At 35.1% G+C, this 69,848-nt stretch overlaps 1 protein-coding gene, 2 long non-coding RNA genes and 1 pseudogene across 3 annotated transcripts; 1 reads left to right on the top strand and 3 right to left on the bottom strand.

Annotated features, from left to right (window-relative positions):
* Positions 20,852-22,748, bottom strand: LOC107609546 (annotated as a pseudogene).
* LOC110264219 lies at positions 22,674-45,948 on the top strand. The gene is made up of 3 exons (XR_002349949.1): positions 22,674-22,798; positions 44,467-44,480; positions 45,939-45,948. It is a non-coding gene; the product is annotated as an uncharacterized LOC110264219 (long non-coding RNA).
* Positions 30,558-40,243, bottom strand: LOC110264220. The gene is made up of 3 exons (XR_002349950.1): positions 40,231-40,243; positions 33,515-33,520; positions 30,558-30,669 (listed from the first exon to the last, which is right to left on the bottom strand). It is a non-coding gene; the product is annotated as an uncharacterized LOC110264220 (long non-coding RNA).
* Positions 68,428-69,690, bottom strand: LOC107607332 (NDR1/HIN1-like protein 13). The gene has a single exon (XM_016309300.2). It carries the CDS (start codon positions 69,367-69,369, stop codon positions 68,611-68,613), a length of 759 nt encoding a protein of 252 aa, XP_016164786.1. The 5' UTR covers positions 69,370-69,690; the 3' UTR covers positions 68,428-68,610.

Here is a 69,848-nt window from a genome sequence, read left to right on the forward strand (position 1 = left end):
GCATAGCATTCTTGTTTGTGAGTACTTTCGGGATAATTGAAGCACTGAGCTTGAGATATTGAGACTGATCACCTTAATATCGATTGTTTGGTGTGGAAAGAAAATCTGAATGGCAACTCACGGACGATGTCGATCACGTTAATGGAGAGGTAGTAAAGATTACTAACCTAGCCGATACGTTACGAGCTCAACATGTTCCAGAAAACTAGTTCGTGAAGTTTGCGGCATACCAATTGATAAGTATGGCACAGCACTGGTGGCAGAGGAAGTGCCGACTGATGCTTATGTGGTTTTTCAATTAGGATTTCCAATTTCTAAACGGTATGGCCTTGAATCTTGTTGAAAAATTTTTGAAGCTTAGAATAATTTTGAGAATTGGTTTGGAACTTTTGGTTTAAATTATTTGGATTTGAAACTAGGTCGAAACTCTTGGTTTGAATGATATGTTTAAAAAGAAAAGTGAGTTCTATGATTTTGTTGAGTTGTGAAATTGGTTTATAATTTAACTTATCGAAAATGATTTTGATTAATTTAAGAATAAATAATTTTTGAGTCTTTTGAAAAAGCTTTGATATTGAAAAGCTTTAGATCGAACTTGTTTTGAAGGTTTTGAAAAATGTTACAAAAGCAGTATTTGGTTTAAAGGAAAATTTTCTATTCGAGGTAGTGGAGTAAGTCGGACTCTTAGTGACAAATAATCAGAGTGATGCAGTGGAAGACAAGAGGAAACATCGACACTGTAGAACACTTCGAGGAGGATATAGCGTGATTCGAATTTTCGAGGGCGAAAATTTTATTAGGAGGGGAGAATGTAAGAATTAGAATAAACGCTTTAATAAAATAATAATTCAATTACTCGAAATAGGTTCAAAAATATAGAAGTGTTTTCTTTAAAATATAAAGGTGAAATTCGAATTCAATAAATTTTTCTGAGTGGGAAAATGTATCTTTTATGAAAAGTTTTTGTAAAATCGCGTACTGGCACTTAAGCCGGCAGTATTGGCTCTAGTATGTCCGGTACCGCGTATTTTGGAAAATAAGATTTTAAAAATTGAATTTATTATTTTGAAAGGACAAAAATAATTTAGAATAAAAAATCGGGCACTAATTGTTGCAATTTTCTCATAATTCCTTAACCCAATGATCATCCATGTTAAATCATTAAGAAAGAAAATACTTGAATGTGGTAGCGTACTTGAATTCATAAACATGAATCATGATCGAAAGAGTTTGGATCTTGTGGTTATTTCGATCTTCCCGAAACCCTGTGTGTACGCTAGTAAAAATAATTTTCTCCTTTGATGGTACGAAGGCGCTATGCGTATCCACACTGAGACCAATCTTTGCTGTCAACTCCTTGACCAATGGACATCTGATCTAAATTGAAAAATCTCTTGCAACTCTTTGCACGCCATAAAAGTCTTCTCCAAGAATTAGACTCACATACGTTTATGTGTATAAAGATAAAAGAATAAAACTCTTGTGTTTTATTCTCATTTAATTCCAAATCAAAAGTAATTATGACATATTCATTTTAGCATTTATAACAATAAATGAGATCACCATTATATAAGTCATTTAATTTGAAATAGCATAAGTTGTGATTATAATTAATATATGTATTGCCCACAAACAAATTAGGAAATTAAAATAATTTGCTAACAATCTCGCACTTGGGCTATACATATATTCTTTCTTGACATAATCACATCTTATAAACTTTATGCGCGCATCTGAATGCTATTTCTCTTATTACTTTAACAATCTGGTCCGTCTCATATATTAGATATGGAATGACCGCAGCTTTTATCACATTAATGTGGTGACTAAACCACGACAATCACCATCCTAATATACTTAATGACATAGATCAAATTTAATTTGGATGAGTAATATGGAAATTACATGCCAAGTGATCTCATGCATGTCTATTTTCAGCTGGTCCAACTTTAGAACTTTATTGAGATCAAACACAAAATAAATATTGCAAAATGAACATTTCACATAACATGAAATAAACCATCAACTTAATTCTGTAGAAAAATAATTCAATATCTGTCATAGAACATATAGCATAAAATAAACTCCCACTAAACCAAAGAATCACAAATATTGACACTCATATGAGCAGTGTGCTCATGAAAGACTTTAGGGATCAATCCCTTGGTTAATGGGTCTGCTAGCATATACTGTATTCCGATATGTTCTATGAAAATTTGTTTTTCTTGAATTTTTTTCCTTGACAACTAAGAACTTAATGTCTATATGCTTCGATTTTGTCAAGCTCTTATTGTTGTTGTAGTATAGTACTGCTAACTTATTGTCACAAAATATCTTTAATGGCCTTTCAATGTTATTTACTATATGAAGCTCAGTGACAAAGTTTTGCAACCATATGCCATGAAATCAGAATTAGAGGACCCAATGATCTCCAAATTTTCTGATATCCGATAAGTAAGCATATAATCCTTTATTCTCTTTAGATAACTATTACACGTTTAACAACTATCCAATGATCCATGCTAGGATTGCTCAAGTATCTACCCAACACTCCCACTAAGAATGATATAACAGGGCGTGTGCAGACTTGAGCATACATTAAGCTCCCTAGTGCTGATTGATAAACCCATATTTTATGATATATTTTGTGCTTAGTTTGAGTGATTTATTCAATCCTTCACCCACTTATTCATATTAATTGCATGGTTTTACTTCTCCTTCCTTATTATGTGATGTATGTGAAAAGCAAGTTTTCTATGCTTTAAAATTAATTATTTTAATTACCTTTATTTCCATTCGATGCCGTGATTAGTGTGTTGAGTAGTTTTAGATCTTCTAAGGCAGGAATGACTTAAAGGATGGAAAGGAAACATACAAAAATGGAAGGAAAGTGCAAAACGGAGTTCTGAAGAAACTGGCATCCACGCGATCGCATGGACGACGCGATCGCGTGCCAAGCGCGAATCAACAGCGACGCGGCCGCATGACTAACGCGACCGCGCGCCTTAAGCAGAACGCATATGACGCGGTCGCATGACTGACGCGACCGCGTGGCAAGGAAAAGCTCCGAACGACGTGACCGAGTGACCCACGCGGACGCGTGACAGAGGCCACGCACCAGAAATTGCAGAAAACGCTCCCAGCAACTTCTGAAGCCCTTTTTGGCCCAAATCCAAGTCCAGAAGGCATAGACCAGAGGTTATGAAGTGAGGGAATGCATCCATTCAGGGAGTCTCCACTTTAGTTTAGTTTTCATGATTTAGATTTAGTTTTGAGAGAAGTTCTCTCCTCTCCCTCTTAGGATTTAGGACTTCTCTTAGTTTTAGGAGTGACTCTCAATCCCAGGTTCTTTATTTTTATTTATTTTTCCAATTTAGTTTATGAACTCTTCATGTTAGATTATAATTTCCCTTATTAATGTTATTTGAGGTATTTCAATTCATGATTTCTTTCTTTAATTTATGTTATTGTTGCTTTACATCTGAAGGCATTTTTATTCCAGCAAATTTACCAACTTTCATTGTTGTTGATAAGAATAACTAAGCCTGGACTTCCAATTTCTCATACCTTGCCAAAAGTTTGCTTTACAGTATTTATCTATTTTCAATTGCCATTAAATTACTCGTTTCTCATTCTTGAAACCCCAATTTTACAATCTCCATAACCAATAATAAGAACATACTTCCCTGCAGTTTCCTGAGAAGACGACCCGAGGTTTGAATACTCGGTTATCAATTTCAAAGGGGTTTGTTACTTGTGACAACCAAAACATTTGCACGAAAGGGATTTTTGTTGGTTTAGAAACTATATCTACAACGCGACTGTTTTTATGATATTCTTTACTAGCAAAAATCTTGTTCGTCACTGATGCATAAAGGTTATCATGCATTCCTGTCCTCTCAATATCATTTTTGGGGTATTGCTTGAGACTAAACTTGTCTCTTTTAGCTACGGGTGTGTCTATTGGTCTACAACTTTCTATGACATATCTACTTAAAATATTTTCGATATAGTTCTTTTGTGATAATCTAAGAATACCTTGAGAGAGATCTCTTAGTATCTCGATTCCTAATACAAAAGAGGCATCACCAAGATCTTTCATTTCAAATTTGTTCGATAGAAATTTCTTAGTTTTATGCAACAAACCTATATCGTTATTGGCAAGTAGAATGTCATCAATATATAAGACCAAAAAAATGTAGTTACTCCCACTAAATTTGTAGTATACACAGTCATCTATAATATTTACCTCAAAATCATATGAGGTAATGCCTTGATTAAACTTGTGAAACCATTGACGAAAAGCTTGTTTTAGATCATCGATAGATTTTCTCCCTTTTCTGTTGGATCTCCTTAATTGTACTTCTTGAGGTTGTTGAGATTGCTATATGGATTGGGGTTGAGGAGGATTCTCATTATTTTCCTGTGCTGTAGCAGTATCTTGAGCAATAATAATATTTTCATTGTTCTCTTGTTCTGTAACCAGATCTACAATAGGATTTTCATTGTGCTATTGTACTATAACTGTATCTTGAATAATAATAGGCACAAAGACCTGATCATTGTCAGTTATAGAATCTTCATCAAAAGCAACATTCCTAATATTTTCTTCCTCCCAAACTCAACATCCTCAAGAAATCTCGCATTTCCTGTTTCAAAAATAGACCTTGATGTAGGATTGTAAAACTTGTACCCCCGTGAACGCTCAGCATAACCAACAAAGTAGCAACTAATTGTCCTTGAGTCCAATTTTCTTTTATGCGGCCTATAAGGTCGCACCTCAGCTAGACATCCCCAAATATGCAAATGCTTTATACTGGGCTTTTTCCCATTCTAAATTTCATAAGGGGTTTTATTAACTGCTTTGCTTGGAAGTGGGTCAAACGGACCTAAAACACTAACGGATTGAACCGGACCCAAACTGAGCCCAAGGCTTAACATATATATGCTTATTAAATGAGATTTCAGCTCATTTTCACCACCAAGGAGAGAGAGAAATGCGGATTGAGAGAGAGGGGAGGGTGGTACTATTCATCACCATCTTCCCAGAGCCATAACTTGAGCTATGGAGCTTCGATTAACGAGCCGTTTGTGGCTACACGAAGCTCTCATCGAGCCCGTCATTTCTAAAAATGTTTTGTAGGTAAGAACTTGAAACTTGCGCTTCAGTTTCCTGCCCTAACTTGGATTTATGGTGGAAAGAGTTGGAAGAGAATGAATGGGATATGTATTGAAATTGATGGAGATGATATGAAATGGTAAGTTGTTCTGTGTGATGGTATTTTATGATGATTGAGTAGGCTTTGATTTGGTTTAGTTGTGAATTTTGGAAGTTTGAAAACCTAGTTAATTTTTTGGTAAAAACTAGTTTTTTGTGAACTTTGACGGATCGTAACTTGAACCTCAGACTTCGAAACTGGTTGAAATTTGTCTTAAATTAAAGTTAATTTAAGGATCTTTAAATTGATATAAAGTTTGATGAAAATGGATTTTTGTAGAGGAAGTTATGAATGTTTAAAGTTTGGTGTTAAAACCTGATTTCTGCAACTTTACAAACTTTTGCAATCCTGGAGGGGTATGCGTATGCAAACTCTTGTATGCGTATGCGAGATGGGCAAAATTTTAAATATGCGTACGCATACATTTGGCATGCGTACGCATATACCCTGTTTTGCTGAAAAATAATTTTTCTTCATTTTTAAGGGTTCTAACTTTTCAAACTTCCTCCAAATGTTCTTTAAGAGTACTATCGAGTAATTAGGTTCTAATATTATTAAAGATGAGCTAGAGACTTAAATAGATGAATTTCTATATGAGTTTAGAAGACGGAGACTTAGGTTTCTGAAGTTGTGGTTGAGCGGGCGGAGTATTATATTGGTGATGATTCAGAGAACTTAAGAGGAGATGATAGTTGATAATAATTTGAGAAATTGGAAACCGATGATGGTTATGATAAGTTAAGAACATGGAAAGGAATGATAAAATTATTGGATTATATGAGAGTGTGCAGGGCCTATATCCCTGGTGTGACAGTTTTTCTACTGCAAGAGTGTAACGGGTACTATATCTTTGGAATGATTTATGGTGACACAGTTGTTGTTTCCTTCCGTGCTGTATGAGTGCACATAGCCTATATCTCTGGCATAGCAGACTCCCTGTTGCATGAGTGTGCAGAGTCTATATCTCTGGCGTGGCAGATTTCTCTGCTGCATGAGTGTGCAGAGCCTATATCTCTGGTGTGGCAAGGAAGGCTACATCCAGAAGGATGTGACGGGTTGGCAGTTATAGACCGACAAGTGATATCACGAGCCAATAGGAAAGGCATTCATCTTATGCATCTTCTACCTATTTGTGTGCTTTACTTAATTTCTATTATGCCTAAATGAATCACATGCTTACTTGCTAATTGTTCTATTTGCTGTACATGTACTTTACTTGTGCTTTACTTGTCTGCATTACTTGTGTTTTCTATTGGGATTGAGGAGGTTCGGTAGGCGGTGGCAATGGGATCGCACGGAGGTTAGGTTGTTGAAAGCTATGGGATACGGTGGTGTGACTAGTTTTAGTTAGATATTCCCTAAGTTTAGATAATCCTATTTATGGTTTATGGTTTAATTTATTTATTTTCGTTAAGCTTGAATATCTGTTTGGTGTGAAGTTCTAGGATTGCCTTTGGCATCCCGGAACGTTACATCTTACATATTGGGCACTGTTACCATACTAAGAACCTCCGATTCTCATACCATATATTGTTGTTATTTTTCAGATGCAGGTCGTAACCCACCTCAGTGAGTTGCGAGATGGTGATAGAGCGGAGTATGGTTTCATCTTTATTTTATTCTACTTTATTTTGATATAGTCACTCTCTCATCCTTTGTATTTATATAACCTTGTTGCCTTAGAGGCTTTATTTCTGAAAACTTTGAGAGATACGTTGTTGCTATTTTAAAACTTCAAAACTCTGTTGTATTCAGTTTGACTAGCCGGCCTAAACTCTGCAGGCTGTCACTAGTCCTCTTTTGTACATCATACTTATATATATCTTGTTTACTTTAATTATTACCTTGTGTATTTTGGAGCTATCTGCAAGGTTTTATATATATTATGTCTTGTTCTGTCTGTGCCTATGCATTTAGTTATCGTGTGTGACCGCTTCATGTTTCGTAATTCCGCTTTATGCGACTTTGAGATTTATTCCTTCATTGGGCTTCTAGTTATATAAATTTTTGGTCATATATTATATATTATAAGTGATATTAAAGATTTATACCGGTTCAGAATTTAACCAAATAATTTTGTTGCGAGCATAGCCCAAACCAACATTCAATCCTCAAATCAAAGTTTAAATTTGGTTGTCACAAGTCCAACCCAATAAAAGTAACCGAGAGTATTAGTCCTGGGTCGTCTTCTCAAGGAATTGCAGTGAGGTATGCATATTATTGGTTATGGTATCCAAGGGGTTAGGTTGGTAAAAAAAGGGCAAGAAAATAAATGGTAAGAAAATAAAAAGAGGCATTCATGGCAAGGATTGAGAATCTAGGCTTTCTATCCTAGTTATTAATTATCATACAATAGTTAACAAGAGCTAATCCTATTTCGTCATCTCCAACATAGGAAGAAGGTATAATGTTATCTTCATATTGAGAGAAAGTCAAATAGGACTAGTTAATCTCAATCCATAAGCAATGTTAATGGATACAAGACTAACTAATCACTCTAGATCACCAATATAAATTGGGTATTAATGACTCAAGATTGCCCAATTTCTCTTTCCAAGACAAGAATGCTCAAAAAGCTACTCTAACATCCAACCAAGCATTTTGTCAAACACTTGGAAGGCATAAAAGGAAAGCATAATAAATTGCAAGGAAAGCATAATAAATTGCAAGGAAAGATAAATTCTACAACTACCAATTATAAGAAAATAACAATAACAACTCAAATCAACAATAAAAGAACATCAAACATCAAGTGCATTAAAGGAAATCCAAATCCAACAAAGAGTTCATAAATATAAAAGAGGCATAAAAGAGAAATTAACAAGAAGAAACTAGAGAATTGAACTACTAGAGCATGAAAATGTAAAAGAAACAAGATGAAAGCAAGAAATTAAACCTAGATCTAAGAGGAAAATAAACCTAAGAACCCTAATTCTAGAGAGAAGAGGGAGCTTCTCTCTCTAGAAAACTCACTAAAGCATCATCCTAGCTAATTTAATTGCTCCCCCCTTGACCCATCTTGAGTTCTGCATCAAATAGCATCAGAAATGAGTTGGATTTGGGCTTGGGCAGCTCAAAAATCGCCCCCAGTGAATTCACTTTAATGGGGTCACGTGCTGGCTATGACGCGTACGCGTGGATGACGCGTGCGCGTCACTAGCAAATTTTCTTCTCATGCATACGCCTGGGTGATGCGTGCATGTGGCCTTGTGAATGTCCTTCTCACGCGTACGCATGGGAGACGCGTGCGCGTGGCCATGAGTTCTCCAAATACTAATTTCTTCATGAATTCTCCACTTTGCATGCTTTTCTCTTCACTTCTTCCATCCAATACTTGCCTTATGAATCTGAAATCACTCAACAAACATGTCAAGGCATCGAATGGAATTAAGGTGAATTAAATTTAGCTATTTTAAGGCCTAAAAAGCATGTTTTCACACTTAAGCACAATTTAGGGAGAATTACAAAACCATGCTATTTCATTGAACAAATGTGAGATAAGTTGATAAAATTCCCTAAATTAAGCACAAGATAAACCACAAAATTGGGGTTTATCAATAAGCTTTAGAACTGTTGTGGCACTTTGTTATCCTTTACTTTACAACTAGAGATAAGGCTTAGGGTAACGGGGTGTTACATGACGTGGTGGCAGGGCACGGCTGGCCGGCGAGCTTGCGCGGTCTCCCTCTCTTTTCGTCTCATCCTCGGCATCAGCATTTCTCAGATCTCCTCTCTTCTCTGTCAGCAGCGGCAGTGATGCCCACCGCGTCGCCTTCCCTTCTCCCCCTCTCCTTCTCTTCCATGGTACCCCCTTCCCCGTTTCCCTTTCTTTCTTTCTTTCTTCTTTCTTTGTTTCTTCCTTCCGTAGGTGTGGTGTGAGTGTGGTGAAGGGAGAATGGGTGGTAACTAGGGTTAGATTGGGTTAGGTTAGGTTAGGACTAGTGGGTTAGTTTAGGTATTTTTTTATTAAAATAGGGGTAGTAATGTAATTTTTATAAAATAAAGAAAAAGTAAAATAAAAATTACTTCACCTAAATTATTTATAAAGTATCCATCTTTAAAAATATCTTTTAATTACCAATCTTTAAATTATTTTTCAGTTAAATACCAAATTGATAAAAATTAGGGATAAGTAAATTAATTCTCCTTTATTTATAAAATAAGGTTAAAAATATAAATATTTAAAATTAAAGTATATAAAATATTTACTATTTTTCAATTATAAGAACTCTAAATAATAAATAAGAATTTACTCAATTTATATATAAAAATCTCTAAAAATATAATCTTAAATAAATATAATAGATCATAAATAATTTATTAATAACTTTCAAATTTCGTGGTCTTACATAGGGAGGTGAGAACCTAACCCAAAGGCCCTTAGTAGAAAAAGGGAATGCCACAAATTTAATATAAATAAATGCACCAGGTCAACGTTCATCTCAAAAAAGTTTATCTTTATGAAAACTTGCGTTCTTTACTTATTTATTTTGAAGTCATTTTTACTTAACTATATAACATTTTATATCCAAAAGTCTTGTAGTCATATATGCTTTAGGAAAAATCAAAGTAAATTTATAGATATTTTCTTTAGGAATCAAAGTCATACCTAAGGTCTTTCTACCCAACAAACTTCCATCACTCATTCTTATCCATCCAACACATAAACCAAACTCTAAGGGCAATCTGAATTCAATCCACTTCAACCTCCATCACTTTCGTACACCTGCAAATACAATCAAATCAAATAATTCAAACACACAAAAGGAAAGACATATAAAGCACGTAACAAATAGCACATAGTCAGATAAATCACATAAACACAACACAACAATAAAATGCACACCCAAATAAATCAAACAAATGTATATGATGCATGCCTGTCCTACTGGCCATGAGTTCACATGTTGGTTAAACTGCCAGACTGATGAGCGGATAATTTATACACTTTTTAGCATTGTTTTTATATAGTTTTCAGTATGATTTAGTTAGTTTTTAGTATATTTTTATTAGTTTTTAATTAAAATTCACATTTCTGGACTTTACTATGAGTTTGTGTGTTTTCCTGTGATTTCAGGTATTTTCTGGCTGAAATTGAGGGACTTGAGCAAAAATCAGATTCAGAGGTTGAAGAAGTACTGCAGAAGCTGTTGGATCCTGACCTCCCTGCACTCAAAGTGGATTTTCTGGATTTATTTATTCATCCATTAACACTTCTATCCTCACCCCTGTGTTTGGATTCTCATCTTTTCCTTCTTCTATTCTTACTTTCTTCTACTCACGTAAAGGAATCTCTATACTGTGACATAGAGGATTCCATATTTTCCTTTCTGTTTTCTTCTTTTTCATATGAGCAGGAACAAGGATAAGAACATTCTTGTTGAAGCTAATCCTGAACCTGAAAGGACTCTGAAGAGGAAGCTAAGGGAAGCCAAAGCACAACTCTCGGGAGAAAATCTGACAGAAATTTTTGAAAAAGAAGACAACATGGCCGAAAATAATAATAATGAAAGGAAGATGCTTGGTGACTTTACTGCACCAAATTCCAATTTACATGGAAGAAGCATCTCAATCCCTGCCATTGGAGCAAACAACTTTGAGCTTAAACCTCAATTAGTTTCTCTGATGCAACAGAACTGCAAGTTTCATGGGCTTCCATCTGAAGATCCTTTTCAGTTCTTGACTAAATTCTTGCAGATCTGTGATATTGTTAAGACCAATGGGGTTGATCCCGAGGTCTACAGGCTTATGCTTTTCCCGTTTGCTGTAAGAGACAGAACTAGAGTGTGGTTAGACTCTCAACCTAAAGATAGCCTGAACTCTTGGGATAAGCTGGTCACGGCTTTCTTAGCCAAGTTCTTTCCTCCTCAAAAGCTTAGTAAGCTTAGAGTGGATGTTTAAACCTTCAGATAGAAAGAAGATGAATCCCTCTATGAAGCTTGGGAGAGATATAAGCAACTAACCAAAAAGTGTCCTTCTGACATGCTTTCAGAATGGACCATTCTGGATATATTCTATGATGATCTATCTGAACTATCAAAGATGTCATTGGACCATTCTGCAGGTGGATCCATTCACCTAAAGAAAACGCCTGTAAAAGCTCAAGAGCTCATTGACATGGTTGCTAATAACCAGTTCATGTACACTTCTGAGAGGAATCTTGTAAGTAATGGGACGCCTCAGAAGAAGGGAGTTCTTGAAATTGATACTCTGAATGTCATATTAGCTCAGAACAAAATATTGATTCAGCAAGTCAATATGATCTCTCAGAGTCTGAATGGATTGAAGGAATCATCCAACAGTACTCAAGAGGCATCTTCTGAGGAAGAAACTTATGATCCTGAGAACCCTGCAATAGCAGAGGTAAATTACATGGGTGAACCCTATGGAAACACCTATAATCCCTCATGGAAAAATCACCCAAATCTCTCATAGAAGGATCAATAAAAGCCTCAACAAGGCTTTAATAATGGTGGAAGAAACAGGTTTAGCAATAGCAAGCCTTTTCCATCATCCACTCAGCAACAGACAGAGAACTCTGAGCAAAATCCATCTAACTTAGCAAATATAGTCTCTGATCTATCTAAGGCCACTTTAAGTTTCATGAATGAAACAAGGTCCTCCATTAGAAATCTGGAGGCACAAGTGGGCCAGCTGAGTAAAAGGGTCACTGAAACTCCTCCTATAACTCTCCCAAGCAATACAGAAAAAAATCCAAAAGGAGAGTGCAAGGCCATTGAATTAATCATCATGGCCGAACCTGTAAGGGAGGGAGAGGACGTGAATCCCAGTGAGGAAGACCTCCTAGGACGTCCAGAGATCAATAAGGAATTTCCCTCTGAGGAACCAAAGGACTCTGAGGCTCATCTGGAGACCATAGATATTCCATTAAACCTCTTTATGCCATTCATGAGCTCTGATGAATATTCTTCTTCTGAAGAGAATGAAGATGTTACTGAAGAGCAAGTTGCCAAGTACCTTGGTGCAATCATGAAGCTGAATGCCAAATTATTTGGTAATGAGACTTGGAAAGATGAACCTCCCTTGCTCACCAATGAACTGAGTGATCTGGATCAACTGACATTGCCTCAAAAGAAACAGGATCCTGGAAAATTCTTAATACCTTGTACCATAGGCACCATGACCTTTGAGAAGGCTCTATGTGACCTTGGGTCAAGGATAAACCTCATGCCACTCTCTGTAATAGAGAAACAGGGAATCTTTGAGGTGCAAGCTGCCAGAATCTCATTAGAGATGGCAGACAACTCAAGAAAACAGACTTATGGACAAGTAGAGGACGTGTTAGTAAAGGTTGAAGGCCTTTATGTCCCTGCTGATTTCATAATCCTAGACACAGAGAAGGATGAGGATGAATCCATCATCCTTGGAAGACCCTTCCTAGCCACAGCAAGAGCTGTGATTGATATGGATAGAGGAGAGTTAGTCCTTCAACTGAATGAGGACAACCTTGTGTTGCAAACTCAAGGATCTCCTTCTGTAACCATGGAGAGGAAGCATGAAAAGCTTCTCTCACTGCAGAGTCAACAAAAGCCCCCACAGTCAAACTCTAAGTTTGGTGTTGGGAGGCCACAACCAAACTCTAAGATTGATGTTGAACCCCCACATTCAAACTCTAAGTTTGGTGTTGGGAGGTTCCAACAAAGCTCTGATTATCTGTGAGGCTCCATGAGAGCTCACTGTCAAGCTACTGACATTAAAGAAGCGCTTGTTGGGAGGCAACCCAATGTTACTTAATTATTTTATTTTTATTTCTATGTTTATTTCATGTTTTATTAGATTGATGATCATGTGGAGTCACAAAAACTACTGAAAAATCAAAAATAGAATGAAAAATAGAATGAAAAATAGCACACCCTGGAGGAGAGTAGTCTGGCATTTAAATGCCAGAAACAAGCATCTGTCTGGCGTTTAACGCCAGAAACAAGCATCTACCTGGCGTTAAACGACAGAAACAAGCTACATTTGGGCGTTTAACGCCAGAAACAGGCAGCAGTCTGGCGTTAAACGCCAGGATTGCATAGCAAGGGCATTTTACACGCCTAATTAGGCATGGATGTTAAGTCCTTGACCCCACTTGATCTGTGGACCCCACAGGATTCCCTCAGGATCTGTGGACCCCACAGGACCCCACAAGATCTGTGGACCCCACAGGATCCCCACCTTTTCTTCTCTCCTCTTCACACCTTTCCATAACTCTCTTCCCCAAACAACTTCCACCAATCACCTCCATTACTCCTCCAAAACCATCATACAACCCACCTACACCCACCCACTCAAATTCAACCCATCACTCCTTCCTTCTCACACATCATAACCACTTAAAACCCCCTTGGCCGAATACACATTCTCCCTCCATCTCCTCCATTTTCTTCTTCTTCTACTACTTTTTTTCTTCTTTTGCTCGGGGACGAGCAAACCTTCTAAGTTTGGTGTGGTAAAAGCGTTGCTTTGTGGTTTTCCATAACCATTTATGACACTTAAGGCCAGAAAAACCTCTAGAAAGAGGAAAGGGAAGGCAACAGCTTCCACCTCTGAGTCATGGGAGATGGAGAGATTCATCTCAAAAGTTCATCACTAAGAAAAGGATGGAGCAAACAAGAGAGCCTACTTATGGACCACAACAAGAGCATGAGTAAATTTCCCACCATGAAATCCCTGAGATGCCTCAAGGGATGCACTTTCCTCCACAAAACTATTGGGAGCAAATCAACACTTTCCTAGGAGAATTAAGTTCCAACATGGGACAACTAAGGGTGGAGCATCAAGAGCACTCCATCATCCTCCATGAAATTAGAGAAGATCAAAGAGCTATGAGGGAGGAGCAACAAAGACAAGGAAGAAACATAGAGGAGCTCAAAAGCACCATTGGTTCTTCAAGAGGAGGAAGACGCCACCCTCACTAAGGTGGACTCATTCCTTAATCTCCTTGTCTATTTATTTTCTGTTTTTTTATTTTTGAGCTTTATGTTTTATTTATGTTTGTGTCTTTACTATATGATCACTAGTGTCTAAGTGTCTATGCCTTAAAGTTATGAATATGAATCCATCACCTCTCTTAAATGAAAACCGTTTTAATTACAAAAGAACAAGAAGTACATGGTTTCGAATTCATCCTTGAAACTAGTTTAATTATTTTGATGTGGTGACAATACTTTTTGTTTTCTGAATGAATGCTTGAACAGTGCATATGTCTTTTGAAGTTGATGTTTAATGAATGTTAAATATGTTGGCTCTTGAAGAATCAAGAAAAAGGAGACATGTTATTTGATAATCTGAAAAATCATAAAAATGATTCTTAAAGCAAGAAAAAGCAGTGAATACAAAAGCTTGCAGAAAAAAAAAAAGCGAAAAAAAAAGAGAAAGAAAAAGAGAAAGCAAGCAGAAAAAGCCAAAAGCTCTTTAAACCAAAAGGCAAGAGCAAAAAGCCAATAGCCCTTAAAACCAAAAGGCAAGGGTAAATAAAAAGGATCCAAGGCTTTGAGCATCAGTGGATAGGAGGGCCTAAAGGAATAAAATCCTAGCCTAAGCGGCTAAACCAAGCTGTCCCTAACCATGTTCTTGTGGCGTGAAGGTGTCAAGTGAAAACTTGAGACTGAGCGGTTAAAGTCAAGGTCCAAAGCAAAAGAAGAGTGTGCTTAAGAACCCTGGACACATCTAATTGGGGACTCTAGCAAAGCTGAGTCACAATCTGAAAAGGTTCACCCAATTATGTGTCTGTGGCATTTATGTATCCGGTGGTAATACTGGAAAACAAATTTCTTAGGGCCACGGCCAAGACTCATAAAGTAGCTGTGTTCAAGAATCAACAAACTAAACTAGGAGAATCAATAACACTATCTAAATTCTAAGTTCCTATAGATGCCAATCATTCTGAACCTCAATGGATAAAGTGAGATGCCAAAACTATTCAAGAGGCAAAAAGCTACAAGTCCCGCTCATCTGATTAGAGCTAAGTTTCATTGATATTTTGGAATTCATAGTATATTCTCTTCTTTTTATCCTATTTTGATTTTCAGTTGCTTGGGGACAAGCAACAATTTAAGTTTGTTGTTGTGATGAGCGGATAATTTATACGCTTTTTGGCATTGTTTTTACATAGTTTTTAGTATGATTTAGTTAGTTTTTAGTATATTTTTATTAGTTTTTAATTAAAATTTACATTTCTGGACTTTACTATGAGTTTGTGTGTTTTTATGTGATTTCAGGTATTTTCTGGCTGAAATTGAGGGACTTGAGCAAAAATCAGATTCAAAGGTTGAAGAAGGACTGCAGATGCTGTTGGATTCTGTCCTCCCTGCACTCAAAGTGGATTTCCTGGAGCTACAGAACTCTAAATGGCGCGATCTCAATTGCGTTGGAAATTATACATCCATGGCTTTCCAGCAATATATAATAGTCCATAGTTTGATTAAGGATAGACGACGTAAACTGGCATTGAACGCCAGTTCCATGCTGCATTCTGGAGTTAAACGCCAGAAACAGGTTGCAAAGTGGAGTTAAACGCCAAAAACAGGTTACAAACTGGCGTTCAACTCCAAGAAAGACCTTTACACGTGTAAAGCTCAATGCTCAGCCCAAGCACACACCAAGTGGGCCCCGGAAGTGGATTTCTGCATCAATTACTTATCTCTGTAAACCCTAGTAACTAGTTTTTATAAATAGGACTTTTTACTATTGAGTTTTCATCTTTAGTTTTATCTTTAGATCACATTTGGGGGCTGGTCTCTCGGCCATGCCTGAACCTTCATCACTTATGTATTTTCAACGGTAGAGTTTCTACACACCATAGATTAAGGTGTGGAGCTCTGCTGTTCCTCAAAGATTAATGCAAAGTACTACTTTTTTCCTATTCAATTCAACTTATTCCGCTTCTAAGATATTCATTCGCACTTCAATATGATGGATGTGATGATCGTGACAGTCATTATCATTTTCAACTTATGAACGCGTGCCTAACAACCACTCCCGTTCTACCTTCGATTGAATGGATATCTCTTGGATATCTAATACAGGGGACCGAGTCCGAGATATTAGAGTCTTCGTGGTATAAGTTAGAACCCATGGATAGTCATTCCTGAGATCCGGAAAGTCTAAACCTTGTCTGTGGTATTCCGAGTAGGATCTGGGAAGGGATGGCTGTGACGAGCTTCAAACTCGCGAGTGCTAGGCGTAGTGACAGACGCAAAAGGATCAATGGATCCTATTCTAGTATGATCGAGAACCGACAGATGAATAGCCGTGCCGTGACAGAGCATCTTGGACTATTTTCACTGAGAGGACGGGAAGTAGCCATTGACAACGGTGATGCCCAACATACAGCTTGCCATGGAAAGGAGTAGGAAGGATTGGATGAAGACAGCAGGAAAGCAAAGGTTCAGAGGGATGAAAGCATCTCTATACGCTTATCTGAAATTCTCACCAATGAATTACATAAGTATCTCTATCCTATTTTAATTATCTTTTAGTACACCATAATCTCTTAATACATTTGAATTCGCCTGACTGAGATTTACAAGGTAACCATAGCTTGCTTCAAGCCGACAATCTCCGTAGGATCGACCCTTACTCACGTAAGGTTTATTACTTGAATGACCCAGTGCACTTGCTGGTTAGTTGTACGAAGTTGTGAAACAGAATTAAGATCATGAACGTGCGTATTGAGTTTTTAGCACCGTTACCAAGGAAGTAATGATCACGATTTCGCACACCACAGACCCGACACATTCGATAGCCAACCCGGACGTCATCTCTCTATCGTGCATCCCCAAAAGGAACATAATAAAGAGAATCCTCAATCTTCCAGGAGAAAATCCTCAACCTTCCACCATCTCACTGGAGACTGTGCTATCCGGGATATAGTGCCCGCCATACTTCACAATCAGAGAGAGATTGTGGTGCAACAACAGGGAATTTTCAACCTAACTCGTTCACACCACAATCATAAATTGAATCGAAGGGAATCCTCAACCTTCTATCCATTCTCCCGATGTAACAAAAAAGAAAATCCTCAACCCCACTTGTCCACCATAACATAAGAGAGGGAATCATCAACCTCAGTTTGTCTATCTATGTGCGGGACAAAGCCACGGTCCTCATTGTGGGCAAGACAAACCACCATCTCCACAATATCAATAACGCAAGCGGGACAAAACCCACGTCCTTGTCAATCAATAATCACATTAACCAAAACTAGCATAATCAAATTCATCATAATCCTCGTCACTCAAAACCATCATCATTATCATAAACATAATCATAATTATCACTAATCATATCATCAATAACATAATCATCATCCTCAATCATAACCTCTTACACATATCTCAATTTAAACAAGTTCTCATCATAAGTCTCATATCAATCTCACTTTTCATTGTGAGCCTCTAATAAAAATTTATTTTTCATTATCAATCTTATAACCGACATGACCATCAACACAACTCCATTTCCTACTCCGCATACTTTAAATATCCACCGGGTTAGGTTTAGGCCGTCACATACGGCTTGCAGATATGAGACATTGAATATAATACCCTAGACTCAAGGTCAAAGTTGCAAACTAATTCATACAATATAATTATTGATAATCAACGACAAACTAACTCAAATAACTCATCATTTTCTTATTCAGTCTTATTATATCATTCTTTAGTTAGTCACTTTATAGGCTAACAAACCAAACATTCATAATGCTCAAGTTCAATTTAAAATATACCTAAAGATCCTTAACTCTTATCTCTTAACTCTTGGATATCACAATTTTTCTATCATATTCCCTAAATCTCTCTTTTTTCTTAAACACCCATCTTTAGTTTCATTAAAACCTCAAACTCACACTTCCTATTCCTAAACTCTTGAGTTAATAAATAATTAACATTTAAATCTTTTGTTAGTTAAACCTTTTTCAAGTTAACGCACTAAACTTTACAAATTGACACAAAGACCTATTTTTGTTTAACTAAGTCCCAAAACATAATTCTTTAATTAGGATCATTCAAATTAAATACCAAGATGAAATCTCTAATCTTTATAAAAGCAACAACATTTTTCTTCATTCTTATTATTTAATTTATCCAAAATTTTATAAAAATTTCTGCAGAATCTTCCCTAAAACTCAGACTTTTTCACCCTTCAAGAGTTCCATCTAAACCAAAATATCTCCCAAACCCTTATTAACCGTTTCCAAAAATCAACAATTTCTCAATATAAATATTCTTGGTTTGTTATCTTTAATTGTCTTTAAGTTATTAAATTTTCACACATTAGGACAACAAACAAGATGTTCAAATCCTAATCTACCCACCAGCATTGTTACTAATTAATTTTATTATTAGAGCATTAAATTCCATTTTGATTCGTTAACAATTTCATTCAATTACGTAACAAATCTTAAATTATCAAAATCGAATCAATCACACTTTATTAGAGATAATCGGGCCATAAAATGCTCAACAACTCAAATGCACGTATTTTCTAAACTTTCGAAACATTCCAAATTTGTTAAAAACAAACAACCCCTACCTCGATTAGTCAAAATCCAACAACACGACAACAATAGTGGTAGTACTGGTAGTTTTGATGACTCCTCGCAACAACGATAGCCACAAAGGCAGCATGAAATTATGGTAACTCAACCCTACGACATCAACATCTCAAAATCTTTAATAGAATATAACATAATACTAACGGTGAGGATTCTGGAACAAGAATATTTACTGTAACTAAGGAAGAATGACGGAACAGAGCAGCAGTAGCTTCGGCGGTGGTTCCGACGACAACATCGCCATACCCGGTGACCAGAATAATGGGATGCAGTTTTCTCCTCCTCCGGTGAGTTTCTCTTCTCTTTATTCGCGTTCTGCCCGTTCTCCCCCTCATGCAGCGGCAACTTCCTCTAGTGACAACCTAGACAACAGCGACGACATCAGAAGCTTCTACGGCGGTGATCGTGGCTCGACAATGGCAGAAGCAGCCCTCCCCCTTCCTTTCTCGTCACGTTTCTTCCTCTCTCTACGTTTTGTCTCTCTTCCTCAGCTCATTTCGTTGATGAACTCAACCCCACCAGCAACTGCGACAGTCCTCCACGCTTGCGATAGGCACGACGGTAGCGCGGAACTACCCTCTGTCCTCGATCGCGTCTCCCTTCTGTTCGATCTCCTTTTAATAAATTAATTTCTATAATAAAAACTCAATTTAATAAAAGCATAACTTATTCATGGTTAAATTTTCCAAAAATAAGAGTGTTACAATCTACCCACTTTACAAAAATTTTTGTCCTTGAAAATTGATATAAGATGGAAGAGATCTATGCCAACTTTACTTTTGAACATGTTAGGGAAAAAGCAAAAAATTTTGGCATATATAGTTTCAAATACCAGAAAAATCATATGGAATGAATATAAGAAAAAAAGTGTGATGCAAGGCAGAAGCTATAAGATAGGCTTGATTCAAAAGATTACATGGTTTTATCACTAGTAAACATGAGATGGAAGTATAATGTGGCAAAATAGTTACAAAATAGGTTTGTGTCAAAACGACGTGGTTAACATTCGCACAGAACTTCACTTAAAATGTTCAAACATAACAGACTGGTAAATGTTTATTGTCATTAATCTAAATTAAACACAAAATTTATATGTGTAGATATTTTTTTTAGATTTACATAGTAGACATTCCAAAAAAAAGGTATATATTATATTGAGTTGAAGTCAAAGAAAGGAAATGAAGGTGATGAGAGAAGAGAGTGTGTGTTAAAATGTGAGAGGCATTGAGAAGAAAATGAGTGAAGAAAGTTAAAAAGAAGTAATTAGATTATAAAGACATTTATATTTTAAGTGAAATCCCAAAAGAATAGAATTCTAAATCCGACCTATTTGGGTTGGAATTGATTTAAAAAAACAATAGAATTAAATTGAATTTCATCAAAACTAAGTTAGTTATTTTTGTTTTAAACATTGGAATTGAATTCTAAGATTTTTAAACACACTGTTATAGAAAAATAAGGTCAATATTTAAGACATCAAATAACCTATATAAAAATAAAACTAAAAAATATATAACAAAAATGAAAATATAATAAAATCCAAAGATTTACTATAAAGACAGAAAATTATGCCACCTAAAATATTTCTTATTTGATAAAACAAAAGATATTAAATGTCTAAAGATGATTTTAGAATTATCCTAATTTCTCCTTTAATATATCAATAAAGAACGAAAGGTGTCGCCCCTCTTTAGTTGTATTATGTCATAGTTTTTTAATATAATTGAAATGGTGCAATGTATTTAAATCAGGGTACTTGAATCAGGTCATTATCCAACTTAACATCCTCTTTAGTTGTATTATGTCATAGTTTTTTAATATAATTGAAATGGTGCAATGAATTTAAATCAGGGTACTTGAATCAGGTCATTATCCAACTTAACATCCTGATACAAATTCGTTGCACTTTTTCAACTCTATGAAAAATGCTAAATCATGATTTTGATATTGAACCAGTGAGCAAGCTCAGAAACAGAAGAGGCTGATTCTCCCATTTGTATATTATTATTCAGCAAAAAGACAGATTAAACTAATGAAAAGCTAAAAATGACCTAAAATTAAAGAAACCTTTTTGATACTACGAATCAAAATATGATTTATCAAAGAGAAGATCAATGAAATTGGGTTCGCATGGAAAGCTTCATGGACAAAACCGGTTTCCCCACGTTACAAGTATTTTGAAACAAATCCTTCGGACAGCCCCTACTTCCAACAAAATTCAAACCTAATTCACATTAACAAGAGATTCATAGAAAGCCACCTTAATCCACACACACACAGTCAATGTAAAGTTGGAGATCTGGGAACTGAAAAAGCCTGTATAACAACAAAATGTTAAGAATCCCTCTCATCTGAGGGATCACAATCACCGGCAGCAAGTGGATCTTCTCTAGTTTCAGAAGGATTCTCAGCTGGACCGGGTTGCTCTTCGTTTTCATTATTCTCAGGGTGGAAATTGATGGGGAACTTTGTGACCCTTGGTTTGTCAGATAAAATTTTCCTCTAAACCCTGTCAACTAAGACCTTTGGTGGAGGTTCCTCCCTCAGCTGCTCATCATCATAATCATTGTTCACATAATAGCCAACACGAATGAATTCCTGACCCAGATAAGAGCATGTTAGAAGCAGCACAGTGACACCAATTATATCTTCTTCGCGAATCTTTGATGGGTCCGGTGGATCTGCCTGCCATAACATTATTTATAAGTTTGATTCATTGAGCGATTGCAACTCAGAACTGAAATGGTATTTATAAACCTTGCCTGTAAAACAAAGCGATAGTTTCCAATGTTGACCGGACCAACAAGGACACTCTCTAATAATTGGTCATAGGTCTCATCCTCAGCAGATACAACATAAATGAGCTTCCATTCCAAATCTGTACCAACATATGCAGCAAGCTTGATTAAAACCAAATGTATAGTGGACATCAGCAGCAAGAAGAATTCAAGATTAAAATGATGGCAACGCTGGTAGAAAAATATGCTTCATTACAGCTATTTACCATAACTTGACATGAGAATTCAGATTAAAAGTTGGTTCTCAAAAATCCTTATGTGTATGTATGTTCATGTGTCAATGTCTTGAACATTTCTTTTGAAAAAAAAAAGGTCCTGATAATGTACAATTTGAGTCATCTATTGTGAAACAAAAAGGGCACTATTCCAAAATTAACCATGCTAGGTATACACCAAAATCAGTTACCATTGTAAAATACACATTAAAAAATATTATTAAAATTTCAGTCTCTATCTCTAAAAATTTTAGTCCTCAGTGTCCCTACTTTTTGGAGGTACTGAAATACTGAAATTTTGGAGACAGAGACAGAAATTTTAGTACCAGTCTCTGAACCAACAAACATGATACTGAGTCTCAGTCTCTCAGTCTCTGTCTCAGTACCTCAAAACAAACACTACCTAGGTACTTTGGTGGCAGAGTGTAATTGAGATGAATTGACAAGTTTGCTGATCTAAAATAATTAGGGACAGGAAATTCGTGGTACTGATACTGAAACACCCATTTTTTGTAGTTAAATCACAAGGAAACAATTATGAAATAAAGAAATATTTGACATCTGAGTTGTGCTAAGAAGCTACATGTTGCGGTTCCTACAGGCCGAGCGTCAAGCTAGATCTATAGACATGGGCATGGATGAAATCAAAAAGCAATTCCATATTCTATCAACATAACACTGCATTTATCGAAGCTGGAATCCTAAAAAGGTTTGGGGAAGAGAGGTTACAAACCATCTTTGAGAGGAGTCAAACACTCGTAGATCTCGAACTGAAACGGGGTGAGAAAGGAAGCAGGGTTATCTAGCACCGTCACGTTGGTGATGTTCACGGCGCTCATCCTTCTCTTCTGGAACCTTCCACTCTGCCAAACACTTTTCAAACTTGCCCTTGCCCTTACCTTTACCCTTGGATATTGGCGGGAGTTTGAAGCTTGAAGCCAGGCGTACTCTCTGCTCGCTACTCCAACAAGTCAATTCAAATAACAAATTATAAAGTAAAAAGTAATGATCCGGTCATACAACCGGGTCATTGAGTCACTGGTTAACCCGATTGATCCAGTCATAATTGAATAAAAATATAAAATTATAAAAATAAAATCAAAACTTAAAATGCATGTCTTCACAAACATATTAATAAGAATTACGTATCAGTTCTTAGACATAACTAATACTTTCTCAATTTAAACGAACAAGAGAGAGCAAAAGATAACACAAGCGAAAAATCAAATCCAAGGAGTAATCCCAAAGTCGGCATCTATATCCTCATAGGACAAATTTAGAACTTGACCAATATTTTTCTCATTTTGATTTGCATCTATATCTTCCGTAGCATTGTTACTCGGTCCATCATTACTAAGAATTAAATCAATCAATACTAAGAATTAAATCTATTATTATAGCAACAAATTCAGCTCATTGATCATTTTCAACAACAAATTCATTTATGATAATTTTCAGCAACAAAACCTTTAGCTCCAAATATGATTTACAGCAACAAAAAATTTAGCTAAGTGATTATTTAAGCAAGACAGCAACAAATTCAAGGTTCTTGATGATAATCAGCAACAGATTCAAATCAGTGATGTTTTTCAGCAACAAAAAAATTAGCTCGGTGATATGTTAAGCAACAAATTCAACTTACAGCAACAAATTCAGCTCATTGATAATTTTCAACAAATTAAACTACGATAATTTTCAGCAACAAAAACTTTAGCTCCAAACATGATTTACAGCAACAAAAAATTTAGCTAAGTCATTATTTCAGCAAGACAGCAACAAAAACAACCACCAGTGATGATAATCAGCAATAAGTGATGATTTTCAAAAAAAAAAAATGAGCTCAGTCATATTCAAGGTGTAGTGATTATTTGCAGCAACGAAAATAAAGAAGAAAGAACAGGACAATCTGTTCGAACTCACCTGCCCAGGGACCAACTGACGATGGAAGCAAGACGACGACAACGACCACCAGCCGAGGGACCAGATGCCCGTTCTGTCTGCTTCTGCCGCCGGCGACTAACGACACAGAGCGGCACGACGAGCTTGAGCGCGAGACGACGAGCTAGAGTGCGAGACAGTAAGTGAGTGAGCGAGACCGGAGACAAGAGAGCTTGAGTGCGACAACACCAGCAGTGAGAGATGTGAGAGAGTGACGAGAAAGAGACTGAGGGCCAGTGGTGAGTGGACTCGAGAGAAGAGAGACGTTGAGGCCTTGAGGTTTGATCACTGATCAGATTAGGGCATTGGGTGCCTCAATTGAAAACGACGTCGTTTTCAATTTTTTTTGAAAATATTAAAGCATGACCCGGTCCGAGTTATATAAACCGGCCAGATCAGGATTTATACTCTCATTTATATTTCATTTTATTATTATGATACCCTCGGGTAAAACAATTAGGTTTGCCAGTTGGCACTTAGTTATTGGGCACCTTTTTGTTATTTAGATATTTAGGTTTTATTCCATCAAGTTTTCTTATTTAAAATACTTTTCATCAATTAAGGGGCACAATTAAAAGTTAAGACCACCATTTAGATATCTAGTCTTAAGTCTTAACTAACTCCCAAATTAATCACATGACATATGTGAGGTACGAATTAAAGGTCTGAGTTTTTAAACATAATTTCCAGCAAAAACAAGGGGTCATTTAACAAAGTTCCATACTAAATATTTTATAGTATCTTTTATGGTGCCTGTGTTTCACTTATAAAATTTAAAATTAAAAAGATAGATTTTATTTTATCTATTATATCTATTATATTTTATTTTAGGTTAAATTACATAATTAGTTCCTATACTTTTATTAAAATTATAAATTGGTCTCTATACTTTAAAAGTTTATAATTGAATCTCTAAACAAAATTAAATTTTGTAATTAGATCCTCAATAATGTTTACTGTAAAAAAAAATGCACATTTACCATAATGTCCTCTTCTTCTTCTTTTCCGCTTCTTTTCCTCCTCCTCTCTTCAGAATTTCTATTCTTTTTTTTTTAACAACAACAATACGGCTTCAACAACAACAATCCCAGAATCGTTCAATCATGAATCATGAATCATGTCTAAACTCAATTCAACTTAACCCAATTATATTTAAATTAGCAATAATCAAGGACTTCACCTCATCACAAGCAAAATCCTTCTCTCTTGTATTATTATTCAAATTCATTACTTGATAAAATATATATTATATAGTTTATCATTTTCTCTTCAATAGTAACCATTTCATAGTTAACAGTGAGATCAATCGAGGATGATGGCATCAGAGGCATTCATGGAAATTCAGGTTCCACAGCAGAAGGTTTACAATGGAGTTAGGTTTCCAGCGGTGGTGGCTCCTCTTGCAACAATGACGGTATCACTTACAGAGTCTATCAATGGCAATAGAGAGTACCTGGATTCTCTAATTTGGGAAAGAGGTCGTGGTGTTCAGGGGATTCCCAATCCAAAACCCCTCTGACTTCAACAACGTCGTAGAAGCCTTCGGTTGGGAGGAGTTCTCCTACCACGGTGGCGCCGCTCCCCGCAGCAACGTTATTTGCCGTGTGCTCACTGCCAATGAGTCCCCACCGAAGCCGTTCCCGAAGTAGCCTTCACAGGAGCGGGTAAGAAGGGAGAATCGGCCATCGCTTTGAAGAGTGATGGTGCTATTGTTGTTACTGCTGCGATCTTAAAAGAGGAACTTGATTGTGAAGGTTGGCATTGGAGCGTGAAGAATTGGAAGAGTATGTGAGGAAGTAGAGGAAGAGAGAAATGGAGTTGAGGATGAAGAGGAAGAGGAGAGTGTTGAGGAGCAACGTGTTAATTCAATTCATGACGCTCTTTCCTCTTTTTCCTCTGTTTTGGAAAGTGGAAAAGTGATAGTCCGAGGGCTGGGGAGGGGGTGAAGTGGGTTAGGGATTTTTTTGTCATTTTTAAATAGTTAAATTATAGTGTTGGTCCTTATACTTTTACTAAAATTGTAAATTAGTCCTTACTATTAAACACGTGCAACTCACTTGTTTAAAATAGCGAATATGCTGAGGAATATTCTGTTAAATCAAACGTTGTTTGAAACGGCGGGGACTAAATTACAAAATTTAATTTTCTTTAGGGACCTAATTACAAACTTTTAAATTATAGAGATCAATTTGCAATTTCAGTGAAAGTATAAAGACTAACTGTGTAATGTAACCTTTATTTTATATATCTTTAATTTTACATCCAAAATGTGCCACATGTCATTTTCCCATTGCAATTAGAATCAAATATTTCCCTCCAAAATTAAGGAATTCTCCTCTCGTCACTAATTTTACAACCAAAATGTGTCACACGTCACTCTGTCATCTATTCTATTATATAAAAATCAGGTTTCTACACTTAATGATAGAGCTGACGTGACATGCTTCTGAGAGTATTTTTCGATTTATTTCTTTTAATTCTGTAAAGCAAATCAATTATAACTAATTAATGATATCAATTAATTAATTTGATTAGACATTCAAATCTCAGAATTAATTATATCAATTAATTTAGTTAATTGTATTAATTATTTGATTTGATTTGATTGAAGTAAATATCAAATTATTTTAGTAAATAATAAATATGATAACGAAATACATGAATTAATTTAATTAGTTTATTTTTTTCAATGTCATCTATTTATACGAAATCATAATGTATTTTTTACTCATTCCTTCTCTTTTCTCTCTTTCTTTCTCTCTCTTGTGTTTAGGGTACAATATTTGTAATTTATTTAATTTTTATTTCTTTTATCATTACTTATACATTTTATTTTTTTATATTTTTTAAATATTTTTGTTTATTTTAGTTGCTCATTATTAGGCACATATTTTTTTTCTTCTAGCTTTTGATTAACAAAAGAGATGTGTCTTTTTTATGGTATTTTTAAATAATCTTACTATAATTTTGTTTTATAATATTCTCTTTTATCATGTGTATTTCATGTATTTAAGGAGTTGACTTAAAGTTATAATAGGATATATAAAATTATAGTATGATTTACAATATGCTAAAATATTAGGACATTATCGTATAGATATTTTGGAATTTGTCCATTAAATTCAATCATATAGGATCTTGAAAATTATGCTATTATGTAATTTTTTATTTTTTTATATAATTATTGTATTGGTCATTTACATTAGTGAGACTATTTTTATTATTAATATTTATAATGATTTACAAAAATATTAGGACATTATCGTATAGATATTTTGGAATTTGTCCATTAAATTCAATCATATAGGATCTTGAAAATTATGCTATATGCTATTTATTTATTTTTTCATATAATTATTGTATTGGTCATTTACATTAATGAAACTATTTTTGTTATTAATATTTATAAATATACTATTATCTGTATAATTAATTGAATCATCTTATTCGTTTAAGTTTAATTCTATTGAATTAATTATTCGAAATGTCATCGCTATTTCTATTTTTAAAGATTTTTTTAATATTATTTAATAATTATAATAACATGATGATAGTTAAAAAAATACAGAGCAAAAGAATTTTCAATGTGAAAATAGGGTAAAAAAATAAATTTATTTAATGTGAAAATAGGCAAAAAAAATAATATGTTTCTTTTTTATAGATAATTATTGTAAGGCATCAAAAATTCTAACAATTATTAAGAATAAATAATTGTTATAAAAACAATGCCAATTTAAATGATATACAAATAAACCATGTCAAACAGCACGTACAACTTAAAAAAGTTACTTATGAAAAAATATAGTTTATAACATTTTTTTATTAACAATAGACCTAGGTTGATCTTACTCACTTGAGTTAATATTTTGAGTCATTAATTTCTAACTCAATTTTTGGTAATTAAAATTTAAATGATTGAAATTATTAAATGCTGAATATTTTACAGCCAGCTAACTAATTTTGTTTTTGTTATTAAAATTTTAAAAAAGGTGAGTTGTTAATCAATTCTAAATTTAAATTTAAATTTAAATTTGTGTATAAAAATATTTTTAATTTTTTTTACTAACCAGAATTAATTTTAAAATAAAAAATTATTTTGTACATCATATTATAAGATAATGTAGTCATTCATTTTTTTATGGTAATTATTATCAAATAAAATAATATAAAAATAGAAAAAAATATATTTACCAATCTAGGAATAATAATTCATTTTCCAATAGAATACATTATATATCGAATAACAAAAGTTATTATAGTTTCTTTTTATATAAACTAATACTCAACGACGGTATTTTGGTAATATTATTAAGAACTATTAATAAATCTAATAGCTTTTGTAATGACATAAGTTTATAAGTTTAGAAGCTTGAAAATCATGTCATAAAATATAAAATTTTAACCGGTAATAACGTTGATCATATTGTTTGACTTCCTGAATGAATATGATACCAATAAATAAAAATGTCACAGTTAAATTTCAACAAAAGCAAATCTCCATAAGTATTGTTATCATCAATGAGAATTGTTCTGCTTTCAAGAGAAATACTATTTTCTTTCACTGTATTTTCCAACTCGACAGGTCGAGAACCAATCCTCCACGGATTGAAGCTCCATTTATTGAGGGTCTGTCATAGCCAATGAATTGTTACATACACAAGGCGGGATTCAAAATTCTAATACTTACTTAGGTAGACAAGTGAAATGACCACTCAATCAATCCAAATCAGTTAAGACAAATACTAATTATTTTTAATATTTTTAACATTAAAAATAATTAAACTTTGATTTTAATTATAACTTTATAAAATATTTATAGTAATAATTATTATATATATTTTTTGTTTAATCTCTTTTAATAAAAAAATTTATATATTTTTATTAATTAACCCTTATAGTGTACGGGAACATACACTAGTTTAATTAACCTCTCATATTTTAATCAAAGCATTTTGACTATAATTTTTATTTATTGATGTTAATGGTTGATTGTTTCTTTAAAATAAAATGTATTATAATTTTAGGTTATTTCACAATACATAATTAATGTTCATAATACTAAATTACTCTAAATTTTTTATTATCTATGGTTAGTAGTTAATCCCAAATTGAAAAGATTATGTTAAATTGTTGAATAGTCCACATATAATTGGGGTGGTTAATTTAGTTTATTTGTTTATTAATATATTTGATTGAACCATGAATGATAAATAAGACAAAAAAATAATTAAAAAAATAAAATATTAGTAATTACTTAAAATAAATAAAAAAATAAGTTATAGGGTATTATTTTATTTAAATTATTAATAATTAGAAGAATACAAGGTCGGTATATTTTTATAAAAGTTGATTAATAGGTTCTTCTTCAACATTTTTTTCTTGAAACTCGTTTAATGAGATCGTATTTTAATTTTTCTCCTTTATCTGTTATATTCATTGATTATATTAATCTTCTATTACAATACATTTTTTTATTTATTTCACACATTATTTGTTTTACCTTCTTTTACTTCTTTTAATTGTTCTCTTTATTTTATTTTTACTCCTCATATATAAATTTATTATAATTCATCACATGCATATTTTTTTTGAATTTAAGTGACTTTTTTAGGTTATATTTTACTATTGGTGTTCTATATTGTTTAGTGTGCTTGTTTTTAATTTTTTAGTTATCTGTAAATATATTTATAAAAATATGATTTTATTTTGTCTAGTATTTACTATCGCGTTTAGTAGATAAATAACAAAATTTTTATTTATTGTTACATTGATTGAGTGTGAAGATTTTATTTCTACTTTTATACATTTGTTTATATCTTATAAATTTGTATTTGTGTTACATTTTAATATTTGTGTAACAAAATTTTAATATTTTATCCGCCACCGTGCCCATACGAGTATCTATTACTATATTTAGCTAACAACAAAAATTCAATTTGAGCCGATTTGAGATAGGACATGTGAACTTTATCTGCATCGGGTTTTAAGACAATGAACCTAATTTGGATTTAAGATCCTAACAATAGACCTAGGTTGATCTTACTCACTTGACTTAATATTTTGAGTCATTATTGTAATAAATACTATAATATTAAATATGATTATATTTAGTATATATAAAAGTTAGGTATACTTACAATAAATTTTATAATCAAACTAAAAAAATTCTAATTATCTTTTTTTTTAATTTTAAATATTATGTACTATCTGTAAGATCCAGAACCTTTGAAAAGCCTTTTTATGATCAAGTCTCAAATCATATAATTATTTATAGCCTTAATTTCAGAAATTATTTTATTAAAGAAAGTTAAAGCAAGTTTTGATTTATTGAATTTGAGACGAGTTATGATTATTATCCAATTTTACAATTATTGGATTATTTTCTATATTTGAATTATAAAGTTGATAGTTATGAAATAATAAGGATTTTTATATGATTTGGATTGGATAAGTAATATTTTAAATATTAATACTGCTATTTTGGAAAATAAAGAAATTAAGTATATTATTTCTAATTATTTTACTTGAGCATTTTATTGAAATTAATTTGTAAAAATTGATGAGCAAATTGTATTTTCTATATACAATTAGTGTTGGATCTAATTTGGGTTTCAATTACTATAGTATCCCAATTTTATGCAAAATTACTATATTACCCCTTACCCTAATTTGGCATACCCATCCCTCTATTCTCTCTTCATGCTGCGCAGCCTCAAACCCTCTTCTTCACTGTCTTTGTTGTGCAGCCCCAACCCTAACTAAGCACACACGCATGGTTCCTTAAACCAGAGGGAAAAGAAGAACGGGAAATTAGGAAGGGGAAATCAGAAAACACAACACACACACCCACGAAGCACTGTTGGTCACGGAGAAGGGGAAGGGAAGGGGAAGAAGTCGCGCCGGTGTACTGGGTTGCACCACCACCATGTCGCCGTCTGACCGAGGAGGGGGAAGAGCGCCGCGCCTCTCTGTCTCGCCGCTGCTGAGCTCGCGCACAGGAAGAGAGGAGATGCGCGAAAGGGAGCCACTGCGGGGAAGCCATCGCCGCCTGCCACCATCGCCGAGCGTGGGGCCGCCGTCCTCCTCGTCGCCGACCAGCCCGTCTCGTTGCTGCCGTCGAACCCGTCCCTTGCCGCCGCCGTTGAAGCTGCGAACAGAGAAGAGGGAAAGGGATGAGTCGCGAGGAAGCAATACTGCCCTTCCATCGCCACTGCTGCCACAGTTGTGGTTGAGGGTATCTCCGTCGCCGTGGGTGGTTCCACCGCCCTTGCTGCCGTGCCGTCAGAGTCTGCCGCCATGGCCGCTGGTCTCCTAGTTGCTGCTGTGGTTGGGGGTCTGCTGTGTATGGTCGCCGAAAAACCCTTCTGCCATCGGAGCTGCCCTGAAACACCATCGGAGTCTGACAACACCGCTGCCAGAGTTCTGAGCCACCGGAACCACCGTCAGAGGTTCTGGCTACTTCTGCCGTCGCCGAAAAAGTTGCCGGTAAGGGTTTTATTTGAAGTTTCTGCCTTTTTGCATTTCGAGAAGGTTTTAACGCTGCGCAGTCTTTATAGTTGATCTACCGGAGCTTCTGGCCGCCGTCGGAGCTATTGCCGGGCCGGTTCGAAATCGCAGCTGCTTCCTGTTGTTATTTCGGTAAGAAATTATGTTTCAAAAAGTCTCACGTTAGTTTTCGGTTGTGTCGGTTAATGAATATGAGTTTTGGTAACGTGGGGTCGAGTCTTGATTATTATATGTTGCGACTAGAGTTGCTATGGTTATTGCAAAAGTGGCTGGGAGCTGAAGTTTTCATTGCCGTTAGTTCGGGTTGAGGCGAAAAGGACTCTATGAGGCGTTTGGATTATGGAATTGCGTTTTGAGGTAGGGGCGCTTTCCAAAAACAATATTCTTATATATTGGAATTATTACATATGGATACTGTTGTGAGATATTGTGTATTTGGTGATTGTATCTGCCTTATGTGTCATTTGATTGACTCGAGTGATTATGGATGTTGGTTTGGTTGAATTGTTGTGCGGCTTTGTGAAATGTAATGTTTTGAAGTTGATTCTTTAAAAGATTTGAAATCTGAGTTTAATCCGTTGAGGATTGGTTTGAATTGAGTCAATTATTTTGATGATGTGAAAAATATAATTCACTCTTGAATTCAGCCTGGCTTGCTTTAAATGATCTGGTTTTTGATAAATGATTGTTACTGAACCGTTTCTTTAAAGCTTTGGAAATGAGTTTATTCGGCTGATAACGATTTGATTTTTGAAACGGTTTCCTTGAAATATGGAATTGAGATGACTGTTGGATTTGGCTTGCCTTGAACTGATTTTAGAATTCGGGTTGTTGGAAAAGGATTGTGGAATGGTTTTGTTGGAACCCGAATCGGGTGGCAAAGTCCAAGTTTTAGGGGAGATGCTGCCGGAATTTCTATAAAATCTGAGTCTTTATTAAAATGTTGTTTGGAAAAATGATGAGTTAAAGACTTCTACTATTTTATTTGAATTATCAAGAAAAGGATAATCCATGCTTTTGAAATGAATTATTAAAGAGGAAATTGTGATTTAGTCTTGCTTCTTAAGAAGGGTTGTATCCCTTTCAGGAGAAAGTTATTTAGATGAAACTTATATTTTAAAGTTGTTTTAAATGTGACAAGGGTAATGCCTTTGAATTTGACTCGAGGGTTTCAATTAGAGGAGTTTCAATGACTTTGAAAGAACCTAATGTCTATTGACAAGTTTCATTTTGAAATGTTTTGAGAAATGTTTTAAGTACTCTTTGAATTTTGAATTCTTGCAAGACTAAAACAATTTTGAACAGTTGAAACGTTCTAGAATTTATCATGGGGGTTGAAGTTGGTTTTGCCTAAGTAAAGAAAACGACTTTGAAAGAAGTAAATGATTACGTGACTCGGTTTGGCTTAGATCCTATTTTATTACTCAAATCAGAAAGCCAAGGTTTAAATGATTTTAAATGAATTTGGCGGAATGAGTTATGTTATTCTCCCCTAAAGACTTGGAATTCTGTCGGGAAACTTTTGTTATAAAATCCCATTGTTGGATGGGTGATTTTGAATGCTTTGAAATAAATCCTTAACTTGCCATGGTTTTGGAAGTTTTGGAAAGAGAATGTCGAGAGTGGCTTTGTTTTAAAAAGGAAACTCACAAATGAATTGAGAAAAGTGATTTATGGCTTAAATGCCGATTGATGAATTTGATAATGTTGAATGGTAGAAGTGCTATTTTGTTATGAGTCGGAAAGACTGTGTATGCTATTAAACTATGGCTGATTGCCGAATGAATTGTGGGCCGTATGGCTGATTATGAATTATGAGTCTAAGCCGAAGGGCTGTATTTATTGATAAATTGGCTGGTTCTGGATTGAATCATGAGCCGGATGGCTGAGATGAATGTTGAATATGAATATGCTTGTGTTTTCTCTCTGGTTGTAAGGGTGACAGGGCACCGATACCCTCTAATGGCGACAGAGCGCATATACCCTCTAATGGCGACAGGGCGCAGATACCCTCTAATGGTGACAGGGCACATATTCCCTCTAATGATATTAATGCGCAACAGAGAGACTGTGTTCGGGTTAGCTACCGGACACGTCAGGTTGGCTTGGTAACCGACAGATGATATCATCGGCCACTAGGGACAGGCATGCATCATATGCATTTATGTGACATTCGTTGGGTGTGCATATTATACTTGGTTTGACAGAAGTTACGAAGAGTTTATTTGTTGTTGTTGAGATGCTCTGTATTGTTCTAGTTATGATTTATTGTACCCTCGCCTTTATCTTGATATATTCTGTAAGAGGGATAGGGATTATATTGGTTAATGCTTGTAATAATATTTATATATATTTATGTATATATATGGATGTACTCTTTATGAGTTGTTGTAAGTTGAATGGTATTTATGGATGTACGTTATCGAACGAAAGTATCTTTGGGAGCGGTATTGCGGTTTAAAGTTTTAAACAGGCTCATATTTTAGTATTAAATAGTATAAGTGTCGTCGTAATGTCCGAACTATCAGAGTCGCGCAGCCGGAAGCGTTAACTTTGGTAGTTAGGGTGTTACACTATCTTATTGAAAAAGTGAATAATAATAATAATAATAATAATAATCACTCACATCATTAAAATAGATCATCCTAATATATACATGACACTACATATATTAAGGATTATTATATGTGATAAATTATTTCTTTGTTTGTCTAAAGATAATTTATATGTAAATTAACTAATCTTTATAACATACGATCTATTGCATAATTTTTCTTCTCTTAATATGAATAAATTGATGAATTTAATATATAAAATATAAGTTATATTATTTAACATACGAAATAAGTAACTTAAGCCATTATCTAAGATAATAATTCTGAATTTAAATTTAAATTTAAATTTGTGTAAGAAAATATTTTGAATTTTTTTCACTAACCAAAATTAATTTTAAAATAAAAAATTATTTTGTACATATTATAAAATAGTGTAGTCATTCATTTTTTCTTTAATGGCAATTATTGTCAAATAAAATGATATAAAAATAGAGAAAAAAATATATTCCAATCTAAGAGTAATAATTTATTTTTCAATAGAATAAATTATATATCAAATAACAAAAGTTATTATAGTTTTTCTTTTACACAAATTAATATACCCAACTACGGTGTTTTGGTAATATTACCAAAAAAAATTGAATCGATCTAATATCTTTTATAATAACATAAGTTTATAAGTTTAGAAGCTTGAAAATCATGTCATAAAATATAAAATTTTAACCGATAATAATGTTGATCATATTGTTTCACTTCTTGAATGCATATGATACCAATAAATAAAACTGTCACAGTTAAATTTCAACAAAGGCAAATCTCCACAAGTATTGTTATCATCAATGAGAATTGTTCTACTTTCAAAACAAATACTATTTTCTTTTATTGTATCTTCCAACTCGGCAGGTCGAGAACTAATCTTCCATGAATTGAAGCTCCATTTATTAAGGGTCTTCCGCTAGCTAATGAGTTATTACATACATAAGGCGAGATTCGAAACTCTAATACTTACTTAGATAGACGAGTGAGATGACCACTCAATCAATCCAAATCAATTAAGACAAATACTAATTATTTTTAATATTTTTAACATTAAAAATAATTAAACTTTGATTTTAATTATAACTTTATAAAATATTTAAAGTAATAATTATTATATATTTTTTTGTTTAATCTCTTTTAATAAAAAAATTTATATATTTTTATTAATTATTCCGTACAATGTACGGGAACATACACTAGTTGTAATTGAAATTAAATCTTTTCCTCCAAAATTAAAGAATTCTTCCCTCCTCCTTACTAATTTCACAACCAAAATGTACCACATGTCACTTCCTCATTGCAATTAATTGATATCAAATTTTTCTCTCCAAAATTAAAGAGTTCTCCCATCCTCCATCTTCCTTTATCTATTTCTCTCATTCCTTCAACCACTCTATCTATTTTATATATCATTATCATTATCAATGACTAATTACTAATTTGACAATCAAAATGTGCAACATGACATTCTTTAATTGCATTAAAATTAAAATTAAAATATTAAAATTGAAATTGAAATACACCTAGATTATGTATCATATATTAATATCTAATTTAATAATCAAATGTGTCACATGACACTCTCTTATTAAAATTGAGAGAAAATATTTTTTTTTTAAAAATTAATAAACTCCCTTCCTAAATTCTCTCCTCTACCTCTCTAGACACGAGAAGACACAAAAGCATACAAAGACACAAATTTGTGTATAGTAGGGAGAGGTGGAACACTAAACTTGAGACATAGACACACTATTTTTAACATTTAATTTTCATAATTACCCTTCAAATTCTTCTCCTTCCTCAGTCTCCTTTTATGTCAAACCCGCCGGGTCAAACAGCCAAAACCGTTAAAAACGGCGGGTCGGGACGAGATTTTGAACCTGCCAAATTTTAAAAATTCGCCAAAACCGCATCGCCAAAACCGCGGGCCAAGGCGGGGCAGGGCTGGCTGCCATATTGTTTTTTAAGGGTATTTTTGTAAATTTACAAGTGATATATAAATAAGAAAATTAGGTTTTCCTTCCCTGCTTCCCATTTCCTACTTCCCACAAACAGCCAGCCCTAACCCTTCGTCCCTTCCCTGACCCTGAGATGGTGAGATGCTCAGACGGACCCTAACCCTCGGCTTCAGCCTTCAACAGCTCAGCTCCCTCGTCTGTCCTCACTCCTCGCTGTGTTCAGGTGTTCCCTAATCTCCCTGCGCAGCATCACACCATCGCGGTTCGTGGTGGCACGCTCTAGTTCCACTTCTCTCTGAGCTGCCTCTCGTCAATCCTCACCAAATTGAAGTCCCAGCGATGCTGTCTCGTGTTGCCTTTACGCTGTCTCGACGGTTCTGTGTTCTGGCGGATCCCGGCGGCGCTCCTCTCTCCTCCTCTGCCTCTCGACGGCTATGATTCAGTAAGTGAAGATTTTTATTTTTTTTGTTTTTTTAAGTAAGGAACTGTGATTGTGGTTGTGGATAGCTTCTTTCATGCTGTTGAAAATTGCTGTGGATTTGTTTATGAAATTTATTTTACTGGTGTTTGTTTTTGAAATTTGTTTATGAAATTTGTTTATGAATTTTGAGAGTAGGCAAGTAGCCCTCCCATATATCAGCATTGTAGTGTGAATAATACACGCTATTCATCTTATTTCTTGCCTATCTTTGTGTGGCTTCTATTAGTATCATTTTAATATTTTTTTGGATCACAAACAAATTGATGGTTTGCTTTTGGCCCACCCATTTTGATAAAATCTAACACATCCAATTCCTACATCAGTTATTAGTATCTAAAACTTTATGAACAGCTTCATTTCTAAAACTAGAAATCCACGAGCCTCAGCTCAAGAGTTTCCAAGTTCCTTTGTAACCTTTAAAGTAGACAAAAACAATGAGAAAATTAGTTCAGCCTGAAATATTATCATAAAATCACAAGTGCAATGTAGTAATCGTGTTTGTTTTACTAGGGTCAGTGACTCAGTAGGGTGTGTGCTAGTTGATATGTATTCTTTGATTTCGAATGGTACTGGGAAAGGATATCAATTAACTATGTAACTTTAGTTTTAACTTTTAATTCGTTGCTTTCTGTGATGCTTGGTGTATGTGTTCTGACTTCTGATGCAACATTATCGAAGATTATTGATGGTAAGTTCTGAATTCTGATGCTTAGCTTCTTTCATGCTTTTGAAATTTTACTGTTTCAATATTTTCTTATTGATTTAATGCTGATTTAGATATTGTTATGTATTTATGTTATTTAGGTTGAGTTGTTGATTCTGCAATGGATAATTCTGTCTCTATGAAAGTTGATGGTGGGAATGTAACACAAAATCCTGAAAATATGGAAAGATTTGAAACGGAAGAAGATATTAAAAAGAAAAAGACGAAGACAACAACATCTGATGTGTGGAGAAATTTCACAAAGCTTGGACCTAGTGATGATGGTATAGATCATGCTCAATGTGATGGATGCAAACAGAAGTTTAAGGCTGGTGGTAAACAATATGGGATATCGTCACTTAAGCGTCATTTGGACAGGTGCGTGAAAATAGACTTCGAGGATATTGGTCAAATTTTGATAGAAATGCAAAATAAAATGGGGGCTCTCAAAATAGATAATCATGTATCGTGTGAGATGTTTGCTGCCTTTGTGATTGATTGTGAATTTGTGATGTTCCTTTTTCTATTGTTGATAATAAAAAATTTAGGAATTGGGTAAAATACATTAGTCCAACTCTAGGCCTACTTACTAGAAATACTCTTAAGGAGGATGTGCTGAAAATATACTCAAGGGAAAAAGAAAAGCTTAAAAGTACTTTAGTAGCCATTCCTAATAGAGTTTGTTTGACTTCTGATTTGTGGACATCCATCACTACAGAGGGTTATTTATGCCTAACTACTCACTTTGTTGATTTGAATTAGAAATTGCAAAGTGAAATTTGGAGTTTTTGTCATATGCCTCCTCCTCAAACGGGATTTGAATTGTCTTCCAAGATTTTTGAGCTTTTAAATGAATGGGGAATTGAAAAGAAGATTATGACTCTTACACTAGATAACGCATCTGCTAATGATACATGCCAAGATCATTTGAAAAGTACATTAAATATGCATGATTAGTTTTTGTGTGATTGGGAGTTCTTTCATATTCATCTTAAATATGCATGATTAAAAATTGCTCATGATGCATTGGATAAGATTAGGGAAAGTGTAAAATATGTAAGGAGATCAGAAAGTAGAATGATAAGGTTTAAAGAATGTGTTTCAGCGATTCAGGGTTTGAGTTTAACAAGTGGGTTGCATCTAGATGTTACTACTCGATGGAATTCTACGTACATTATGCTCAAAAGTGCTATCAAGTATCAGAAGGCCTTTGAGTATTTGAAGGCAACCGATCATGCTTATAAGTATTGTCCTTCGGTTGATCAATGTGGGAGAGCTGTATGGATATGTGAATTTTTATACCCCTTTTATGAAACTACTAATTTGATTTCTGGCACATCTTACCCTACTTCGAATTTGTATTTTCTACAAGTCTATCATATTCAATGTATTTTGATGGGAAGTTTGAGAAGTGAAGATGAGCTTCTAAGGAGCATGGGAGAAAAGATGATGAACAAATTTAAGAAGTATTGGGAAAAGTATAGTGTCATTCTTGCATTTGGTGCTATTCTTGATCCTAGAAATAAGATTTCTATTTTAGAGCTTATATATGAAGAGATTGATGCTGAGACTGCAAAAGGAAAGGTGGAACATGTGAAAAAGAAGTTATACAAGCTTTTTGAAAAATATGACAAGAATTCTCTTCCAACTGTTCAAGCACAAGGACTTAGTATTCAATCTTCATCCATGGCCCATGCCCCTGAAAGTGCAAGCAAGAAGCGACTTGCGATTGTTGGCGTAAGTAATATTTAACATATTTAAATTCTCTTATTAGTTGTCATTATTCTATCCTAACAAGATGTGATTATTTCTATTTTGATAGAAATTGATGAAACGTAACCATCAAGCTGAGGTCTCTAGTAGAAAGAATCCACTTGATACATACTTGGAGGAGCCACTTTTGTCAAAGGATTGCTTTGAAGATTTAGATGTTTTGGAATGCTGGAAATTATATGAGAGTCGTTATCCGAAGTTATCAATCATGGCACATGACTTATTGAGTATTTCAATTACTACAATTGCATCGGAATCTGCCTTTAGTATTGGAGCTCATGTCATTAACAAATACAGAAGTCAAATATTGCCAGAAAATGTTGAGGCTGTGATTTGTACTCGCAATTGGAATAAAGGCTTTGTTGATGGTAATTACATTGTTAGTTACTAATTTAATATTTATATAACATTTAAGTATTTATATCTTGTTCTAAATTTGGGTATTCTTCTAATTTGTTGCCGTCACCTTTTGTAGTTGTTGCCTCTGCTTCACTTCTCGTCAACGATCCAAATCTGCGCACCGTTCTCTTGTCTGTCACCATATTTTCAGATCGTTCTTCGTTTTTCCGTGCACTATGTTTCTAGATCTGTACTTTGTTACCATGTTCTAGATCCGTTCTCCCATCTGGCACTATTTTTTTATTTTTATATAATTTAATTTTTTATTTGTTTGAAATTTTGTTAAAATAATTTTGTATTAATTTTGTTAGATTGAATTTTTTTGTTGATATTTGTTGGATTAAATTTGTTATTTAGTTTTAGATTATTATTGGTAGTTATTTTTTATTGAGATGTTGGCTGATTGTTAATGGTGGTAGTTTGGTTGAGATAGTAATTGTGTAGTGGTGGTACTGATAACAGTTTGCAATAAGGGTAATATTGAAATTTAACATGAATGTGATTTGTGTCTTCTGTTTTGTATTTATATACCAAACAAGTTTAAAAAAATTGTGTCTTGTTGTGTCTGTATTTTCAGTGTCTATGTCTCTGTGTCTATGTATTAAATGATACACAAAACAAACGCAACCTTGGGTGTTGGCGAGATCTAGGACAGAGTGATCTCATGAAATAACTTTCACTCTTACAATATATTGGTTTCATTCTTAGAATCGTTGATGATTATTTGTACATTTTTTTCTATACAAGCACAATTTCTACTTTAGCTATGCAATTCGTTTAGGTTTGGCATGTGTAATGGATTTGAAAATTATGCAAAACTATCACCACGAGGGAGTTAATGAAAAAGTTTACACAGTAGCACACACTTTATTTTATTTAAACTATACATTCTTCTTATGTATCAAAATATGTGATCATAAATTTTGTATTTTTGTTCGAGCTCCACAAGATCTTATATGACCTCCTAAACCATTAAATTCAAACTAGGATTTACCTACTGTCATTGCAAATTAACAAAACTATGTGACAAACAATAAAAAAAAATTGATGGAAAAGAGGCATACTTGATAGAGCGGATTCACCAAAAGAGAGAAACCCATGGAACAACGATAACACAGAAGAGGAGATGTTATTTAGCAATGTAGGAGACGATGCAAAGACCAGTCGTGATCCCACGAAGTGATAGAGGCAGAGTAACAATGGTAGAATGCACAGAGAGACACTGAGTGCAACGAGAAGAGGAAGGCCAGTGGAGGCAAGAGGTACAACATCAGTGACTAATGGGAAAAGATGAAGACAAACTTGTTTTGGGAAAAGGAAGTCGAAGTTGTTGTGAGCTAGGAGAAGGAGAGCGGTGTGCAAGGGGAAGAAAAGCAACAACAATGACTAGTGTAACACCCTCACTATCAGGATGTCACGCTTCCAGTTGCGCCATCCTGATAGCAAGAAATATTACGAAGACTTCACATACTTAGTAATAAAATAGGAGCCTTTAACCCGAAACCGTATCGTTGTTTTCTTTGAAAAACCGGAAAAATACTTTATGTTGAAAACAAACAAGCATATACAAATATACATAACTTCTTACATAGGTAGCTTATAAATATAATATAGATACACAACATACAATTCCTCCCTCTTACAAGATTATAATAATAAAGGCGAGGGAAAGAAAATAATATCTAAACTAAAACATAACATAAGAAAAACGCAATAAAACTCTTCTGAAACTTATTCATCCGTTCCCTGAAAAGATAAAGTTGTAGGGGGGTGAGAACCTAACCACACGGTCTCACCATGGAGTTTCAAAATTGTCATAAGAGGATATTTTAAGATAAATCTATTTTCAAGTTCAGTGATTATCGTTGTCTTATGAATCTTTTGAAAAATCGACGGTTTAACCATCCAAAAATCCAAAAGTTCTTTCAAAGAAATCAGTTAATTATTCAGAAATCTAAACTCACTTTTCTTATAAAAGAATCTTAAAAGTTTCCTCACAGTATGAATGACCAACCTGTTCCAAACATAGGTTTATTAGTTATATGTTGAACCAGCTTGATATTTTATACTTTACTAAATTTTATTCAGAAACCAACCACGGCCTCTGGCCCAAGCAATTTAATTAAATCTACAATCAATATCACATTCAGAAATAACCCTCAGATTCATCACTACTAGCATGAGAGATCTAACAATTGTTCAAACACATACAATGCAAACAAGGAAAAAACAATTAAAAAGCAGATACAGCATATAGCTCAGATAGCAATTAATAACAAATAAGCAATTAGGCAAACCAAAACAAATTCGAACTCAAACAAAGCATACAAATACATATGATGAATGCCTGTCCTATGGTTAATGAGCTGATTTGTTAGTTATATAGCCAAACCCGACATGTCCGGTAGCTAACCTGGGCACTGTCTCTTTGTTGTGCATTACTACCATTAGAGGAAATACGTGCCCTGCCACCATTAGACGAAATATGTGCCCTGTCACCATTAGACGGAATATGTGCCCTATCACCATTAGAGGGAATATGTGTTCTGTCACCATTAGAGAGAATAAGTACCCTGTCACCCTTACAATCAGAGAGAAAACACAGTCATACTTCTCATCAATCAACTTTAACCATGTCTCACTTATCATATTCATTCAATTTCATAATCAAACTCAGTTTTCATCATTCTTCTTCCTCATCCCTTTCCCGGAGCAAGTGAACAAACACCACTGCCTCTTACCCGGGGTTGATACATGAGCATCTTTCCTATCTTTTTCTAGTGAATTTGCATTCAATTTGTTGAGTTTAATCAGGAATTAATTATCTTTTAGCCATTATGGATGCTACGTCGTGTGCAATTTTGTTTATTTTAGGTAGCATTTGTTGGAGCTTTCGAAGAAAAAGAGAAGGCTATATAGGGCTAGAATGACTTAGAGGATGGAGAGGAAGCTTGCACAAATGGAAGGAGCACAAGAATTAAAGGAGATGACCAGCGAGGAGCGACGCGTGCACGTACCTGACGCATGCGCGTACCTGACGCGTGCGCGTACCTGACGCGTACGCGTGAGACGTGAAGAAGACCATCGACACGTACGCGTGACTGACGCGTACGCGTGACATGCGCCACGTGCAAAAAATGCAGAAAACGCTGATTATTTAATTAATTCTGATTTAACCTTTATTTTTTTTTAAAATAGGAAAAGATATTATTTTGGTTTTAGAAAATAGATTTTTAAATTAATTAGGATTAGATATAAAAGAGAAAAGAAACTTCTCTTCGGGGATTCCACTTTTGATTCCACCTCATTCCAATTTACAGTTTAAGAGAATCCTAGTTTCCACGCTTCCATGAGCAACTAAACCTCCACTGTTAAGGTTAGGAGCTCTGTCTATTATATTGATTGATTCTATTGTTTTTCTAGTTTAATTCATGTATTGATTTATAATTCAAGAATTGTTTTCATTCGTTATCTTATGAATTTTGGTGGAACGGAAGTATGACCCTCTTTCTAATTGAGTTCTTGTATAACTTGGAAAAGCTCTTTACTTGAACAACAGCTTGAAAATAATTTCTCCTAAATTCTAATTATATGGACTTAATGGGATACGTGACATATAATCCTCTTATATTTGGATAATTAGGATTTTTGTGGCATAATAACTAGAATTAAACTTCACCCTCTAATTGGAATTAATTGACCAAGGAATTGGCGGTTGATGAAAGTTAGAGGAGACTAGAAAAGTCTAAGGAATTAGGGTCTAGTCACATATAGTTTGCCATGAATTAAATCTTGCCTGATTAAATTAAATTAATAAGAAAAGTCAATCCGGAAAATAGATAACTCTGAAGCCTTAACTGCCTTCTCTATATTATTTTTCCAACTTATTTACTTGCCTGTCTTTTGATATTCTAAAATTACTGTTTAATGCTTTTGAACTCTCAACCACTATTTTCTGCTTGTCTAACTAAGTAAATTAATCAACCATTGTTGCTTAATCCCTTAATCCTCGTGGGATCGACCCTCACTCACCTGAGGTATTACTTGGTACGACCCGATGCACTTGCCGATTAGTTTGTGGTTATAAATTCTGCACCAGGCGTTTTAATTTTAATTTTATTTAAATTTTGCTTTAGTATTTTCGGGAAAAAAATAAATAAATAGCACTAATATTTTTCTTAATTTCTGAAATTAAGTCTGGTGTCCCCAAGTTATTTTTATTTCAATTTTTCCTGTTTATTTTTCTTGTTAATTTAGAATTTTTCTATCCTAATTTTGCCTACAAATTTTGAAATTTATTTATTTATTCTATTTAGTATTTTTATTTTAATTGTTTACACAGGTTACCTCACTGGGAATTCTCTGCATTCTGACGTAGAGAGTTCCATCTTTTTTTGTCTTCTGTTTGTTTATGCACAGGAACAGAGATAAGGAACCTCTCTTAGACTTTGATCTTGAACCTGAAAGGACTTTCAGGTGGCGTTTGCAACAAACAAGACTTTACAAGACTGCAGAATCCACTATGGATCCTAATAATGCTGTTAATGCCAATGTGGCAAATCCGAATGAGAATGAGCAACAAAGGAGATTCCCAGGTGATACAGTGATGAACCCAAGAGAAGATTGCAAGGTTATTCAATTAAGAAGTGGTAAAGTAGCTGGCTCTGAGACCAAGGTCAATGAGGAGTTAATTGAAAAAGAAGCTCCAGAGGAGAAGAAGGAAGAAGTAGAACATGCCCCTCCTAAGTGTGCAGACAACCCATTCCCTGATTCTCTTGACACTTATCCCACCTTGCCAAAGGCTCCTGAATACAAGCCAAAAATGCCATACCCTCAAAGGCTTCAGAAGGCTTCCAAAGAAAAGCAATTTTCTAAATTTTTAGATGTCTTCAAGAAGCTACATATCAACATTTCTTTTGCAGAGGCTCTTGAGCAAATGCCTCTCTATGCAAAATTTATGAAAGAATTGTTGACCCACAAGAGGAATTGGAAGGAACAAGAAACAGTGGTGTTAACCAAGGAATGTAGTGCCATTATTCAACAAAACCTTCCTGAGAAGATGCCAGACCCAGGGAACTTTGTCATTCCTTGCTAAACCTTACCTCTGCTCCCATTATAGCTCCCCCTGACTCAGATTTACCATTTGAATTGATGTGTGATGCTAGTGATTTTGCTATAGGAGCTGTTTTAGGACAGAGGCATGGCAAGCTTATACATGTCATTTACTATGCTAGTAGTGTGTTAAATGATGCCCAAAAGAATTACACAACTACATTAAAAGAATTATTAGCTATTATGTATGCTGTTGATAAGTTTAGGTCTTATTTAATTGGTTCTAAGTTTATTGTTTATACTGATTATGCTGCTTTAAAGTACCTTCTAACCAAACAGGATTCTAAACCAAGATTAATTAGATGGGTGTTGCTCCTTCAGAAGTTTGATATTGAGATAAAAGACAGGAAAGGGTCAGAAAATCAAGTAGCTGACCATCTCTCTAGAATTGAGCCTGAAGTAGGAGTACAACCACCCACAGCTGTGACTGAGACGTTTTCGGATGAACAATTGTTCCTCATTCAGCAGGCTCCATGGTTTGTAGACATTGCAAATTACAAGGCCATGAATTTTATTCCAAGGGAGTACAGTAGGCAACAAGTAAAGAAGCTATTGACTGATGCCAAGTACTACATTTAGGATGAACCATACCTTTTTAAAAGGTCTTCAGATGGTATAATCCGGAGATGTGTTCCGGATGAGGAAAAACAGCAGATTCTTTGGCACTGTCATGGTTCTAATTATGGCGGCCACTTTGGTGGTGAAAGGACAGCTACAAAGGTCCTTCAGAGCGGGTTTTACTGGCCGACTCTCTTCAGGGACTCAAGAGAATTTGTGAAGCACTGTGACAGATGTGAAAAAGCCACGAATCTCCCTACCAACCATGAAATGCCACAGCAGGGGATTTTTGAGGTTGAGTTGTTTGATGTGTAGGGTATTGATTTCATGGGACCTTTCCCACCCTCACATTCGTGCCAAGCTCAATAAGGAGAGAACCAAGTTATTGCATGACAAGAAGATTGTCATCAGAGTCTTTGAGCCAGGACAAAGAGTGCTTCTGTATAATTCAAGGCTCAAACTCTTTCTCGGGAAGCTAAAATCCCGGTGGTCATGACCGTTTGTAGTTACCAGAGCTTCACCATATGGTCATATGGAAATACAGGAAGAGAATTCTGACAGAAGATTTATCGTAAATGGCCAGAGATTGAAGCACTATCTTGGAGGTGAGATTGATCGTCAGAGGTTCGCTCATCTGCTGAGTTAGCAGAACTGACCGTCAAGCTAGTGACGTTAAAGAAGCGCTTGTCGGGAGGCAACCCGATAATTTCGTATCCTTAGTTTTTTTCGTATTAGTGATTTTCTTATTTATTTGATTTTTATTGAGTTTTTACTGTTTTTCTTTTGTTTTAAGTGTGTTCTGATCATGTAGCTATTTTATAACAGGAACCGTACTCCAAAAAAAAAGGCACACGACACGCAAGCGTCGCTGACGCGTACGCGTCATATGTGTGTGCGTGAAAAATAAAATTTAACAGAGAGTTGGGTAGGAGTAGTGCTGGTGGTGTGCCTGGCGCACAAGCAAGTCTACGCGTACACGTCCTTCACGCATATGCGTCGCTTGCGTTTTCACCAGTCCACGCGTACGCGTCCCCACGCGTACGTGTGACCCTGTAAATCGGCGTAAATGGGCGTATGGCCAGAGAGTTATGATGGTGTGGGGCTGGAACTGTGCTGGGAGCATAAGCCCTATCACGCGTACGCGTCCCTGACGCGTGCACGTCGTTTTCCCATCCTGGCCGTCCACGCGTACGCGTCCCTGATGCGCACGCGTCATATGCAATTTTGGCTCTTGTGCGTATCTGAACAGAGAGTTGTGCGTGCACGGGGCTGCCCTCGCGCCATTCGCACAACCAACATCACGTGTACGCGTCCCAGACGCGTACGCGTCACTTGAAATTCGCGCGATCCACCCGTACGCGTCGCATGCGACGCCCAATTAAACCACCTCAGCGCCTGATTTCAAATCATCCACCCCCAATCCTAATTCTCTCTTGTTCTTTTATCCTTTTATTCTTCTTTCATCATACTATTTTTTTATGTCTTTTTATGTCCCTCTCTATTTTCAGTTCTTCTTTGCTTGGGGACAAGCAAACCTTTAAGTTTGGTGTTGCCGCTTCGCTGATGGTTTTTCTGTTTAATTTTATGGTACCAAAGGGAGGCGAATCATCTTCACGGAGGAGCACAGCCTGAAGAATAAAATGGCCACTAGAATAATTGAGGTGGTTGAGTTCCTTTCATTCTATATTTTCTCCCATTCTTATTATATTATATTCCTGTTTTCTGCTATTTTACTTAGTTTCTGCATGATCTTTTGTTATTTCAATTTCTAGGTTCTAGTTAAATTAGTTATTTTTATTCTGTTAGTTGCTTTAATTCTGAAAGGTGTCTCATGTATTGCCCACTGAGCTTGAAATCAAAAAGAAAGAAGAAAAGGGGATGTAATGCATGAGAAATTGAGTTTATTTTTTTTAGAATAGTCTTAGAGCTTCGAAATGATATAAAATTTGCTATAGTTTCCTGACGTATAGGGGTGCGTACACGCACATGACATGCACGCACCGATGGATCAGCGTGGGTCCACTTTGGGCATCTCGTTGGGGGCAATTTCTAGCTCATTTTGGGCCCAATCCAACTCATTTCTGATGCTATTGAATCCAAGAATTAAGGGGAGAATGAACCAAGTAGCCATAGTTTAGTTTTCATCATGTTTTAGGATAGAATTCTAGAGAGAGAGAGGCTCTCTCCTCTCTCTAGATTTAAGATAGAAATTTGGGTAAAGTTAGGTTAATCACTCTCAAATTTCTCTTTCAATTCTTGTTTTGATTTCAATTCTCTTTATATTTTAGTGTTCCATTGTCTTAATCTTCTTAGTTTCTTATTTTTCTCTCTTTTATGTTTATGAACAATTGTTAGATCTTGATTTCCTCTAATGAAATTTTATGTTTCCATGCTTCTTTTATGTTGATCTTGATTGCTATTATTGATCTCTTGCTTATGCTAGTTATGGGTTTCCTTCAATCCGTGCATTTGGTGATGTTTACTTTTTGCATTCTAGGTGTTTGATAAAATGTTTTCTCTAGTTTTTAAGTAGTTTTCTTGACTCTCGGCCTAGGCTAAAGGAATTGAGTGACCTTGAGTCATTGGGTCTCAATGATTTGGTGATTTGAAAACCCTTGGTGATCAATTTGATACTCATTGATACTAACCCACTACTAATCTAATTAGTAGATAGGTTGGGACTTATGGGTTGATGTTGATTAAGCCATTTGATATACTTCAAGTATAGAAGTAAACTTAATGAGCTTGGTTCCTCATAATTATCAATATTTGGTTTGTAGACAAGGATGGTGATCTCAGTTACCTATGTCTAGCCAAAAGTACTTTTCCCTTTATTTTATTAGTTCTTATCATTTTACCTTTTGTCATTTAATCTTTCTTGTCATTTATTTTTCTTGCAAAAATATAAAAATCAAAACCCCCCTTGCATTTTTATGGTCAATAACTGAGCACTTCATTGCAATTCCTTGTGAGACGACCCGGAGTTTAAATACTTCGGTTAATTTTCATTGGTGTTTGCACTTGTGACAACTCAAATTTTTGATGTGGAAATTGTTTGTTGGTTTGGAGCTATGCTTACAATGAAGTAATTCTTTCTATAAGAAGAAAATCTAGACCGATACGACAAATTCTCATCTATCAAAATGGCGCCGTTGCCAGAGAGTTGCAATGGTGTTACATTATTGGCTATTGTGAATATGTGAATATATTTGTCTTTTGATTGTTTGTTAGCTTTTGTTAGGATTAGGACTTGTTGCTTATTTTTGTAGCTTTTGTTTTTATTTTCTATTATGAATTCTCATCCCTTTGGCTATGAGTTTGGTTACAACTATGTTGTAGGGAATAGAAGCTCCAATGGGGATGTGCATCAAGGGTTTGGGAATCAAAGATGGGAGGAGCCTCAAGGGATTGATCAACCTTCTTGGAAACAACAACCTCCGAATTCTTATGGGTATAATCCTAATCCTAATGCATATCAATCTAATGGATGTGGTGACCCTTATTGTGATTGTCAACAACCACCACCACATGCCTATGAATCACCCCGTCAACATGACCTTGAACCACCTTACTCACAAGTCCCCTACCACCAAACACCTCATTATGACCCTAATTCTTATCCTGCTGTGTTCAAGGATTTAACTGAGGTATAAAGATCAGAGAACTCATAATATGATCCAGATTCTGATTCCGCATGACATTGACATTCTTCTGATTCAAAGGAGAGTGAGATGCTAAAACTATTCAAGATTGCAGTTGTAAACCCCACTATAAGAAGAGACACGAGCTTAATCGAACTCTCATTCTCATGCAAATTCACACCTTAATCTTGCACTCATTTTGGTTGCTTGAGGACAAGCAACAATTCAAGTTTGGTGCTGTGATGCGTGAGCATATTTCCTATCTTTTCCTAGTGAATTTGCATTCAATTTGTTGAGTTTAATCAGGAATTAATTATCTTTTAGCCATTATAGATGCTACTTTGAGTCGTGTGCAATTCTGTTTATTTTAGGTAGCATTTGTTGGATTTGATGGAGTTTCCGCAGAAAAAGAGAAGAAGGGTATATAGGGTTAGAATGACTTAGAGGATGGAGAGGAAGCTTGCACAAATGGAAGGAGCACAAGAATTAAAGGAGATGACCAGCGAGGAGCGACGCGTGCGCGTACCTGACGCGTGCGCGTGATTTAGAGATTTGCCCAGCGATGCTGCGCGTACCTGACGCGTACGCGTGACACGCGAAGAAGACCATCGACGCGTACGCGTGACTAACGCGTACGCGTGACATGCGCCACATGCAGAAAATGCAAAAAACGTTGATTATTTAATTAATTATGATTTAAACTTTATTTTTTCTTTTAAAATAGGAAAAGATATTATTTTGGTTTTAGAAAATAGATTTTTAAATTAATTAGGATTAGATATAAAAGAGAAAAGAAACTTCTCTTCAGGGGATTCCACTTTTGATTCCACCTCATTCCAATTTACAGTTTAAGAGAATCCTAGTTTCCACTTTGAACCATGAGCAACTAAACCTCCACTGTTAAGGTTAGGAGCTCTGTCTATTATATGAATTGATTCTATTGTTTTTCTAGTTTAATTCATGTATTGATTTATAATTCAAGAATTGTTTTCGTTCTTTATCTTATGAATTTGGGTGGAACAGAAGTATGACCTTCTTTCTAATTGAGTTCTTGTATAACTTGGAAAAGCTCTTTACTTGAACAACAGCTTGAAAACAATTTCTCATAAATTCTAATTATTTGGACTTAACGGGATACGTGACATATAATCCTCTTATATTTGGATAATTAGGATTTTTGTGGCATAATAACTAGAATTAAACTTCACCCTCTAATTGGAATTAATTGACCAAGGAATTGGCAGTTGATGAAAGTTAGAGGAGACTAGAAAGGTCTAAGGAATTAGGGTCTAGTCACATATAGTTTGCCATGAATTAAATCTTGCATGATTAAATTAAATTAATAAGAAAAGTCAATCCGGAAAATAGGTAACTCTGAAGCCTTAACTGCCTTCTCCATATTATTTTTCCAACTTATTTACTTGCCTGTCTTCTGATATTCTGAATTTACTGTTTAATGCTTTTGAACTCTCAACCACTATTTTCTGCTTGTCTAACTAAGTAAATTAATCAACCATTGTTGCTTAATTCCCCAATCCTCGTGGGATCGACCCTCACTCACCTGAGGTATTACTTGGTACGACCTGGTGCACTTGCCGATTAGTTTGTGGTTATAAATTCTGCACCAGGGGTCTCAACTCTAAATCAAATTCATAAATCATCATTTTCGCAACCATAATTCATTCTTTACTGAATAACTCAAAATCAAATTATAAGAACCTAAATTAAAATCCAAATCCTTCTAATAGGCATTTCAAATGAAACTTTCGGTTTTTATAAAAATTTCGGCAGCATCTCCACTAAAACTCAAACTCTGCCACCCTTTTCGAGTCCCATCCAAACATTCCTTAAACCCTTCTCAACCATTTCCAAATCTCAATCATTTTTTAAAATTCAACCAATTCTAATATCAAATTATTTTATAATCGAACCAATTCCAATAATAAATCTTTTTCAAAATCAAACCAGCTCTAATATTAAATTATTTATAAAATCAAACCAAATCAAAATCAAATCATTTCCAAAATCAATTCATTTTCATATGTCAAATCATTTCCAAAGCCGATTCATTTACATTATTAAATTAACTCTAAATCCAAGAAAATCACTTTTCATAATATTTAACTAAATAACTTTTCAAACCAATTTCTCACCAACAACCGCATACCACTCAAGCAATCAGTGATTCAGTCCAGGAATCAACCACATCCATAAGACAAACAAACTCAGAAATATATTTTTCACATGAATATCTATTTATAACAACTCTGTAATATAAAATAAATTTTATGAAAAACCCCTACCTTGATGTCGCATTAATAACAAAATGAGAACAGCGGTAGTAACATTAGACACGACAACAGCGGCATCAATTTCGACAATACCTAGTATCAGTGGCATCAGTAGTCCCAACAACAGTGACCATGGTTGCAGCAAAATAGAGTGTTCAAATTCAATGGAATCGGAAATGGAAACGAATTCAATGGAATTGGAAATAGAGATAACTTACAATGAAATAACGAAGTAGCAACAACAGGGTTTTTGAAGCTCCAGTGGAAGTAGTGGCTCCACCAAAAATTAAAGAAAATAGGGTAATGGAACGACAGCAGCTCCGGCAAGGTATAGCTCTACGGCGGACTTCACCCACAACCAGAGGCACAATGGTGCAGCCTCTAGCAGTGGCGACAGAACGTGCTACAGTGGCGGTGACTTTCCACAGCACGGATGCATCGCCTCTCTCCCCACTGCGAGCGCTCTCCCACTCTCTGTTCCTTATTCTTGATGGTGACATAGCACAACGGATCTGGCGGTAGCAAGCTGCGGTGACGGTGACCCACGACGATGACGGCGACGAGGGTTGTGGCTTCACACAGTAGTGACAGAGGCAACTTCTTCCTCTCCTCTGGCTCGCTCTCATCTTTCTTGCGACAGGGCGATCTCAACAACGGCTAGCTCAAGCCGACGGTTCCGCAGCAGTGAGCTGGGCACGATGCCGGCGCGTTCCTCTCCCTCTCCTTCCCTTCTTCTTCCTCGATTCCCCCTTCTTCTCTCTTTTCCCTTTCTTTCTTTTCCCTTTTTCCTTCTGTTTCCTTTTCTGTACATTTAGGAATTTAGGGTAAATAATTTAGGAATTTTGTAAAATTAGGGTTTTATTCGATAATTCTAAGTTAGGGTAAAATATATACGAGTAATATAACAATTTTATAAAATATTCAATTATAATAAATTACTTAAGAATCTTAATTGGGGTAAAGTAAAATTATCTTCGAATCTATTTAATTATTTCTAATAAAATAATTTCTACAATTATAAAGTTTAAACTTAATAAGATAAAATCACAATTTATTCATATTTAGATTTTTTTCCAAAAATGTAGGATGTTACATTCTATCCACCTTACAAAAATTTTTGTCTTCGAAAATTGATATAAGATGGAGAAAAGATTTATATTCATATCCTCTTTTGAACATCTCATAGAAACCAAGAAAATCATATCACATAAATATAGAAGAAAATATATAAGGTAAGAACTTCAATCAAACTAAATTTTAAAATCCAAAATCAATTAGGCGCAATATTTGTTCAGAACTTTTGACAAAGCATGATCACCTCCTCTCGTCACCTCAAAATTCCATGACTCCTTGTAACCCCGTACGCTTACCAGTTTCACTTTCTGCATGCATAAATCGTGTCCTTAAGAACTAATATATAAAAAATGCTAAACTTGAGAAGAAAAGGACAAACGACACAAATGGTATTTGTGAGAAATCGGGAGAATACTCAAGTTTGCACTTGGACAAGGATGGTATTTCGCAAGGATTTGAAGGAATGCCTGAAATCATTAATAAACAAGAATGTATATAAACAATGAAATGTACCAAAACGAGAGTCAAATCGAAATCTTAAGGAAGAATTTTGAGTCAAAGAGTTTCGATATGAACAATAATAAAAATAATATAGCAATTTAGAACAACTTCAAATCGAGTCAGAAGAAATTGATTTATCTTTTTCAAAAGAAAATATATAAGTCCAACATTTTTCAAGAGAACCGTACAAAGTATAAAATGTTATGTTACACCAAATTAATTTCAAATTAAAACAAATCACGTGAGGTTTGTAAATTAAAACTTATTTGATGCTAATGGCAAAATATTTTCTTTAAGAGTCTTGGAAGATACTTAAGTATATGATTAAATAAGGATAGGCATAAATTTATAGAAAAGTTGGAAGAAAATTAGGTTCTATTCAAAGAATAAATTCTTAAATATTTTTTTTATAAATCAATAAAAGATAAGTGGTGTATCACAAATAAACAAGATTAAACTATATAAAGAAGTTTCAGAGTTTATGTAAGAAAGTATTTGCTGAATTAAAAATGATTCTATCAAAATTTAAAGAAGGATTATAGATACAGTCAAGTAAGAAAAGAATTGAATCGAAATTTTTCTCAAACAGGGTCTAAGATAAGTGCTTAAGAAGGAAATTACAAGATATGGTATGTTGTACTGAAATAAATCCGAGTTTAGAGCAAGGAGCATAGAGTTTGTAAGGTAAGGATAAATGTTTCAAAAAATTTGGACATCAACCAGATACAGAATCAAGCAAGGACATGCACGAATGATAAGATAAGGTTGGTAAGAAAGAGATTAGGAACTAAAAATTCCAATACAATTGATAGAGAAAGAGATAACGTGCAAGCTCGAATAAAGATCATATGTTGAAATAGAACTAATGTTTAGAACTTAATTCCTAACGTTTCCAAAACCTCAGAATTCGCATCACCTGTTACTTCTATTTCGTCTATGATAACCCATTAGTGTTCCCATATACATAAATCATTAGTGTTAAGTTGGCCAAACTTAATACCATGAGGTACGCAATGATAAACTAATAGCATTAATCAACAGACAATAATGCATATAAAACATAAACTCTTATTGCTAGGACAAGTCTTAAGGCATGACAAACACTTGAAGTATGCAATGAAGCATAGTCAGTCGACTCCCAAGGCTCTACAGGAAGGACTGCTCTGATACCATAATGTAACACCCTCACTATCAGGATGTCACGCTTCTGGCTGTGCTACTCTGATAGTAAGAAGTATTACGACGACTTCATATACTTAATAATAAAATAGGAGCCTTTGACTCGAAACTGTACCGCTGTTTTCTTTGAAAAATTGAAAAAATACTTTAACTTAAAAACAAACAAGCATATACAAATATACATAACTTCTTACATAAGTAGCTTATAAATATAATATACATACACAACATATAATTCCTATTCCTCTTATAAGATTATAATAAAAAAGAGGAGGGAAAATAATATCTAAACTAAAACATAACATAAGAAAAACGCAATAAAACTCTTCTGAAGCTTCTTCATCCGTTCCCTGAAAAGATAAAGTTGTAGGAGGGTGAGAACCTAACCACACGCTCTCACCACGGAATTTCATAATTCTCATAAGAGGATATTTTAAGAGAAATCTATTTTCAAGCTCAGTGATTATCGTTGTCTTATGATTCTTTTGAAAAACCGACGGTTTAACGACCCAAAAATCCAAAACTTCTTTAAAAGAAATTAGTTAATTATTCAGAAATCCAAACTTAATTTTCTTATAAAAGAATATTAAGAGTTTTCTAACTTTATGAATGACCAACTTGCTTCAAACATAGGTTTATTAAGTCTATGCTGAACTAGCTTGATATTTCATACTTTACTAAATTTTAATCAGAAACCAACCACAGCCTCTAGCCTAAGCAATTTAATTAAATCTACAATCAATATCACATTCAGAAACAACCCTCACATTCACCACCACCAGCATGAGGGATCTCACAATTGTTCAAACACATACAATGTAAACAAGGAAAACACAATTAAAAAGTAGATATAGCAAATAGCTCAAATAGCAGTCAATAACAAATAAGCAATTAGGCAAACCAAAATAAATTCAAACTCAAACAAAGCATCTATGGCTAATGAGCTCATTTGTCGGTTATATAGCCAAACTTGACATGTACGGTAGGTAACCCAAACATTGTCTCTCTGTTGCGCATTAATACCATTGAAGGGAATATGTGCCTTGACACGATTAGAGGGAATATGTGCCCTGTCACCATTAGAGGGAATAGGTGCCCTGTCACCCTTACAATCAGAGAGAAAACACAGTCATACTTGTCATCAATCAACTTTAACCATCTCTCATGGTGCGGGCCGGATCGTCGGTTAGGAAATTTCTCAAGAATGAAGGTAGCGTTGCAAGTATAGTCCCAACGAACAAAGCAACCCACGATCAAAGTATAGAATAGAGATGACACAATTCAAACCAAATTAACCGGGACTAGAATCCCGGGTCGTCTTCCCAAGAAACTAGTGACTACTGGTGCACAAGTTTGGTTGTGAAATCGGGGGTTTCAATAATGAAGCAAACAATTAAAGAAATTAAAGAACAACCAAAATTGTAATTAATTAACTAATAAATGAATGAAAGAACTATTAATGTAGCAAGAACAGGTAAGGCTCAAAATGATTGGATTGTGGTTCAAAATATAAATGGGACCTTGGCTTGGGTAGAGTTAGGGAATCCTTTCGTTGTCATAACCACAACTATGGTAATTATAATGGATTAATCTCACCTAGCAACTCTTAACGTCTAAGAGTAAGTCAACTGAGCATAATTGTTATTAATCCACAAATCCTAGTTAACTTACTAATTGCCTTAGTAAACTATCGTTAGTGGAAATAAGAACAACTGACAATCCAAGTATTACCACTAAATGTCGAACATTATGACTTTAGTATCCCATATACTCATTTTCCTAAGCCAATGAGTGGAAATCTACTCCATATTCAAAATTGATATTTTCACAAAGAGTTGGTGGGCATAATCACAAAACATAGCCGTAATACAAAAATACTTGAAACTATGAACAATCAATAAGCAAAATCAATAATGGCAACTCAAATAAACATGTAGTAACCAAGAATCATCAATTTCATCAACTAGAAATCAAAATTGCAAAAGTATGTATATATTAACAAAGTGGCTTTTACTATAAGAAAGTGTAGCACAAGTGTTGTATTTAAAGGAAAAATCAAGAAATACTTACAATGGAAGCAAGCTAGAATCCATGATCAAAATGGAAATTGCAACTTGTAATGTAAACCCTAACAAAACCCTAAGAAAGTTGAGAGAAAAATCTAAGAAAAACTAAATTGAAAACTTCTAAAAACTATCTAATGTTGTTCCTAATGGTATGGTATGGTTCTCCCATGTTTGCCCCTTCCATATGAGCTCTAGACTATTAGATTTGGGCCACCAATTCTCTCAACACAAGTTCAAAGTCATGTTGAAAAATACATGAATCAAGAAAAATAGTTTAAACAGAAAAAGACAGATACACCAAGAATTTCAAACAGGCATATGCAATTAGGATCAAACAAGGATGCATATGAACAGAGAAATAGGGTTGGAAAAACCAAACTATTTTCCAAAAGAAAAGGCAACAAGAACTTCACGATAGGCTAGGAAAGAATAAGGCACATGACTCCAACAGAATTCAAGACACATAACTGAGTAACCTCGAGAAATAGTTTCTAACGTTCTCAAAACCAACGAATCGCGTTACCTATTACTCATATATCGTCTATGACAACCCATTAGTACTTCCATATACATAATCCACTAGTTTTAAGCCGGCCAAACTTAATACCATGAATTATGCAATGCAAGACTAACATCATTAATAAGTAGATTGTCATGTGCATAAAGCTCTAATTCTTATTATTCAAACAAGATTACTACATGATAGATGCTCAGAGTATGCAATTAAAGCATAGTCACTCCATTCCTCAGGCTCTACAGGAAGGACTGCTTTGATACCACAAATGTAACACCTTCACTATTAGAATGTCACGCTTCCGGTTGTGCCACTCTGATAGTTTGGGTATTACGATGACTCTGAACATATTTAATATTAAAATAGGAGCCTGTTTAAAACTTAAAACCGCATAACCTTTTAGAAACACTTTTTCGTTGGAAACATATACATATATATACATACAAACCAGAAATAATGCATTAAAATTATATATATACATAACAATAACTTACAAACATATATATCACAAATTCCTACCCCTCTTACAAAATTGATAAAGATAAAGGCGAGGACAAATAATAACTAAGATAATACAAAATATCGAATAAACAGAAAATGAAATAAAATCTTCTGAAACTTCGTCGCCCATATCCTAAAAAGGAAAAATATATAGGGGAGTGAGAACATCGTCCTCACTAGTTCTCACTATAGGGTACAGAATTGCCATAATAAGATACGTAAATAAAACTATTTGTAAATTGCTTGTCTTATGAGTCTTTCCAAAAAACCATGGGTTCACATTCGAAATCCAGAAATCTTTTTTAAAGACTTGGTAAATTTCTCAAAATAAAAAACCTTTTTCCTTTCTTGTAAAATCTTAAAAATTTTTCCTAGACAGTATGAATGACCAACATGTCCCAAGAATAGGTTCAATTAAGTCTATGCTGTAAGAGTTTGATTTTTCATACTTTACTAGACCATAAACATGAAAGCAGTTACCTACGCGGTATAAATGATCATCATGTTCCAAACATTGGTTCATTAAGTCTATGATGAACCAGTCAGATACTTTATACATAACTAGACCTCAAACATACCAACCACGGTCTCAGGCCCATCCAATCCAACATGGCCCCCGGACCAAACAACTCAATCATCAACCAAATCATCACAAACTAACCAATCAAACACAATCACAATTAATGTAGTTCAAGCACAATCAAGAGCAATTACAACAAGTATAACAGTTGGAAGTTAACATAAGTATTCACATAGGTAAACCAATTACAATATGCACACCCAAACAATATCACATAGATGCAAATGATGAATGTCTGCCCAACTGGCTGTGAAATCAAATTCTCAGTTCAATTTCCAATCTGACACATTCCCATGGGAATGTCGCCTTTCATTCACGTATATAGATATGGAAACCCCCCACGGATATAGTGCCGAACACACTCCTGTGATCTGAAAGGATGTGAGTGGGATACTCTGCTTCCAACCTCACATCTACACATAAGCGGGATTAACCAATCGTCCTTACGCGGGTGCCGCAACCTTGACTAGCAGGATTAACCAACCGTCCTTATGCGGGCGCTGCAACCTCGACAAGCGGGATTAACCAACCGTCCTTGCTAGGTGCAAGTGACTTATCAATAATCTTCATAATATCCATAATCAATCAGACTCAACGTCTTATTTCAAAAATCATTCTTGGCCCATTTACTTTCAAATAACAAATGTATTCAATTGACATCTTGCCAAGAATCACTTTTCAAAATGGAGCCACTTTCCACATCTTTCCAAAACTTCCAAACAATTTCAAAACCATGCCAAATTCAAAATTTCTTTTGAAAGACTCAAAATCATTAATTTTAAATAAGGATTTGGTGATAAAATTCCTCAGCAGAGTCTCAAGACTTTAGGAAATAATAACCTAACTCATTTTCTTAAATTCATTGAAAACTTTTAAAACCTTAGCTTCTTGATTTGAATAAATAAAAATAGAATTTAAACCAAAACCAAGTCATGTATCTAAATATTCCAAACCAATTTCAAAACCAACTTACTTAAACCAAAACCAAATCATTTAAACCAAAAACCAATTTCAATTTCATCCTTTAAATCTGAAGCATTTCCAAAGGCTCAGAAATTGTTTTAGTTTTGCTAAATGAAAATTTCAAAGAATATTTCAAACTTTACCTAAAATGTCATAAAGCGAAATTGGTTGATTGATGAACGCGACTTTTGTGTGGTCTAGAATTCCACTAATGAATTCTCGTTGTAAAGTATAGTTTCTAAACCAAACAATAGTCCTTTCATACAAAAATTTAGGTTGTCACAAATAACAAACCCCAATGAATTTTTAACCAGAGTATTTGGACTCCGGGTCGTCTCCCTAGGAAACAATGTAATGCATGCGTGTTGGCTATGATGGGGTAGAAAAAGGGGGGGTTTGTTTATGAGATGGAAAGAAAGTAAACTGATTGAGTAAGTAAAGAAAGCAAAATACAGAACTCTTGGCTAAGACTTGGGTACTTGAGATCACCATCCTAGTTAACAAACTAATTATTGACAATTATGAGAGGCCAACCCATTAAGTCTACTTCTCGAAGCCTTAAGTACGTAACATTTACTCCTAGACTTGAAGTATGTCAAATAGGCTTGATCACATCCACTCCTAAGTCCTAACCTACCTACTAATTGGCTTAGTAGTGGGTTAGGTCAATGGGCTTCAAATTGATCACCCAGGGTTCTCAAATCACCAAACCCATTATGCCCAAAAAACTCAAGATCACTCAAGTACCTTTGCTTAGGCCAAAAGTTGACAAAAATACTCAAAAACTAAAGAGAGCAATTCATCAAACACGTAGAATGCAATAAAAGTCAACATCATAAATTGCAAGGCTACTAAAATTTACCACTATTAATTGCAAGAAAGGGAGATCACAACTCAATTCATCAATCAAAGAAACATCAACATCAAAATTGCATTAAATGTAAACAAATCCAACATGAGTCATCATCACAAAAGAGAGCAAAATGAGAAATTAACATAAAAACTAAGAGAGTCAAGATGTAGAGATGGGAAATTATCAAAGAAATAAGATGAGATCAAGTAATCAAACATGAAATTAAAATAGTCTAACCTAATCCTAACCTAATTCTAGAGAGAAGAGGGAGCTTCTCTCTCTAGAAAACTAATAAAAGGCTCATGTTGGCTAAACTAATTGCTCTCCTCTTGCTTGGGCTTTAATTCTGCATGAAATACACTCAGAAACAAGTTGGATTTGGGCCTGGGCAGCTCAGAAATCGCCCCAGCGTTTTGCCTTCAAGTGGGCCACGTGAGCGTATCGGCGCGTGCGCGCCATGTGCGTGTGCGCGTCGATTGGCAAATTCTCAACCCGCGCGGATACGGCGTGTACGCGTGCGCGTCTATAGGTGAAACCGCTTTTGCGCATGCGCACCTGGTGCGCGTGCGCGTCCTTTGGTGCATTTCCAATCTTTGTTTCTTCATGCATTCTCCCTTTTTGTATGATTTTCTCCTCATTTCTTCTATCCAATACTTGTCTTATGAACCTGAATTCACTCATCAAACACATCGAGGCATCGAAATAAATTAAAGTGAATTAAAATCACCAATTTAGGGCCTAAAAAGCATGTTTTTATACTTAAGCAAAATTCAAGGGAGAATTACAAAACCATGCTATTTCATTGAATAAATGCGAGAAAAGGTGACAAAATCCCCCAAAATAAGCACAAGATAAATCACTAAATCGGGGTTTATCAAATCTCCCCACACTTAAACTAAGCATGTCCTCATGCTAAAATCAAGAAGAAGCAAAAGGGTATTTAACATTTATTCAATGCAACTCACACACTCATGTATTCTCTTTAGATCACCACACATACGCATTGACTCTTATTGAACTTCACTTTGGGGCATTTTTTCCCCTTTTTATTGCTTTTCTTCTTTTTTTTTATAGCTAAAATATATACATAAGAACATCAATGCATATGGTTTACACATGATTAATACATGAGTATGTACCCAATTCCCAAGATTTTTCAACAAACACACTTTTATCTCTACCCAATGTTCCCAACTTTCCCAAAATCAAATGATAAACACTCTCACTAGTCTAAGCTAATCAAAGATCCAAATTAAGGGATATTTATTGTTTTTCACTTAGGCTTATAATGTGCTACAATTAAGAACAAATGGGTTAAGCATAGGCTTGAAATTGGCTAACAATGGAAGATAAAAGGTAGGCTTATTTGGGTAAGTGAGCTATTTGAACAATGGCCTCAATCATATAAATGCATGTATACACAAAATAATGGACATAAAGAATCAAACAAATTAAGGATTACAATCATAGGAGGAAAATAATGCACACAAGAATGGAAGTAAGTGGTTATGTATGATGTAACCACACAATTAAACTCAAATCTCACATGCTTGTGTTCTTAGCTCAAAACATAATCCACAAGTATATAGTTCAAGCAAGTTCTAAAAATTTTTTTTTCAACCAATTGGGGTGGTGCCCTAAGAATGAATTTCTTGAAAATTTTCATCATATTGACTATGCTTATGCTAATACAATATTGTGATTTAGAAAATTTAAAAAAAATATTTTTGCTAGTTTACCCTTTTTCAATCAAAATACATTTCTTATATAAAAAGGGTTGACTAGATTTTTAGCAATCCAAAAATTTCCTAATCACAATCAACACTAAGATGCAAAACATATATATATATATATATATATATATATATATATATATATATATATATATATATATATATATATATATACACACTAAGAGTGTGCATCAACCAAAATAAGAGTATCCACAATAGCAAATATGTACAGTAATCCCAAAATGATCCAAAACATAAAGTGCGGAATAAAACAAAATAAAGTAGTAGCGAATAGAAATGGTTGTCTGAAAGTTCACCACATAAATGTAAACACCGGTCACGAACGGTGACCTCCCCACACTTTAGAATCAAGCATCGTCCTCGATGCTACTACTGAAGCTCAGGATGGGGGTCAACAATCGCCCCAGGCTGTGGCTCATGCTCAGGCTCGGGCTGTGGGACTGGAGGTGGTACTGGCTGTGGCTCAGGTACTGGCTATGGCTCTGGAATGTCATGCTGGACCTCAGGAGTCTGCTGGGCCTCAGTGGTGGTCTGCGTCTCTGGTGGTACCTCTTGCTGTGTCGGCTCCTCACTATGCTCCTCCTCCTGGTCCTGCTCGTCAGAAGCGGGAGAGTCTGGAAATGGAAGGAGCTCAATGCCCTGTGATACGAATACCTGGTCTATGCGGTCAAGACGTCGCATGACACGACGCTCGAAGCGCATCATGAAGCGAAGAAGGCTCGAAGCGCACCATGAAGCGAAGAAGGTGCTGCACTACAGATAAGTCGGCTTAGGTGCTGGTGGTGGTGGTGGCAAGGATGCTGTGGCTGCTGTGGAGGAAGAGGGTCCTGCTGCCTCAACTACCGCTCTAGCCCGAGAACGATGTCTGGTCGGGGGCTTCTCTTGCACCCATCCACCCCATAGAATAGTAACTTCCTTATCGTCGTCATTTGGGGGTGGTGGTGTCGCATCATCGTCCTCCCACAGGACATCAGCTAGCTCAGCTAAACTAGTAACCAGTGTAGGAAACGGTAGCTGATAAACCACTATTTTATGGTTTATAATGTGTTTAATTATGTGGTTTTATCATGATCTTTACCCACTTATTCATATGATTAGCATGCATTTATATTTCCTTCCTAAAATTATTACATGAATGAAAACTTGCTTCCTGGAGACTTTTAATTGTGTATTTTAATTCTCCTTTATTCCATTCGATGTCGTGATCTGTATGTTAAGTGTTTCAGGCTTTATAGGGCATGAATGAGTTGGAGATTGGAAAGGAAGCTTGCAAAAATGGAAAGAACACAAGAAATTAAGGAGATGACCAGCGAGAAGAACATGCGGAAACCAAAAACAACATTCATTCTACATAGTTTTTAGTTTTTAGATCTAGTTTTACTCCTCCTCTAGGTTTTCTCTCTACATTGTGACAACCCTTCTAAATTGATAAGCGGATTTCTGGTTGGTTAAGAACTATACTTGCAACGCATATTTTATAACAATTGTTGACTCGCCAATTTCTACCACGTCAATTTTTGGCGCCGTTGCCGGGGAGTTGCAATAGAGTGCTAAAGTTATTGATTGGATTTTATTTATTTGCATTTTATTTTATTTTGCTACTATGAGCTGCTTGTTTCTTTCGTTAGATGACGCGTTCACTTCCTGAACCAAACTTGCCAGTATTCGATCCTGAGATTGAAAGAACTATTTCACGAATAAGGCAAGCTCAGCGTCGGTTAGTCCTCTCTGAGGGCGGATCTGAAACGTCACTTGAGAAAGAAACCAGCCCCCGTTCTACTGATTTGGTTGATTTACATGCAGGTAACATGGCAGCAGCTAGGATAGTTACTATCCAGGAGGTTGGAGCCCCTGATTTTACAATGCAAACATTTCAAGCGCATCACCCAGCGGTGGCTACAGACTTTGAAATAAAGATCGCACTGCTCAATTTGATGCCCAAGTTTCATGGCTTGCCTGCTCAAGAGCCTATCAAGCATTTTTCTGGCTGAAATTGAAGGAGCTGAGCAAAAATCTAATTCAAGGGGTATCTGAGATAAGATATATGATTCCAGTCTCCCAAAGTTTTATAACATCCTTTTGGACCACCTCTTTCATAGATGGATTCAGCCGCCTCTGTGGTTGCACAACTGGTTTAGCATCATCTTCAAGTCGAATCTTGGGCATACACCGAGTGGGACTGATTCTTTTAAGTCACTTATGGTCCATCCGAGCGCTATTTTGTGGGTTCTAAGGACTTTAATCAAGGCTTCTTCTTCCTGCTGCTGTAGACGGAGTTTATAATCACTGGATAAGTGTCGCCATCTCCTAGGAACACGAACTTCAAGGATGGAGGCAAGGGCTTGAGCTCGAGTTTAGGAGGCTTATCTTCTTCTCTAGGTGTGTTTAGCGTCTCCTTCTGAAGTCCTGGCTCATCCAGTTCAGGCAGAATGTTTTCAAGAATCGTGTCTAGGTCCTCTTCAGGTTTTTCGGCTGCAAACACTTCTTCAACCAGTGGCTCTATAGCATTTATCCTCATCCATTCCTCTGGGAGATCTGGATGTTGCATAGCCTCAACTACATTCAGTACAATCTCCTCATCATTGACTCTCAGTGTCACTTCCCCCTTTTGGACATCAATGATGGTTCGTCCTGTGGCAAGGAAAGGTCTTCATAGAATAATGGATGCATTTTTTCCTCCTCTATATCCATTATCATGAAATCCACAGGAAAGATAAAAGGTCCTACTCTCACAAGCATATCTTCAACCACCCCCACTGGAAACTTGAATGAGTGGTCAGCAAGTTAGAGGCAAATACTGATGGGCTTAATTTTTGAAATTGGAGTTTCCGCATTAATGACAATGGCATCAAGTTTATGCTTGCTCTAAGATCACATAAGGCCTTCTTTATACAGGTGTTTCCAATGGTACAGGGTATTATGAAGCTCCCCGGGTCTTGAAGTTTCTCCGGTAGATTCCTTTGAATGACTGCACTGCACTCCTTTGTGAGAACAACTATTTCTGCCTATTTCCAATCCCTTTTGTTACTCAATATGTCCTTCATAAACTTAGCATAAGAAGGCATTTGTTCTAAAACCTCTGCAAAGGGGATTTTGATCCCAAGGTTCTTGAAAACTTCTAAGAATTTGGCAACTTGCTTGTCATTTTCTTCCTTCTGGAGCTTCTGAGAGTATGGCAGCTTGCCCTGATATTTTGGGGCCTTTGGCAGTGCAGGATGAGTATCCAGGGTAACGAAAAAGGGGTTATCAGGGTGTCTGGGAAATACATCCCTTGGATTGGCGTTTATAGCTCCTCCCTTCTCTGGGCGTTGAATGCTTGAGCTACCCCCTCTTGGGTGTTCAGCACCCCTAATGGTGCTCTGGGTTGTGGTGTTTTCATGCCCTGGTGTCTCCTCTACATCCTGCGCCCTTTTGTTCTGAGGTTGGGTGTTCATAGTTCTACCACTCTTTAGTTGAATTGCTTGGCACTCCTTCCTTATCTGTTCAGACATTTGCTGTTTGGCCTAGTTCAACTGTGCTTCCATATTCTTGCTGGAGGCTCGGGTCTCCTGTAATACTTCTTGCAGGCTCAGTACTTGTTGTGTGAGAAAGCTCAGCTGCTGGGTTAAGGATTCATTTTGTTCAAGAATGGTGGGTTCAGTGGATACGACCTTAACTTCCCCCTTCATTGAGGTTTCACTGGATGAATATAAATATTGATTGATAGCGACCATATCAATGAGTTCATTCGCTTCTTCGGTCGTCTTCCTCATGTGTATTGAACCACCTGTAGAGTTATCCATGGACATCTTGGCCATGTCCGAGAGTCCATGATAGAAAATATCCAGCTTAACCTAGTCTGAGAACATTTCAGTAGGGGATCGTCTGAGCATCGACTTGTATCTCCCCCAAGCATCATGAAGAGATTCGCTCTCTCATATCCATTCTCAACTTACTTAGCTTCCTTGGAGAAAAGTATTGATTCAGAAAATTGTTCACTACTTTACTCCATGTGTTCAGGCTTGCTCTGGGTTGAGCATCCAACCATCTCTTTGCTTGGTCTTTTACAACAAATGGGAAGAGCAGCAGCCTATAGACGTCAGGGTCTACTCCGTTGGTCCTCATAGTGTCACAGATCTGCAGAAAATTAGCGAGAAACTCATTGTGTTCTTCTTGTGCGAGTCCATGAAATTGACAGTTCTACTGCACTAGTGTGATCAATTGTGGGTTGAGTTCAAAATTGTCTGCTCTGATAGGAGGTACACTAATGCTCCTTCCATAGAAATTAGAAGTGGGAGCTGTGTAAGATCCCAGGGTTCTTCTGGGTTGTGCATTTCCAATTAGATCTATAGTGATTTTGGTGTTCTTGTACCAACAAGAGACAAAGAAAAGTTGGAGTCTCTATGTCAAGGTCTATAGAGCTCCCAGTGAGATATCCAAAAGAAATAAAATTAAAATAAAGTAACTAATTAACAAGAAAATTCGAAACAAGAATGCAAGAATTAGTCCTTAAAGTTTCGAAAATTAGAAAGAAATTTTTTTAATTTGAAAATAAATAAATAAAAAAGTAACTAGAAATTTCAAAAAAAATTTTAAAAATTAGAAAGAAAAGGATTTTAAAATTTTTAAAATTAAAAAAAAAAAAAGAGAAAACACTAAAGAAACACCAAACTTAAAATTTGAATTTAAATGAAAATAAGATAACTTAAAACAAAATTTTCAAAATAAAGAGAAAGATAAATAAGATAAGTTCGAAAATTTAAGAAAAATAAATAAACTAGTAACCAAAAATTAAAATGAAAATCAAGATAAAATTAAATCAAAAGAAGGTTGAGAATCAAGGAAAAGATAAATAAGATAAAGATTTGAAAGTCAAGAAAAATAAAGATTCGAAAATTGAAAAGGAAAATTAATTAAACCAAAAAGAAAATCACTAAAGCGATACCAAACTTAAAACTTAAAATTAAATTAAAATAAGATAACAAGAAAAATTCAAAAATTGAAAGGAAAAGATAACAATATTAATTTTAAAAATTTAAAGGAAAAACACTAAAAGAACACAAAACTTAAAAATTTTTAAATCAAATAAGAGAAATAACTAAAAAAATTTGAACAAAAAGAAAAAAAAGAAAAATATAAACAAGATTGAAATCAAATGTTCAAGAAAGCAAGCAAGATCAATTTTCAAAAATCAGGAAGAACAACAATTAAACAAAAACTAGAAAAAAAATACCTGATCTAAGCAACAAGACAACCGGTAGTTGTCAATCACGAACAATCCATGGCAACAATGTTAAAAACTTGGTGCTCGCAATTAGGACTCGCACAACTTTACCGGCCAGTACACCGGGTCGTCCAAGTAATACTTCAGGTGAGTGAGGGTCGATCCTACCAGGATTGTTGGATTGAGCAAGTAATAGTTATCTTGCTGGACTTAGTCAGGCGAAAAGTAAAGAGAATTGTTGTTGTTGTAGCCGCATAAATCAAGAAAGTAAAGAAAAGCAATTAAAGATTGTTAAAGAGATAATATATGGAAGTAGTTAACGTTTTAGATATGCTTATATTTCCGGATTAATACTTCTTGCGGACTATTTTAACAATGAATGATTCATTCTATGGCAAACTATAAGTAATTAAACCCCAATTCCTTGGCAGTTTAATCTCCTCTGATTCTCATCAAAAGCCAGGGTCAGTGGTTATTCGATTCGAACGAGGGTGAAGCTCAGCATTCTAGTTTAGCGCCACAAAAACCTTAATTACCGAAAATTGACAGAATTTCATGTCACATATCCCAATCAGCCACAGGTAACTCTCAGTTTAAGAGGAGTGTTTTCAAGTTGTAGCTCAAGTGACCTTGGTCAGAGTATCACAAGAGCTCATGTAGAATTAGGGGTCATACCTCCGTTCCACCCCAAATTCATAGGATTAAGAACGAAAATAACACCTTAGAATTGAATCAAACATTAACTAAAAGAGAAGAGTAATAATATTAATCTATAGGAATAAGCAGAGCTCCTAACCTTAACCAGGAGGTTTAGTTACTCATACTTTATAGAGAAAACAAAAAGAAGATCTGAAGTAATGTGTATATGATGATCAAAAACCTAAGTGATCTCCTCTTTAAATAGTAAACGCTAACCCTAAAAAATGTCAATTTAATTTAAGAATTACAAAAATAAAATAAGAAAAGCCTAAGAAATTCTAAAATCCACTTTGGGGCCCACTTGGTGAGTGTTTGGGCTGATGCCTGGCGTTCAACTCAGGTTCTGGGCGTTCAACTTGGAGAGGGGAGCGTGCTTGCTGTTTTTTACTCCTTAGGTGGCGTTGAATGCCAGTTTTGGCGTTCAACTTGGGAGGTCAGTCCTTCTTGGACGTTGGACGCCCAAGCTTGTCGGTTAACACCAGTTTTGATAGTCATTCTGAAAGAAAAGTTTAGACTATTATATATCGTTAGAAAGCTCTGGAAGTTAGCTTTCTAACACCATTTAGACCGTATTAATTGGACTTCTATAGTTCAAGATATGCTCGTTGGAATGCAGGTCAGGATTGATAGTATCTACTATGCTTTCTTCGTCTCTGAACAAGATTCTGCCAAACTTGTCCAAAAATCACTTAAAATCATAGAAATAACACAAAATTCAAAATAACATCCAAAGATAAATTTTGCACTGAAACATAGTAAAAATTAATAAAATCTAACTAAAAATAACTAAAAAATACAATAAAAAAGAGTATAAGATATTCACGCATTAAGAAAGAGGATACAGACACTTTTATTGGATTAGATTTTTTATTAGAATTATGGATCACAAGAAATAGAACTCAAAAAGTTGGAAAATTAATAAAAATGCTCCATGCACGGCTTCGGCTGTTTCTTTTTGGGAGAGAGAGAAATTTATGCCTTATATAATGTGTGATTAGTGACTCATGTCACTTAATTAGGTGGAGAAGGCATGCGTCGCAACATGTGACGCATTAAGCGCTACGTGTCGCATTTTTGAGCTACTGAATTTTTGAGTTTTTGAGCTACCGAGTCAATAAAATTAAATTTTTAAATATCTTGAAAGGTAATCAAAGTAATTAGACACGGTAAAAACTCAAATAATTGTCTTAAGTGGTAGTATTTAATTAGAATAAAGATTGGATAAATTACTAATATAAATGACATGAGTAAAGCCGAACTTTTTTAATTTTCTCGGTCTAATATGAAGTGATCATCCTTTGTCAAATAAAATTAAATAATAACATAATATTAATATTACATTATTATTCATTTTATTTAAATATCGCAAAAGAAAATTTATCATAAACGTTATGCAAATAAAACGTAAAACTCGTTGCATATGCAACTGTAACGTAAAAAACAAAATGTTACGGTCCACATAATCAAGTCACATCATCACACTAATAACCAAAATGGATAACAAACTAACACATCATGCCTTTTTACTAATTTTAGCAACGTAATTAGTATAACTAGAATTTTTTAGACAATTTTAATGCACAACACTAATATTAAATATCAAAGACCACTTTAAAATTTAACTCTATTTAAAATTATAAAAATTAAATAGTTGACTGAAAATATTTATTTATTTATTTATTTTTTACTTTTCTTTCATATATAAATACAAGTTATACTAGAAACTAATAGCATCATGACATTTAAATTGAAACGACAGATAATTGAAATTTCTAAATTACCTATTAAGATTAAAATATCACATGTTTGGTTAAACCAAACAATATCCAAGATATGAAAATTTTACATCACCTAACAAATAGATAAATCTAAGAATCAAAATTCTCAATGACCAAAGGTTGACAATAGGTGTTCAAGAACCAAGAGATCAGAAAACAACACCCCACCTAACTCTGGAGGCGCAAGTTGCTGTGTTATAGTAGGGTTTGACAATCTTGAGATAAAACATTTGTGTCTTCGGTTAATGAATCCACCGTTACTTGGCACAAAACATGGTATTTCTTTTTCCCATCACGTAACTTCCATGTTGTGATTCCTGCATGATATTGCATGGTTAAAGAAAACGTGACATGCACTTTCTTGTTCACATTTGTCACGCTCTCTTGGACTTCTTTAGGTAGGTTATTATCTTTCAACTCTTTCAATTTTAACGTCATCGTCGTTGAGCTACAATGTTCTTGAAAGACAGTTGGAAATGCACCCGATGCGATTTCTTGTTGCTTTGCCGAGAGTGAAACCTGCCCTTCTTTGTACAAAATCCCTGCTTTTGAATTTGGATTGTGGACTTGTAAAGTGATGTTGTATGTTGGATTGGTTCCGTTCTGGAAACTAAACTGTTGGATTACGAATCTTGGATCCTTAGGCTTATTTAACATGATGTAAAAGCCAATTAGGAGGCAACCAATGCATAAAACAATGCCAATGTACATAACAATTCTTGCGTAGATCCAACATCGTCTCTTTCTATCGACTTTTACAGTTGTTTTCTGATATTTCTCAGCGATTCGGGCATTTTCTGGAGGAGGTACACGGTAGACTTGGTCCCTAGGGACTTGGATAACATAGGTTCCATTATTGTTGATGTTTTCCAATTGGAGTTTGCAGAGTTGGTTCTGATTGGGGTCAACTTTAGGCGATTGTGGCAATGAAAATGATGGAGTCCGCTCCTCCATGGGAGTATGGGGAGCGGTGAGATGTGGAGAGGAAGGAGAAGGGATCGGAGGAGAGAATAGTCAAAATTATTTGCGTGGGAGGTAAAAGTGGGGTTTGTGCATGCTATGCACATTGCATGGAGTTGGAGAGGATGAGATTTGGAGAGAATTTTGGGTTAAAAAAATGTGAGATTGAGGTTTTGGAGAAAAAATAATTAAAGAAACGAAAAAAGTGAGATTCAGAAGATATCCCAATATTAGATTAGATTTTGAGGATGTTTTTGTGTCCCAATTAATTTTTGTCACTTAACTCGCGGTTGAGATTCAAAGCGAAATTGTTTCGTTGACGAAAAAAAAAAGTAAATTATTTCCTTTTGTTATTATGTTTACTGTTTAGACATATTTTCGAATAGAGTAATTACTGGTTCCTAAAGTTTCTAATATCAGATATTTCTGTTTTCGTTATATAATATAACTTTTTTAATTTAATCTATTTAATG

Source organism: Arachis ipaensis, chromosome B07 (genome assembly GCF_000816755.2).
Source record: "Arachis ipaensis cultivar K30076 chromosome B07, Araip1.1, whole genome shotgun sequence".
Classification (NCBI taxonomy): domain Eukaryota; kingdom Viridiplantae; phylum Streptophyta; class Magnoliopsida; order Fabales; family Fabaceae; genus Arachis; species Arachis ipaensis.

Coding starts and splice junctions, on each gene's coding strand:
- LOC107607332 (XM_016309300.2), bottom strand. CDS start 69,369: ATGGAGGAGCGGACTCCATCATTTTCATTGCCACAATCGCCTAAAGTT.